This window comes from Podarcis erhardii (assembly GCF_964252035.2).
Source record: "Podarcis erhardii genome assembly, chromosome: 6".
NCBI lineage: Eukaryota > Metazoa > Chordata > Lepidosauria > Squamata > Lacertidae > Podarcis > Podarcis erhardii.
The window spans coordinates 18,255,565-18,327,653 of record NC_138510.1 but is presented as its reverse complement, the minus strand read 5'-3'; the positions used below and the strand labels follow the sequence as shown (position 1 = coordinate 18,327,653).

Sequence of the window (72,089 nt, the reverse complement as noted above, 5' to 3'; positions counted from 1 at the left end):
TCCTTTGAAATTCGCACTGATCGCAAGGCAGTTTTCCAAACAAACAAACAATGCTTTAACAAATGCAAGAATCAGGGGAAAGTCTGCAGGGGGGGGAAATAGTGACAATAACATGCAAAAAAGCATGTTATGTTACAAAAATGTGTACATTAGTCAAAACTCCATGTAAAATGTGTTTATTAGGAGAAATTCACACAAAAATGTTGATGAATTTTCAGGAGGTGTTTTTCTTTAAAAAAAGAAAATTGCAAAATGCTGCAAATGTGTTTATACTACTTTTTTTAGATTTGCCATGAGAAAGTCTTTGAACCTCTTTTGTTGACCACCAGCATTATGCTTACCATTTTTAAGTTTGGAATAGAGTGCAGTGGTACCTTGGGTTACATACGCTTCAGGTTACATACGCTTCAGGTTACAGACTCCGTTAACCCTGAAATAGTGCTTCAGGTTAAGAACTTTGCTTCAGGATGACAACAGAAATTGTGCTCCAGCAGCGCAGCGGCTGCAGGAGGCCCCATTAGCTAAAGTGGTGCTTCAGGTTAAGAACAGTTTCAGGTTAAGTACGGACCTCCGGAACTTAACTCGAGGTACCACTGTAGTTGCTTTGGAGGAACTATAATAAGGCATCTGAATAACATGACCAGTTTAATGAAGTTGATGTTGAAGAATCATTGCTTTTACACTGGTGATCTTTGCTTCTTCCAGTACAGTGGCAATTGGTCGCCTGTCTTCCTAGGCGATGTGCAAAAAAAATTGGAGACACTGTTGATGGAATCTTTCAAGGAGCTGGAGATGGCATTTATAAGTGGTCCATGTGACATTCTCCAGGGCAAGGACAGGGCAAGGTGAGGCAGCAGTAAGGTTGTTGAAGCTCCAGGTTAGTGGCAGCAGTGTTCCGCATGACTCTGGGTTCCACAAGTGTGTCCCTTTGGGTTTCTCCTTTTTCAAATCTTAAATCTAGTTCTCCACATTTGTGCAACTATTTGCTTTTTTTAAAAAATTGTCCTCACAAAAAGTTCATCATCATTTTGATGTGAATTTGATAATACTGTAGAGTTGGAAGGCACACTGAAGGTCATCTAAATGAAATGCAGGAATCACAACTATTTTTGCATGCAACTTTGACTGATACTGTAAGCATTCTTTTCAAATATAAAGCAGTTTTGAATGCTACCTTATGCACTCTTTCTGCTAACATATGTCAATTTGGTGAGGGCTGGGCAGAAGGAGAGGGAGGGGAAGTTTCCTTATGCAAACAAAATTCCTTGTGCGAAATGATCAAACGATTTCTTGGGAAATGATCTATAATGAATTGGAAAAAATGTTTAAAATAGCCTTTGTTAAAAAACCAGAAGCTTTTTTGCTAGGTATTTTAGGATAAGATTTCTCGAAAGGAAAACAGAGCGCAAAATTGGAAGACTGGAGAAATACCATCAAAAGAACCATGGCAAGAAAAGTTGATGAATTATGCAGAGTTAGCAAGGTTAACGGACAAATTGTGTGAAAAGGACAATAGTGACTTTGAAAAAGAATGGGAACCTTTTACCATATACTTGCAGAAACAACAAAAAAACATAGACTCATTGGCAGAATTTAAATAAACATTTACAATTTTATTTACAGAGAACAAGAAATTTAACAATGTGACAAAATATTATTATATACAAACAGCAGAATGTAACATTTGATGTAACAAACCAGAAATGGAAGCAGAGGGAAGTCAATAGGGAGGGGGAAAATTGGAAAATGAATGTTATTGATACTGGATATTTGTATCCAAGAAAACCAATACAAATATATATTTTTTTTAAAATTCCTTGTGTGAACAGGACAGCTTCGTCTGATACAACTCAGTGTAGACAGTGTGTAAGAATCTCAAGTGATTGCTGCATGTTCTCCTTTATATCCATACCAAGAAGGCAATCAATATTCTGTTTTTATTTCTAACACAATTTAATCTAATTAGGCACGATTTGCCACTTAACAAACTGGAAAGTGCATTAGAAGTAGAAAGGTTGAATCTTTGATTAGGGCCAAGTAACGTAAGGCGTATGATCCTGAGAATATTTGCTTGCATGGAAAATCAAGTGAAATTAATGGTGTTTACTTCTAAGTAGAGATCAATGACAATGGAGGCTAGAGGTGCACACTGCACATGCAATGGGTGGTTTTCTGGATGTGGCATATTTTTCACACATAGCAAAAGAGCACAGATTTTATACGTGCGCAATGCACAAGAATTAGCTAGTTCTTAGCAGTTTTTTTAGCTCTTCCCCAGTGACTCACCTATACATGCAGGAAGTCTGTTGCTCTTTAGTGGTGGGACATTTTCTGCGCTTCCTACATTAACTACAAGGAAAGCTGAATGTTTGCAGCACCTGCATTGCAGAAACCTTGAGAGCTCATTGGGAGCTTGGAGGGGGTTTAGAGCTCTGTATTTAAATAATTGATCAAATCGTTATTAGAGAAGAACAATTATTGCAATTGTGCATTTATTTAGGGAATTTCTCACCACCTTTCATTGTTACCGATCCCATAATAGCATAACAAAAAATATATATGCAGCTCCGCGGTAGCGGTAAAAGTACTTAATTAAAATACCATTCATACAGTATATATTAAAACCATCTTTAATGCAACATGCATTGCTGGGCATGAGCTAACTTGTTAAGATCCTGCGAATTCCTAGACAAATAAATAGGTATTATATGTGACTCAGGATCCCAATACCTAAAGGTCCACTTATTTCTGTAGGAATTTGTACTAACACTGCAATCATCATCCGAGGTCCTCCTTTGCCTACGTTCAGACAGCATTTTATTCCTTTACCTGTTCATTTTCTCATTTATGTGATCTTTCACATGACATAAACGCCACTTCTGGAAATCTAGTGCAATCTACTGGATGCTTAGCACTTATTGCTGTGTTAATTGTTTCCAGAAAAAAATCCATTTGCAACTCTGTTAACTCAGGAAATTACAGGAGTTTTGTGTTGACAAAATTATGGGGTGGCATTCTGGCATTATACAATTCCTTCTCGCCATTTAAAATTTGGCATGACACAATGGTGTTTCGATTTTTAAAGATCCATGGTTCCATAACACGAGGTACTGCAGTGTTAAAGGAATGTTAGAAAACAGGACAGGAGTACCAGCATTATAACCAGAAGAATTAACACAATAAACCCCTTGTGGAATGTAGCCGTGGTCTCCCAGAGGGTAGTGACCAGGGAATGGACCTTCTCTGGAATAACCACCCCCATATTCCCCCAAGGAGGCATTCCTTTATTATAATTTCGGAGCAAGATAAAAACTTTTCATTTTCCCGCTCGTAAGAGTAGCTTTAATAATATTGTTGCTACAATCAGTCAGGGTTTTAATGTACATGTTATCATAATGGTTATGGTACTGATACTGTTTATGGGTCTAACAGGTTTTTTTATCATGTTTTATTTTCATTAGATATATTGTAAATCGCTTTGAGCGTCTTCTTCCTCTTAGTACAAAGCAATATGCAAGTCTAATAAATCCAATCAAGTTGATACCAAGAAGAAATTAATGTAGGCAACTGTACATTAGGGGAGAAGGCATCCCATAAGCAGGAATGCAGATGATATAGTGAAGATATTTCATCAAGGTTGTGGAATAGCATTGCATTTTATAGTTTTCAGGGTCTTTCTGGCCTCAAGAGATGGAAAGTGCCTGGATGTCATGGGTGACCTGAGTGGCATGACATGGCAGAAAAAGCTGAGGTGAGTGGGTAATAAAAGGAAGGCCTGACATCCACACTGTTGCTTTTTTCAGCGCCAGGCAGAGAAGCCATTGTTTATTTTCTTAGTCCTTTTGTAAAAAGCACTCATTCATCTCTTTTGCAATGTTTCCTCTGCCATCGGTTTCATCCTGGTGTTATGCTGTCCTGTTTTCATTTCTTTTAGATTTTTGTGTGTATATTAATTTAATAACAACAACAACAACAACAACAACAATAATAATTAATAATAATAATATATTACTTATACCCCACCCATCTGGGTGGCTCCCAACAGAATATAAAAAATGCGATAAAACATCAAACATTAAAAACTTCCCTAAACAGGGCTGCCTTCAGATGTCTTCTAAAAGTCAGACAGTTGTTTATTTCCTTGACATCTGATGGGAGGGTGTTCCACCAGGCAGGCGCCACTACCGAGAAGGCCCTCTGCCTGGTTCCCTGTAACCTCATTTCCTGCAGTGAGGGAACTGCCAGAAGGCCCTTGGAGCTGGATCTCAGTGTCCGGGCTGAATGATGGGGGTGGAGACGCTTCTTCAGGTATACTGGGCCGAGGCCATTTAGGGCTTTAAAGGTCAGCACCAACACTTTGAATTGTGCTCGGAAATGTACTGGGAGCCAATGTAGGTCTTTCAGGGCCAGTGTTTTATGGTCTTGGCGGCCACTCCCAGCCACCAGTCTAGCTGCCGCATTCTGGATTAGTTGTAGTTTCCGGGTCAATAATAATAATAATAATAATAATAATAATAATAATAATAATAATTTATGAAGCACTCCCCTTGAGGCATCTCAGACTGATTTCACAATACAATAAAAGTACAATAAAAAACGTATAAAAACACTTTAAAATATAAAAAATGCATATGTGTGTGTTGTGTTTGTATAAAAACACAACACACACATATGCACAGTGGACAGTATCTAACAAAGTAACATTCAGGGTAGATCCATTGAAACTGGCAGACTTCGGTAAAAGTCTCTTGATTGCAGTGGGTATACTATTGAGTATGAATGAGTCAGATACTGCCTTATGGTTTTAATCAATTTTCTTGCAGACTGCCTCGATAACTTCAGTTATTGGCCATGATAGAAATGCAGTACGTAAACAAACAAGCAAATAATGTCATCTATTACTTATTGTGCTGTACATTTGAATTTGGCAGTCACTGAATCAGAGTGCAAGCCTGATCACAGCAACTCAGAAATTAATTGAATGCGGCTTGATTCTCAGTAAGTGGGGAAAGGACGGCAGTTGAAGTTTTAGTTTATTATGGTTTTTAATCCCGTTTCGAGTGGAGCTGCCATTGTATCAGCATTATAATGTGAGCCGATTTTAATTTTGGGTTTTAAATTATCTTCATCTGCGCTATCTTTTATGTGAACTGCTCCCTTCCACACAGTACCAGGTAGCGACTCTTGCTGTTTGTGAGACCAGCTGCTGCTACATACCTTTTGTGTTTTCAATTTAAAGTCTTGATAGCTCACATTAACGTGGAACGAAATATACCACTGGTGAGTTTGGGAAACAGATTTTTCCTCATAAAACCTTTGATAGTTTAGCCATCTGCCAGAGTGAAAGAGGCTCATAAAAGAGGCCCAAATAAGGTTAAAGGTCATTTGCTACATGGGTCAAACGGGGGGGGGGGGACTAGAAAGATTGGCTATAGTGGACTTTACTAAAAACTTGTCAGGAAGGGTTCTTTGACAAATTATGGCACATTCCATGCCTTTTGAGGAAAGTATTTGATTACAGTGGGCCAGAATGTTGTTGATATTTGCAAAGATTGAAGGGAAATGGATTTTGTTGTTGTTAAACAGAGAAATGCAAGAGTTCCATTTCAGACGAATTGCTTAAACTGACAACTTGCTCACGGAAGCAAGTTTTATTTTAGCAGATTTTGTGCGGCGATCCAGCAGGTTATGTAATGCAGAAAGCACACAGGGTTTGACCTTTGAACCTGACCATTTATTTTTTTTAAGTGGCACTGAATGAACATGTTTTAAATACCCCACCCCCGGCCTCCCCCTTAGTTTTAACACTAAACGCTGCAATCCTAGACACTCTTGCCAGAGAGCAAATCCTATTAGATGCAGCAAGATTTACTTCTGAGTAGATATGTGTAAGATTGTGCTGGGCTTCGTTTTTCTGTTATGCTGAATTTTTTAAAACAAAACAAAACCCTCTGTATTTACTGCTTTTTTATGTGGCTCTGGTCAACATGATGAAATGCAAGTAATTTTAAGCCAATTTAGGCTGTGTGCACATGGCACTATAAAATGCATCCCATGTGTGCCTTTTGTGTGTGTTGTCCATATTATGTTTTCCTCATCCAAGTGACAGTTCTCATTACCCCCCCCCAATTTAATTTAGATACTCCCAATTTGCACGCAAAGAAAATAACCACATCATAACTCTGCATGCTATCCAACAATGGATCTCACTGAACCATTATTCTTTCCCTTTTAGCCATGTGATCATGTTTCACTGAGTGCCATCTTTTAGCACAACCCCTACTTCTGTTGGTAAGGTGCTCGTTGATAGGCTGCTGGTGGGGGGCTGGAGCAATGTGCATGCATTTTTAAAATTAATTTCAATCCGCAATTTTTTTTGCAAGTCTTGCATTTTGGAAAACTTGTACAGTGGTACCTTGGGTTACATATGCTTCAGGTGACTGATGGCACAGCAGCAGGAGGAGGCCCCATTAGCTAAAGTGGTGCTTCAGGTTAAGAACAGTTTCAGGTTAAGAACGGACCTCCGGAACAAATTAAGTACTTAACCCGAGGTACCACTGTACTTCCAAAATAGAAATAAAACATTGGTCGCACCTACAGGTTATACAAATCGACCTCAGGTTTCCAGAACTCAGGAAGAGTGAGGAAGCACCAACTGAGGGGAAAAGACAAGGAACACTGTGTGAATACTTCCCACCAAGCACTGCAAACTGCTCACTAGTATGGATAGGGAACATGGAGACAGTGTTCAACTGAAAGCACGCGTGTGGGCAAAATGGCACATCTGTGCGATCCACAGGCACATCAACAGTCTGGTGCATGCACAGGCTTAATTTTGCACTCCAGAAGAAAACAAAGGAAACATATTATCGTGCGGAGGTGTTTGTAGGCAGCAAAGTGATAAAACAGCCCACTGGTTTGGTAGATTGCTGCAGCACCCCTTCTTCAATTCAGTGATGAATGGGGGTGGGGTGAGGAGATGTCTCAACTTGGAGAAGAAATCTCCAACATTTCAAATTCTTCTTTTTCTACAGGAAATGGAAAATGCAAACACCATCTCAATATATGGGTGTTTTAAGTAAATATTTTTTATCTGAGTTTTCATTCAAGTCCGGATTAAGATTGTGAGGTGCTGCTTCATAGAATTGCCTGTAGATGTTCTTCCTGAGGAGTGGGAAATACTGTTAAAGCAGTTTATGGAGTGTTCATGAAACCACTGTGATGGTTGGCAAATGAGAGAGCAGCTGCATGGGGAAAGATCCTGCCCCTCAGTGGTGTGGCATCTGCTCTGCATAGGTTCCAGATTCAACCCCTTGTATTTGCAGGTGTGTGTGCACGTGTGTGTGGATCAGGGAAGAAGAACCTGGTGAAGACCTCTGGGTGCTGTTAAGACTCCCAACTCCCACCAGTCCATGCCAGAAGGCCAGTGGACAGGGATGATGGGAGTAGTTGGCATTCTAACCATACCTGGGGGGCCACAGTGTCCCCACACTGTAGTAGATGTCAGGAGAGGCCTATACCTGAGAATCCTGATTACTGAACTAGATGGGCAAATAGTCTGATCTGGTAAAAGGAACCTTTGCAGGATCCCAGACTCTCCAAGTGCCCCTATTTTCCAGGGACAGCCCTGATTTAGAGATGCCATCCTGGTTTCTGATTTGATCCTGGAATGTCCCACTTTTCCTTAGGATGTTCCTAATTTCATTGGAGAAATGTTGGAGGGTTATCTCACCCCTGAGCCATCTGAAGGCAATCCTGTATAGGGAAGGTTTTTTTAAAACAACGATTAATTTTTTATTGAGTTTTTGTATGTGCTGTGAGCTGCCCAGAGTGGTTGGGGCAACCTAGTAAGATGTGTGGGGTATAAATAGTAAAATTATCATTATGGAATGGCACGCCTCTATTTTCATCTGAGAAATGTTGGAGGGTAGGGGATCCCATAGGCCAGATACATGTTGAACCTGATGATGTCATTGCATGCTGGCTCTTCAGCATCACACGTCTAATGAACATATTGATTTATCTCTTTCCAATTCACAAACGATTCTGCAATCTCTGCTCTGGCAATATTCTTTTGAATGCGTCCGACGACACCGGGTCAGATTTTTCTATTATAAGCAAAAGTTGCACACAGCAAAAGGAGGGTCCACTAAACTGCTCTGTGATGCGCTTATGTTTGATTGAGCATAATGGCTTCACAGTTTCCTGCCCCTTGTCACAAGGACACCATTATGTCTCCAAAAACCATTATCGAGTAAAAATGTAATGAAAATCTATATTCAGTAAAAGGGGGAGGCGAAAGTCAGCACTGCAAATGGAGGTCTGTAACAATAACAGCGCTACCCGTTAAAACAATGGTTTGCAGAGCAAACAAATGGCTTCTTACACCCATGCAGCTGTTTGGAATCTGAAGCTTCACCCATAGGTATCTGAGCTACCAATGGGAACGAAAAACAGAAAATAGGGTAGAGACTGTGTATGGTGGTAGCAGGTAAGAGACCAGATTCCTCCCATGAGTATACGATGCTCCTCTACCTCCGCAACCTTTAACCAGAGAGTTACAACAGTTGCAGGAGAGGTTGGCTGTGGCTGGTTGGATGGCACCTCCAGGCAACTTCTGCAGCCAAGCTGGTGTCAAACATATTGCTCTGCTTTCCTTTGGACCACATCAGCAAGGCCGAAAGGGGTGGTCTTGTCATCTGGACAGCCCAGGACCTCTGTACACTAGGATTGCCATATTTCAAACTGAAAATTCAGACAGAAAAGTTGTTGATATCTATGGCGACCCTACCATACACCCTGTCCAGGCTTGCATGCCGGGGAGGTCACTTCAGTGCTGCTAACGTAGCAGGTCCACATCATTCCTGGAGGCATACTCCATTGTCTCTCAAGTGCCAACAACTGTTGCAGTAGTAGTAGTAGTAGTAGTAGTAGTAGTAGTAGTATTGAGACCTGATTTGGTCGCATGGGTGTAGCCAGGATTTTTGTTAGAGGGGCAGCACCTTTGTTAGGGGGGGCAGAACCGACGTGATTGGTCAGTAGTTAAATATTTTTATTGTTTTACTTGATCTGGGGCAGGGCGGGGGGGTAGCTGCCCTGTGCCCCCTCTTGGCTATGCCCATATTTGGTGGGTCTTGCTTATATCCACACACCTTGGGGAGCTGTCCATCCTTGCTAGCTACTAAGTTCAGCTACGAATATGTGTCTGTAAAATTTACATCTGTATAAAGTTATAGCAGTGTAGATAAATGGTGTTTAAAAAAGTAAAGCATCATTCATCTGGCAGTACTCATGATGGCTCTGAGGAGCAAACTGAAAGTTTTCATAAGCATGCCGTCAGCAACACCCACCCAAGGCCCCATCTGTGCTATACATTTAAAGTAGTGCTGTACCATTCTAAAAAGTATTGCCTTCCCCCAAAGAGTCCCAGGGACTGTAGTTTGTTAAGGGTGTTATTCCCACAACAGAGCAACAATTCCAAGAGTTCCCTGGGCATAGGGATGGCTAGATTATTAAACCACTATGGAAATTGTAGCTCTGTGAGGGGAATAGGAGGGTCTCCTGAGAGCTCTCAGCGCCCTTAACAATCTGCCATTGTCAGGATCCTATGGTGGAACCATGGTTGTTTAATGTGGCATAGTCAGGGGCGCCGACTTATAAAAAATATTGGGGGGGCGGGGGCCCATACCGACTTATAAAAAATATTGGGGGGGCCCAAGACCTCCAAACCGCTGCTGCTGGGGGAACGAAAGGGGCGAGCCCCGGGCTGCCCCGACCTTAAGTGAACCTGTGAGGGCCCGCCCTTTGCGGCAGCCGATTGGCTGCCGCTGTGGGCGGTGAATATTAATGAGCTAGGGGGAATCCCTGCTTCTCGCGGGGCTGACGCCAGCCCCGCGAGATTGTTGATGGGTCGAGATCGGGAGTGGCTATTGTTTTAACTCATTACTGAATGTATTTTAAAAGGTAACTATCGTCAAACAAGGAAAATAAAAAATACCAACATAATTTTGTGATTTTACAAAGCATAATATAACTAATAATTTTCTTAAATTATTGGGGGGGGGCTGAGCCCCCCCAAACGAATTTTTGAGGGGGCTCAGGCCCCCTCAGGCCCCATGGAGTCGGCGCCTATGGGCATCAGAATCAGATTTTATTAAACGGTCACAGACCAGATTGGTTCGTACAGCTAGTCAGCGAAACATAACACCGGAAAAAACAAAGGACAATTTCAATACAGATTAGGCCATAACAACAATTTAAGATTGGACAGCATGAATAAGATTAAGTATTTGCCTTCGCCTGCATGTTGACATTGGAAAGCTCTTGTTTTCTGCGCCTGATAGCGGCTGCACAGAATTTAGCAACATTGATCGTAATTACAGGAACCTTATCTTCTACCAAGGCTCTCATACATTGAAGTTCTGATTCATTTTTAAGCTTTTGTAGAACTGGGGCAATAAAGGTCAGGCGTAGATCCTTGTAATAGCTACAGTGCAGCAATACATGCAAACTTGTTTCCACTTCCAATGAGCCACATGGGCAAACACGTGACTCATATGGTTTGCCCTCATATCTGCCTAACAGCAGGGCAGAGGGCAGAACGTTTAATCTGGCCAGGGTAAAGGAATGTCTGTACTTAGGTATTTGTAAATCAGCCAGATAGTTTGCGGGTGAGAACCCTCTCCCAAAGTCTCTAATTGTTGCGTGTTTATCCATTTTGCCCATATGACATTGCAGCTCTATGTCCCTAATGCGCTGGAGCACTTGACTTTTGGCTCTCTCATATCCTGCTGCTATCAAGATCTGCGGGGAGCCTATGGGCATAGTACTGCTTGAAATCAATTGTGCAGATGGGACCCAAATAATCTAGTTCCAGTATCTGCTGGGAATGCTTACTTAAAGCAGATGCATGTTGGGATGTCATCATGATCAGCATTTTCCCACCTTGTACTTGGTGAAATGGAGCAATGTTGGAAAAATGCAGAATGTGATGACATGGCATCACACATCCGCTTTAGCGGCTGCAAAATGTAAGGGCAAGGTGATGGATTACCAGCGGCCACTCAGTTAACAAGGTAACGTGTACTCTGGCCTTTAATGTGTGCGGTGTACTAAATGACTGTACCCCCCCTTTTTTGCATTTATATATCTAATCCCTAAAATCCTCCTAAAGTATTTGTCTCGGTAAAATATCCTCTTGCAATAAATTCCACAGGTTAATAATATACTTGGTGAAAGATTCTTTGCTTTTATCCATTCCAGTGTTGATTGACTTTCAAATTGAATCAGGTGACCCTTCCTCCACTTTTGCTATTCTTTCGTGGCGTCGGTAGCTTTGGGTGCTAATTTCCCTTGTGCAGGCACAAGCAACAATGCATGGGACGATCCCAACGGCAGCTCGATGATATTAATATCATTTATTAATTGGGGCATGTTCTATTGATCCTGATTCTCAGGTTGGGATGAGCTCTAAGTACCATGCAGCGATATTTGTCCACACTGATACTCCCTACTCTTTTCTCTCCCTCTCCTCCTTCCGTTATCCACTGCTCCCCGCATTGTCTATTTTAGATAATAAGTGTTTCCTTATTTATCTAAGCAAGGGCTTGGCTGTCACACTAAAATCAATGGAAATTGGTGCTGAACATGGCTTTTATTGTGCACCAAGAGGCAGCCTGCCTGTGTGAGTGAGGCCTTAGAACGGATGAACTACCACAGGCAGAACAGTCATATAAACTCAGATACAAACAATATAGCAGGAAGGCTACAGTTCTGGCAGCGCAACGGAGAACCCTTCCCCCTCTCCTTCCTTTGTACACCCTCTAAATCTGTTTTGAGGGTTTCCCCATCCTTCCGGAGCTAATTTTTGGAAAACGCGTCCTCCCATCCCACAACCTGAGAGTCTGAGCTATTGAGAAATAAGAGTTTGGGGGAAAGAGCACAGCTCAGTGGCAGAGCATCTTCATCACATGCAGAAGCTCCGAGACCCTTGTCTGGAACCCTAGAGAGCCACAACCAATCAGAGTAGACAGTACTGAACTAGATGGACCAATGGTCTAACTCAGTATAAAGCAACCTCCTAAGCTGCCTTCAGGTGGTTTAGTACTTCAATTGGTTTTGGTGTAGCCTGAACCCGCCATTTCTTATTCCTTCAAAGCTAAAACAGAAGTCATTCCCCCAAAGAGATAGGAATGACGATCTGGCACGTTTTGTGTGTACATCAGTGTGCATTGTCTCCTCACTTCTTTGGCTCCTGGAGTTTTTCTCTCTCAGGTTACCATTTCACTGTAAAGGCTTTCGGAAAAAACACACACATGAAAGAAAAGGGGGACGGTGGGATGTCTTGCACCAATCAATCTCCATTCATTACACGTGAAGCATGGTGAATTAGCCCACTTTGTCATCTGTGGAATATTAGTTGCCTTTGCCATTTTGCTCGCTCAATCCGATTTGTAGATGCTTATTCTTGCACTTCTGACCTCCAGATTGGATTATTGGAATTCTTCGCTGACAGCTCTTCCTGATAAGGTGCTGCATCGGATTCTGTTAGCCCAGCATGCGGTGGGGTCTTGGGGGGGGGGCAGTGGTTCTGAAAATACGCAGCCAGGCCCCCAGCCCTCACAGTGACCTTTTCATAAATACCACTAGGCCCATTAAAAACCACCACAACATGCTATCCCTTTTCAGGAAGCTGCAGATGCATAGATTCTCAGGGCCCCATCCGTCAAAAGCTTCCCGGGACTGAATCACATAGAAAGCAACTGAGCTGTGCTGTGACTAAATGAAACTCCATTGATATCTTTGGGACTTGAAGCCTGAAGTCAAGTGTACCTTGACTTATAAATAATCCCTGCCAGTTTTCAAAAGAACTGACTTATTTCTTAGTGGTAAAAGTTCTTCACAAAAGAAACTTGTCTGGTACTGACTGTGATTTCATTTTGGCACTGAAGAAGACCTTTTACAGTGGTACCTGGGGTTAAGTACTTAATTTGTTCTGGAGGTCCGTTCTTAACCTGAAACTGTTCTTAACCTGAAGCGCCACTTTAGCTAATGGGGCCTCCAGCTGCCGCCGCGCCGCTAGAGCATGATTTCTGTTCTTATCCTGAAGCAAAGTTCTTAACATGAGGTACCATTTCTGGGTTAGCAGAGTCTGTAACCTGAAGCGTATGTAACCCAAGGTACCACTGTATTTATTTTTTTCTAGTAAATCGCTATGTAAAACATTAGTCCTTTAATAGCATTTTATTCTGCTGTTTGTATCCATTGGATTTTCAGTTATGCTGATTTTATTCCATCGTATTAGAATGTAGTAGTGGGCCAGAGGATGGTCCACACTGGAAAGATCACACTAAAAAACTGCTGCTCCCCATCCGGTCTTATAATCATGCATAGTTTCTATATTTTTGGTGTTACTAGAAGGGGATGCAATCAGTGCCAGATTTACGTATGAGCTCAACAAGCTATAGCTGAGGGCTCCACTCTCTTGGCCCCCCCCCAAACTGGATGTACATTTCCAAAATATAAGATAAAAACAAATAAAATAAAATAAAACCTATATACAGCAACCGTGTTTTGTGTTGTGTTAGGCTCCTGTGATGTTAAGTAATGGGCCCCTTTTCCTAAGCCGTTCCTAAGCCTGCTCCCTAAAACATCACGGGTTTGCTCATTTCTATATATAGGGTGCCTACATTCTGCATGGACTGGTTGCATAGAAACATGTGCAAATGGCTTTAGATACCTATTAGGTCCATAAATTACCATATAGCATATATTCAACACACAAAAACAGTGACAATTTTTTGTTGACAAAGGACAGCTGGACGTATAAAGGGCCCCATTACCCTCAGTAGCTTAGGGCCTCATCAAACCTAAATACGGTGCTGGATGCAATGGAGCCACAGGGAAGCCACAGCCATGCTGCACGTGAAACGCAAGAACAAGGAAGACAGCTCACTTTCTTGGGATTGTGTCCACTTTACTTCCTGTCTTCAAAGTCCCTTTCCCTTAGGATAATAGCGGTCTCTTCTGATTGCTCCTGATCTTTTCCCTTAAAGGTCTTTCAGTTCTGTCAGAGGATAAACCACATAGTTGGTCAGTACTCAGGGAGGAGGGGGAGTATGGGGGATGCATGTGAAATCAGCAGCAGGTATAGCAAACCAACCAAAGATGTGAAAGGTAATAATAAATAATAATAATAATAATAATAATAATAATAATAATAATAATAATAATAATATCCTGCCCATCTGACTGCGTTGTCCCAGCAACTCTGGGTGGCTTCCAACAAAATATAAAAACACAATAAAACATAAAACATTAAAAAAAACTTCCCTATACAGGGTTGCGTTCAGATGTCTTCTAAAAGTTGCATAGTTGTTTATCTGTTTGACATCTGATGGGAGGGTGTTCCACAGGGAGGGAGCCACTACCGAGAAGGCCCTAACCATCTAAAAACATTTGCAACATCTAATACCATTTAAAAGGAATCACAAACTCTCACAGTTCCAATTTCAAAGTTGCCATTGGCCAGTATCTTTCAGCCATCAATTGCTGGGGTAAACAGGAATGTTTTAAAAGTTCTCCTAAAAGGCAGATGCACCTCACAAGGGAAAATCCTGTCATGGGTCAAAATTAACTAGGCAGCTCCCAGAAGTGGCGCCACTAACATGGCATCTCCCCTGCTGATTGTGGGGGTCCAAGATACAGTCATACGTCATGTTAAGTTTGCTTCATGTTACGTTTTTTCAGGTTGCGACCCGCGGCGACCCGGAAGTACTGAAAAGGGTTACTTCCTGGTTTCGCCACTCGCGCATGCGCAGATGTGCAAAATGACGTCACACGCATGCGCAGAAGTGGCGAATCGCAACCTGCGCATGCGCAGACACGCCGCTGTGGCTTGCATTCCTTTCATGTTGCGAACGGGCCTCCGGAACGGTACCATTGTATTACAGGAGGAAAGGCAAAATAAACCCTTCAGATTTCAAAGAAAAGAAGTGTGTCTTTAGTAAAAAGATCTCATGGCAGGCTCACTTCTGGTGGGAGGAAGTTCCACATTTGCGGGGCAATCACTGAGGAGGCCCCCTCACTAGCCACCCCTCTCAATCTCTGCAGTGTGGTGAAATCACCAGGAAGACCGCCTCAGCTGAACTTACATCTCCAGGCAGGTCTATAGGGAAGGAGTCACTCTTTCAGATATTAGGGGCCGAGGTTGCTTTGGGCATTAGACACTATAATGTGAGCACCTGGAATTAGGCTTGGAAGCTAATAGGTGACTAGAGCAGACAGGTAAAAAGTAACTTGACTGCTACATTCTGCACCAACTGTAGTTTCCGAGCACTTTTCAAACACAGGTTACAGTGGTCAATCCATGCTCCATTCAGCTCAGAAACATTCTAAGTTTTGCGGAATAAAGCTTGAAAGCAGCCATGGATATAGATGATCTCAGCTTCTTGTGGCACCTGAGTAGAAAGAAACACCCCTCACTGCTGTGACAGGAATACTAATTCGGAAGTGCTGTGCAAGGTTATAAAAATTGGGGATTACTTAAATTATTCATTTATAATGGGCAAGTGTATAAATTTAATTTCCTGGAAACAGGAGGGAGGGTTGAAAGACTAAGACCTTTATGATTCCCACCCCCACCCCATGGGTTATGAATCTGTAAAACAATGGACACTTCAGGAGGACACAGGAGCTTCGAGATTAGCCTTCCCACACATTTGTGAGTAACCTATTGACCTAGCCAAAGATTTTGTGGTGTTTGCTCTCCGTATGTCAACATTTCACCATCTATTTCAAAATGAAAGCTTGAAAATAATCATCCGCCATTATAACCAGTTGTTTGCTCTGCACAAGTTAGCCAAGCGTTCCTGCAAGAGTTCTTGTGCAACGTATTGAGTGTGTTTCAGTCTTGGGCGACATGATGAGCCTTTTAATGGTTTTGTGTGTTTTTTTAAGAAAAGAAAAAAGAAACCTGTAACTGAAATGCAAGGTGGATACTCCAAGCCTAAAGATTTGCAACGGAATGTCTGCCACCTGGCATGGGTGAAAGCCTCAGACTTTTGTTTCATTTGTGCTAGTGTGGCACGGACAAATCTCAGCTACTACAATGTTGTCCTGGGTTGCAAAGACTGTGGAGAAAATAACTGAGCGCTCTCCCTACCTTGGACCATATCTATGCTTCCAGGTGCCATAAGAAAGCTGCAGAGATAGTGCAGGATAGTGCGCACCCCGGAAATGATCTCTTTCAGCTTTTGCCTTCTGGAAGATGGTAAAAGGTAAAGGTACCCCTGTCCGTGCGGGCCAGTCTTGACAGACTCTAGGGTTGTGCGCTCATCTCACTCTAGAGGCCGGGAGCCAGCGCTGTCCGCAGACACTTCCGGGTCATGTGGCCAGCATGACAAGCTGCATCTGGCGAGCCAGCGCAGCACACGGAACGCTGTTTACCTTCCCGCTGGTAAGCGGTCCCTATTTATCTACTTGCACCCAGAGGTGCTTTCGAACTGCTAGGTTGGCAGGCGCTGGGACCGGACGACGGGAGCGCACCCTGCCGTGGGGATTCGAACCGCCAACCATGCGATCGGCAAGTCCTAGGCGCTGAGGTTTTACCCACAGCACCACCCGCATCCCTCTGGAAGATGGTACAGGGTTATAAAGACTAGGACTAGCCGCCTGAGAAACAGTTTCTTTTCAAATGTGATTTTGGTTTTAAACGCAGTGTAAGGTAGTCTCTTTGGGAGTATATTGTTTTTAATTATGGGGTATCAGAGTTTTTAGGGGGCTAACCAAGCTGGGATAGCTGGGATAGCAGGCTTGTTGGTTTCTGAATGTCTGATGTAGATTTTCAATTTCGTTGTTCTGTATGGGACAATGACAATAAAGATTATCGTATCACATGTTCATGTGCAACAAGGTACATGGTGTGACTAGTATTGGGTGTGGAACAAACTTATGGGATGTGAGCATGCATCTACACTGAGACATGGATGTAGTAGGAGACATCATGGGTGGAGTAGAGGTGGTTACTTGACCTCCCGGCAGCAGGTGATTTGCTACTGCTTACCAGGAGGGAGAGGGGAAGGGTGGCAGGGACAAAAACATCATGTCAACGTAGCGTCAGAAGTGACAGATTGGCTTGGGCAGTGCGTTTGTACAACACTGACCTCACTGTTGCCTTCTCCCTGTCCCTCTTGGTAAGCAACAGTGAATCACCTGGAGGTCAGGTAACTGTCTCCACACTGCCATGCTGCTGAATGGATTGATGTTGGGTTTGAAGTTCCATCAGCAATAATAATAATAATAATAATAAAATAATAATAATAATAATAATAATAATAATAATAATAATAATAATAATAATAATTTATTTGTAACTCGCCTATCTGGGTGGCTTCCAACAAAGATTAAAATTACATTAAAATGTCACACATTAAAAACTTCCCTGAACAGGGCTGCCTGAACAGGGCAGGTAGTGCCACTACCGAGAAGGCCCTCTGCCTGGTTCCCTGTAGCTTTGCTTCTCGCAGTGAGGGAACTGCCAGAAGGCCCTCAGTGCTGGACCTCAGTGTCCGGGCACAACGATGGGGGTGGAGACGCTCCTTCAGGTATACTGGGCCGAGGCCAATGTGCCCTTGGATGCTTTTCCCACAGTTGGTGGGTACCAGCAGTGGCGGGTGATGAACATTACACAGGTTGGATCTGCTAATTAAATTCCTGACAGTGCCCTGGAGTGATACTGAATCGGGAGCACTGCAAGGAATTAAAATGATGGGTAGTTTCAACTTCTTACCAACTTGCATGGGTAGGCTCAGGGCAGGTGCTCTGGCAGAGAAGCTGAGCTTGCTGGTAGTTGCCCAAGGGTACCTCCTGGTGACTCTGGGCCTGGTGTCGGGGGCATGGTGGAATCACGAGCCGGAGCTTGCCCCAAGAACAGAGCCCAGGGCAAGTCTATGTACAAGGAAGCACTAAAGAAATCCAACAGTTGTTGCAGCACAATATCCTGAGAACTTCAGAACAACTAAGCATACGAGAACATCAGACTGGGCAGCCTATGAAACATAGTTCCAGCTCTCCAGAACTAGGTAACCATCAGGGAAACAGGTGAGACGGGTCAAGAAGCTGGATTCCTTGAGAAGGCAAAGCTGGAAGTAGAGATGGACAGGGGCAGTCTAGAGAGATCCAAACGAACAACCTCACCACTTGATACATAGACCTCTTGGATTCCCCAAAGAAGTTTGCTTTCTAAATATGGTAATTCAAGCCCCCACTTGTCTACGTGTGCATGCCCATTTCCCCTTCTGTGGCTTACAACATGGGGGTTGGGGTTGGGCTAGGGAGCAATATGTATCATAGAATCAGCATGGGATTGTGGTTAACCCTTCATCTCCACGCCACAGTCCTAGTCCAAATTTCTTATCATCATTGGCTGCTTTTAACAGGGGGAAAAAAACCACAAATCCCATTTGGGATTTTTTGCATCACATGTTATCTAGCCCATAATTTTCAGAAGCACTTGGCATACAGAGATGTATTTCTTGTATGTCCTGCAGAGCAGAATCCGTACGGAGCAGTGTACAGTGGTACCTCAGGTTACATACGCTTCAGGTTACATACGCTTCAGGTTACAGACTCCACTAACCCAGAAGTAGTGCTTCAGGTTAAGAACTTTGCTTCAGGATGAGAACAGAAATCATGCTCTGGCGGCGCAGCAGCAGCATGAGGCCCCATTAGCTAAAGTGGTGCTTCAGGTTAAGAACAGTTTCAGGTTAGGTACAGACCTCCGGAACCAATTAAGTACTTAACCTGAGGTACCACTGTATATCATTTGTGAAAGAAGCTTATTGGATTGGGATGGTGATTAGAAATTAGGGATGCCCACTGATTAATTATTGGCCTCGTCACCAGTCGATCAATTAAAACTGTTGACTTCAGAAGCAGGACCAACACAACCAAAACTTTGAGAGGCTACCTAGACATTTTCTTGAAAGCTGTTTCTGCTCCCACTTTTATTTAGCCAAATGTTACACAATGCCAGTTTTGCGTTTGAATGTATTTTAACAAACAAACAAACAAATATACATACATACAGGAAAAAATAGCTTCTGAAACAACTGTATTAAAAAACCCCAATTATTCACACAACAAGATTAAACTTCTGTGCATTTGTACCATATATTCATATCACACATGCTAGATGCAAAATACTTTTACAGGATTTATATTTTTTAATCATTCCTCATTCATAAAAGGGTCCAGGTTGCCTCCCCACCTGTAACCATTTACTGAGGGATGCTTAATGGAATAAAAGCTAAGAGGCGTTTAAACAACTTTGCAAATGCCAGATATCAGCATCCCCAATACACATTTTATACTTGAAGAATCAAACAGCCATCTTAAACATACATGCCATTCTGTGGCATACTAAATCCGACATCAAAAGCCACCTTATCATCAAAAGCCAACAACAAAAAAAAAACACGGTAAAAAGTTAAAGCTTAAAGCACAATGGACTGAGTTTACACTTTACTTCTAAAGCAGCAAAACAGTCCCTTACATTCCCAGTTAATAAAACAGATGCTTTTATGAATGCCCGAAGCACAGCTGGAGTGAGGTAATAATTGGCACTGAGCAACTTGGAACTAAATTTATGCAATTTATATTCTAATATATAAGTCATTCCTCCCCTATAAACAAAATCACAATTCTAATGCTACCTATATATGTGTGTGTTTATATGTGTGAGTGTGAATGCATTTGGTGTTTCCTTTCGAAAAAAAATGACTTTAAAAATGCTAGCGTTTCAAAGAACAAATAGTTATTGGCAGCACTTTTGCATTGTTAAGTGACAAAATTCTCTGCAAAGGGTAACCCATTCCAAAGTTTACTGTTAATTCCTGTAGATCTGCATCATAATTGAACAGCCGGATCCTTATTTACAAAAGAAGGATGTGCTGGAAGAACAAACAGTGCGTAGGGAGTCCCCCCCCCTCAAAAAAAAAAAAAAAAAAGACATGGGGGGGAGCACAGCAGCTTTCTGAATAATCACTGAGAAAGCTTTTAACCAACATGAAATACATTATTTCCATCTCCTGGAGGAAAAAAAAAAAGGATTTCTTTTATGCTAAACTTTTGGGTTGCACATTTTCCTGGTCAGTATCTGTGCTGAAAGTTATTGGCAAACCAATGAACGGCCAAAACTTAGTGTAAGCTTCTATAATAATGAGGACACTTCTCCCTAGCCCCCCAAATGAGATCAGGGGAACGAGGGACAAAAAAGGGGAGGGGAATAAATTTGACACAAAGAAATTAAGCCCACCATAATGTCTGTGTTTCATGTTAACAGCCTTCTCTATCCTGCTGCGTTGACCATAATGCTCTATCACAAGTGCTGTCAGGGGCCCACGCTGAGTAGCTAATTAAAACAATTACAAAGACAAAGAAGGTATCGATGGCATTCCAAGCTGCAAACAAAGAGATAAAGATAAAGAGAGAAATTATCAATGGTTGATCTCTGCGGTCTGGTTTTTGAAGTGGTAACAGTGTTCCCCCCACAGATGGAGAGGGGGTCCTCGTATTTTCTGGGAAAGAGAGGTGGGTTCAGCTGGAGCTGCCTGCATTGTCCAGAAGGCAGGAGCAATAACAATATTTTTTTGCAAAGGAACAGCCAGAAATTGTATAAAAAGGTACCATTTCTGGACAGTACCCTAAATGTACTGGGAGGGCTTTGAGTTCCCCTACTGGCAGAGCAATATGCAACAAATTCCACTGTACTTGAATGTAAACTGGGATTCAATGTTGTATTTAGTAATGTTTCACCCTAAATTTTTTTTTCATAACCAAGGAGATGGGAGTGAAATTCAGTTTGGGAGAAAAAGGTGAGATACAGGAACATCCCCTTTATGTACGTTCAATATGTGTGCAACTGTGTACACATTCATTGCGCCGAACCCAGAAATGACCTGAAAAACAAAACAAGAAGGGGTGGTCATGAGGCAGGGGTGGAACAGGGGTTTAGCAGGCTTTTTCAATGGTGTTTCAAATATATGCCATTTCACTTATTAAACACGCAGTGCCTTGGAACACAATCCCCGTGTAAATGGGGGGTTGTTTGTAGAAATGTCTTAAATAAACACATAAACAAATGGGTCTTCCTTGGGTGGGCCAGGGTGGTGCTGGTTTCAGGATTTGAGTGGAGGAAACTTGACCAAGGAAGTATCTGTGGGTCCTCTTACCTTGAAAGAGGTGGTGAATGTAAGCAAGAACTGCTCTTCAGCTGCATCCAACCTTCTTTGATTCGTGCCAAGTGAGAATGCTTAGTGCCATTGGGACAATAGACTCTTTACAGCTCTTGAGACCCTGGCAAATCCCTGCAGTGTCAGCCCTGTTTGGGACACACGCCTGTGTTGCCCCTTGGCTTAAAGTCAGGGTGGACCAGCACAATTTGCTACCTGAGGCAAAGGACAATGTGGAAACCACATGCAGAAAAATACTGGATCTCACTTCAGCCCTAGAGAGGGGAAAGCACACTAGTTTACAGTTCACAGGGCAGGTGATGTGGCACACACAACTCTTCCCTTCAGTTCTTCATCCCTATATCCCATCCAGAATGTGCTACAATCTATCTAATGGTAGGGCCGGCTTGCACTCATCTCGCTACTACCATTTTGGGAGCTAGGATTTAAAGAGAGAGAGAGAGAGGGCGAAAGAGAAAATGAAGAAATAGGAACTATACTGGATCAGACCAAAGGACCACGTAGTCTTGCATCATGGTCTCACAGTGGTAAACCAGATACCTGCAAATAGGCAGATCCTCTAGCACAGAAGGGGGTCTCTTTTCAATCCAAGAGCTACATTTCCTTGTGGATGACCTTCCAGTGTGGTATATGCCCCTGATGAGCAGGGTCAGAGGCAAAGCCAAAGCGTGGCAGAGTAGCAGATGTTCCAGCCAGGCAAAAGTCAGTGGTTCCTCTGACTCCCACCATGCTAGCCCATTGGCCTCCTTGACTGGGGCTGTTGGGAGCTGTAGTCCAATGACATCTCGTACATAACTCATTGTCTAGCCATGCATCACAGACTTCCAAACCCACACTCCTGATTTTATAATAAGCAACATCACAACTCAAATCCCAACAAATCTATTAATGGAAACTCTATTTTGGCTTGAAGTGGGTACAATTTTGTGTGAAGATTTTTTGTCTGGAGAGCTAAAGTGAGGGCAGCGGAAATCTTTCTGAAGAATTGCAGGTTTGCTTCACAAAAACGCCTCTCCCTCTAACAAGTCGTTTTACACTGGTGTAATTCTCCAACTTCAGTCATAGGTCTTTGTGGTCCCGGAGATAAATGTGTATCATTCATCTCATCAATGTGAACCAAGCTGGCGGCGGCTAAGGAGATATTCAGCTACCACATTTTGAAAAGCCTTGATAAAACGAAGCCAAGGGTGAGTTTAAATATGCAGCCAGCCATTCAGAAGCATTTACAGCCTAGACTGTAGAAATACTTTAGACAATCGTGCTTGCCTTAATTGCAGGTTTAAATAATTATATATGTGTTGTTGTTTTTAAAAGTCTAGGACTGATAAAGTTAACTTCCTGAAAGAATGGTCTCTGACAAAGAAAATGGAGGCAGGGGGAACACCCCCAATAACTTTTGAATTTAAGAACAGTCCTGTTTTCTTTTTTGGCATTGTTAAACTGTTATCACCTCTATTATTTGCAGAGCGTTTGTTTAGAATTGTGTAATAACACTGAGTTGAATAGTGAGGAATTCATTTGTTAAATTAATCAGTGTAAACTAAACAGCAAAGCTATCATGAACTGGGTGGGCCTGATCTGTAAATGGACTTTGAATTCCAGTCAGCTGTGCTTTTAATCATCTGTGCACAAATGAGCCAAAGACTTCCAATTAGCCAAGAAATAACCTTGAATAGAGTTAACAGTGGTTCCCTTCTCCCTATCCCCACCACATGGATGAAAACGACTCTTCCCTGTGTAAACTTCCCTGGGAATAAACCCCTCTGAGCACAGTAGAACTTTATGCATAGGATTGCACTATAAGAATGGGAAGAGAGGAAAGGAGATTTCAAATATGGGGAATTTAGGGTCTACCAAAAATGTTTGCAAGCAGAATAAGCAATGAAATCTTTGCATTGCTATTATTTTGCTGGTCTAATAGCAAGCATGACCTCTCCCACATGAAAACCTGTTGCACCTGATTGAGGGCTAATTCACACACCCCCAGAAACCAGGCAAGATGAGCGTGGAGTGGGGTGGAGAGGAGAGGAGAAATTCAGTGGTTTCATTTATGGCACAGTCCATCCTGATCCCCAGGATACCTGTCAAGTAGAAGGTCAATTTTCAATAATAATAATAATAATAATAATAATAATAATAATAATAATAATAATAATTATACCCCACCCATCTGGCCGGGCCTCCCCAGCCACTCTGGGCGACTTTCAACAGAGTATTTAAAAAAATTAGAACATCAAACATTAAACATCAAACATCAGTTCTCGCAGGGAGGGAACCACCAGAAGACCCTTGGAGCTGGATGATGGGGGTTGAGACGCTCCTTCAGGTATACTGGGCCGAGTCCATTTAGGGCTTTAAAGGTCAGCACCAACACTTTGAATTGTGCTTGGAAACGTACTGGGAACCAAGGTAGGTCTTTCAGGACCGGTGTTATATGGTCTCGGCCATATGATGTGATGATTCCACTATACACTGGTCTGTGACTTGGGATTGCGTTTGTTTTTTTGTGACCGTGGGCATGAGGTGGATCAGGGATTGCATGGCTATCTGTCATGGATGCTTTAACTGAGATTCATTGCATTGCAGGGCTTTGGACTCGATGACCCTCAGGGTTCCTTCCAACTCCACAATGGTACGATTCTATGGTTCATCTAGCTCTGAACTGTTGACACTGGTTGGCAGTGGCTCTTCTCCCTGGTTCCAGATGGGGGTCTTGGCCAGCCCTCCACATGCAGCTGCTGGGTGACCTTGGGTTAGTCATACTTCTCTGAAGTCTCTCAGCCCCACTCACCTCACAGAGTGTTTGTTGTGGGGGAGGAAGGGAAAGGAGAATGTTAGCCACTTTGAGACTCATTCGGGTAGTGATAAAGCGGGATATCAAATCCAAACTCTTCTTCTTCTTCTTCAGCCAGGGATTGAACCTGGGACCTTCTGATTGCAAGGCAGATGCTCTGCCACTGAGCTATGGCCTTTAACTACAAGTGCCCTACAATGCAGAGCCTCTCTATCACTGCAGAGGGGACTTTAGTGTCAAATGCAATGCTTCTTAGTGGAGTAACATTCAACTGCAGGCCGTATCCTACAAATGTGCAGACAGAAAGGAGGAGTTCTGAGCACAGGAAGGGAACACCCATTCTCTGTTCGCACAATTGCTATTGCCAGTGTGAAATGATTCTCTAAAATAGCTTTCCCTAACCTGGTGCCCTCCACATGCTTCAGATTACACGAACCCAAAACCATTCGAGGGCACCAGGTTGGGGAAGACTGACTTAAGAACACTCAGCAAGCTGCTTCCTTTGCCTTTTTGGGTTGCAAAAAGGTGGTAGCTCCCACCGTTGTTCTTTTGCAAAACACTTTCATTGCTCTTTTGCTGCATAACTAAACAGTGTGTTTCTCACACTCCCTGATTCATAACTGTAGTGTGCTATGAGAAATGCCTGTCTCCATGAAGTACAGGAATGCAGTTCATTGAGCAAGGTGACTCATTGGCTCAAAATCTGGAGACGGATCTTCAGACAATAAAGCAACTAATTTCCGTGCATAAATGTGTGTCTGGAACTCAGGTGAATGGGCATATCATATCATTAGGTGCAGAATGACAAGTGTGGACTTCTTATGCCTTCCAAGAAATGCTTAATTATTCAGACTCCTTACCACATTCACGTGTTGTTCAGCTTTATAACCTACTTGTATTAACTTCCTTTTCTAACCCTTTCATTCCTCTTTTTTGAAACTGTGCTATCATGTACAAAGCAATCGCTCATTTTGCTAAGGGATTCAGGTAGGCAGCCATGCTGGTCTGATGCAGTCGAAATATATATATATATAAATAAATGTCCAGTTGCATCTTAGAGACCAACTAAGTTCTTGGTATAAGCTTTCGTGTGCATGCACACTTCTTCATATACCTGAAGAATATCTGAAGAAGTTTGCATGCACATGACAGCTTATACCAAGAACAAACTTAATTGGTCTCTAAGGCGCTACTGGACAATTTTTGCTAAGGGAGTTATGGTACCTATTTATCTACTTGCACTGGCATGCTTTTAAACTGCTGGGCTGGCAGAAGCTGGGACAAAGCAACGAGAGCTCACCCCATTGTGCGGATTCAAACCTCCAACCTTTTGATCAGCAAGCCCAAGAAGCTCAGTGGTTTAGACCACAGCTCCACCCGCTCTCAGCTAGACACAGATTGCCTATGGATTCAAATGAGGGGAACAAAACAGGGAAGAAGACATAATTGCCAAAGATTTACTGATATGGAACATTGTTATGCTGCCCTTCAGCCCTGGCAGTTTACACCTGAAATCTAAAAATAATAAAATAAACCAGAATAACACAAGAGGATGATAAAATATATGCTGTTTCTCTATTTTTAAGAAAATCAATCAAGGAAGTTTACAGCTCTGATAAAAATACACAACAGGTCATGAAGCAAAAACAAAGAGAAATAAATTCATCATAAAAATAACTATGATTGTGGGTATGCTTGCTCAAAAGTAAATCTCTCATTTCAATGAGCCTTCATGCCAGATAGTTGGGCATAGGGCTACTGGCTAAAATTATGGGTTGCATCCGACTAAATATTATTCAGAGCTGATTCGTTTAAATTAATACACCTAAATTAGTCATGCCCATTCATTTCCATGGGTCTACTTTGAGTAGGACTAACACTGGACACAATTATAAGGTGTTTTTGAAAAAATGTTTTTGGAAGAGACTTAGGTAAGGATTTTTAAAATTATTATTAGTACTGTGTAATTGCAGCTTATTTAATCAGGACTCTTTAAGAATGTGTAATGTAACCCTACTGCTAGCATTGCTGACCTCCTCCTTCACTCTTTCACCTTGGTGGGCTGTTGGATTATTTATTTCGGAGCCTTTGGGGGCGGGGGCTCACATTTGTTTTTACACTAGCTTGACTCTGAAGGGGGAATTGCAAAGCAAAGAAGACCCGTGAAATTAAGTAGGCTTAATGAACGTCTGTCAAGCCAGTCAACTGCCATCACCACCTTGTCTGTCACTCACTGTAGGAAGTGGGAGATATGTTAAAAACAACAGCAAATTTCCTCTTTTCCCTTTCCTGGCCTCCAAGCTACCTAGAGGAAATCTCAAGGCCAAGTCGATTAGTGACATCTTAAGGCCAAGACCAGAACTGGCAGGGCAGTTTGATTTAACAGACCGGGGAGGCAATCCCTAGACACAATTTGGGAATGAGGGACACCAGATTGGATGGCTCTAAGAAGAGGATTTCGTCAAATTCATGGAGGATAAGGCTAGTAGTGGATACTACAAGCCATCATAATGACGTTCCGCTTCCAGTCAGGCAACTTGTTGGCCAGTCTAAGAACAGTGTGGTGGACTAGACAGGACTTTGGCTCGGACCCAGTAATGGTCTTCTTATATTCCCCATCCTGGTGCCTTCCAGATGTTTTGGACCATGATTCCCATCAGCCCTGGCCAGCGTAACCAAAGGTCAGATACCACAAAAGCTTTGGGGGGTGGGGGTGGGGAACCCATCTGGAGGCTCACATTTGAACTCTATAGGGTCCAGACAGAAACTGACCAACTCATTTGCTGTTTTTGAGAAATAGTTATACGTACGACAGATGCAATAGAGGTTTACAACCTTTGTGAGAGTTTTCAAAGTCCATTTTTCTCCCTCCCTCTCAAACCAATACAAACTGAGTTCAGGTTCAAACTGAGTTCACTTGCTGGTTCAGGGCAGACAAAAGGAAGTAGTACCTTTTCATGAATGCATAAGTGCAGCTTGCCACAAGATGGGGTGACACCTCTTATACAGCTTTGGGACCAGGAGACCTAAAAGACTGGTGCATCCTTAACTCATCATGGCACACTGCAGGAGAGGGCTTGTCACAGAGACCATCTTGTCAGGAGGTCTATTCTGCAGAACGTCAGAATCAAGCACCTGCCTTTTAGATATCCCCCATTACCTATAAGATAGATGCAGTCTCTACTGCCTTTTCAGCATCTATTTAAGACTTTCTCCTTTAAGCAAGTCTTCTAAGTGGAGATTTTTTTAATTCCAGTTGGCATCTGTATTGGATTTAGTATGTTCTTATAAATGTAATGGTGAAAATCATTCATACACCCGCACACACGTTGTGGATGGGATCTGTTCCGGAGCTCCGGTCAGATCCCGAGGTTTTTGCAACCGGAGGGACCGCTTCTGTGCATGCGTGCGCAGCGAAACACCTCTGGGTTTGCTGCTTTTGTAACCCGAAGTTTATGATACCCGTAAATGTATATGTGTATGCAATTGTTTTATATATCTTTCAGTTGTATGGCACACTTGCAATGCTTTACAGGAAGCAATTCATAAATGAAAAAATAATTGTAATAGTAGCAACAACACTTATAATAAAAAATAATAATTCTATATAACAGAATAAACATTAGCCACTAAACTCAGAAGACAATATGAATTTGGAGTTGGCAGTATACCTGTTATTGATTGCCACGACAGAGCTCTAGGTTAAGACACATCATGCATTTGATTTTCAGATGCCATGGACAAAATGGAATGGTTGACCGCTATTGAGTTTTCAGAGGTGCTGAGCTGGGCATTTTGGGAAAAGAATGTCCGAATTTAACAATGAAGTCTCTGCTTAATACAGTGAGACATGAACAAGACTTTTGGCCATGCAGGTAGCCCTTTTACATGAGCAAGCAAGTAAGTCTTAAGATATTTACAGTTTCCTTTCCTGGACAAACTGGGAAACTTCAGAACAAGCCAATATATACTGTATTTTTTGCTCCATAAGACGCACCTGACCATAAGACACACCTGAGGAAAACAAGAAAAAAATTCTGAATCACGGCCTCCTCGGGAGGAGAGCGATCCCTGCAGAGGCTTGGGAGGGAAGCTGCTCGCCCACCAGCCATATAGTTGGCGGGGTGCAGCTTCCATCCTAAGCCTCTGCAGGGATCGCTCTCCTCTTGTGGCGGCTTGGGAGGCTTTCCTCCTCCCCCCTCCCCAAGCAGCACAGGCCCCTTTTCCAGCCTCCTCCTCTCCATCCCTTTTGCCCAAACTCCTCAGGCGACGTTTGCAATTTCTCCCTTTTGCTGCTGCCTCCCCTTTGCCCTCTACCATGACTCTCCACTCACGACAACCTACTTCCTCTCCCTTTGCCCTGCTTCTTGGTCCCCCTCCTCTCCATCTTATTCCTCCCATCTTTTGGCAGCTGCCTCTTCTCGCCATCCTCTGGCCAACATCCCCGGAGCCATCAGGGGAAAGGGGAGGCCGTCCGTAAAGCCTCTCTCAAAGAGAGCAGACCGGGAGCTCAATGCAACGTTGCACAGCCTGCCCACCGCTCCCAAACCTCCCCGGGGCTTCAGGGGAAAGGGGAGGCTGCCGGGAGGGCGGGGCAACGGTGCGCGGTGCACTCGGGCGATTTGGTTCCAGGGACCACACATTCGCTCCATAAGACGCACAGACATATCCCCTTACTTTTTAGGAGGGAAAAAGTGTGTCTTATGGGCGAAAAATATGGTGTAATACCATGCTTTGGGGAAGGTTAAATAATATCTCAACTTGTTCCAAAGCTGTTAGCCATAGTTCCCTTATTTGAACCTAATGGGAAGCTGTTGTTATGGCAAAGCTTCCTGGTTTGCATGTTCCCACTATAAATGAGCGAAGGGTCTGTGCGCACACAAAAAGCTAATCTGCATCTCGGTTTATTAAGCTGAGATAAGATAGTCCAAACTGTTCCAGTGTTATACTACTTGATGGAACTTTGGCCTGATTTTGTATGTCAGTCTTTAGTTACATTCCGATGCCCTGATGCTGACAGGAAAACTAATAATTACTGTACATCTTCTTCAAGCAACTGATAGTTTCAGCCTCGCTCCACACACTGTGTTGGTGTTCTTCTGACACCTGTTGCATCTTGTAGAGGGAGGGCCAAACTCCATGCGACTTTAAACATTGAGTTCTCTCCTTGAGTGCAAGTTTTCTTCCTATAAATTGCCAAGCAGGGAGCCAAATCCTAGCAAGAGTGATTGGAGGGAGATGACTTTAACCCTTTAGATATTGTGGAAGGGTTTTGATCTAAAGTGGACCCCCTGAGCTGGCAATTTGTGAATAATAAAAAAAAAGGAAATATACAGTTAAGGTCACAAGTAGTTTGGGCTTGAGTGTAGCCTCTGTAAAGAGATATGGGTTATAGATTTTAGGAATGATTAATTTTTAGCCCTTTAGGGGAAGATTGTCTCACCATATATTATGGGGAGTTCTTTTTGGGGTGGGTGAGGGATTTATGCATTTTAATTAGACTACAGGTTGTGAAGAAACTGTGGAGAATTGGAGAATTCCCTTATTTTTACCTCAGTTTCTCTCCCCCCCAATCATTAGTCTGCCAAGGCTTACAGGATTTACATATGAATGTTAAAAGTGAACTTTCCACAAAATGGCCATAGAAGCTATTAGCATGGAAAGATAATCAATGGGGAAATTGTTCCTTACAGTGCATTTTTCATGCAAAGTCATCACCAGAAAGCAATTTTACTGCCGTGTGTGTATATGTGTGTGTGTGTGTGTGTGTGTGTGTGTGTGTGTGTATATATATATATATATATATATATAATATATATATATATATAAAGATCATGAATATCACACCCGTTAAACAGTTTCCATATCCCCTTGGATTTTACAACATGGATGAAAAGGCAATATTGTGCATTTTTAATGTGATGGCAGTGGGTTATATACAAATACTCTGCTTGAACTTGGATCCAGTTATAAAAAATACCATTTGGATGAATAAAAGCAGATTGCTTACCTGTAACCATGGGTCTTGAGAGTGGTGAACTGCGGTGGCACAACACACTCCTCCTTTCCCACTGCAGATGGCACAGTGACCTGCTGTGGCTCTGGAGCTTCCTTATACAACCTGTTTATAAACCCTGAGGAACTAAACGGGAAGTTGGAGGCCATGCCACGTGCACACTGAGGCATGGTGGAAAATTTCCTACCAAACTGCCCAGCAGGAGTTTATGTTTGACAGGGCCTTCTTAGTGGTGGTTCTCAATTTGTGGCATGTCCTCTGCAGTGAGGAAGGGGGGGGGTCTGCCCCACTCATTATTAACTTTGAGCAGAAACTTAAAAGAGTGTTTTTAGTACTTTGTTGGCCAGAGTGACTAGGGCAACCCAATCAGATGGGCGACAAACACATTGTTGTTGTTGTAACCCAGTCAGATGGGCGACATACATGTTGCTGTTGTGTGGCTGGGGCAACGTTGTTGTTTTATTAGCTATGTGGGTAATAGCTTGATGACTGTACTTTTAGATGTTATATAATGTTATTTCTAGGGTGCTGAGAGTTAAGAGGCAACTCCATTCTCTTCAAAGAACTGCAGTTGCCAGAGTTCCCTGTGAAGAACTATTGATTGTTAAAGTACTATTGGGAATTGTAGTTGACAAACTACAACCACCCCCACCTCCCAATTATCTGGGTGAAGCCATGGCTGTTTAACATTGCAGCATAGTGCCTTAAATGTTCAGTATGGCTAGAGCTATTGTCATGGATCGGTATTATATTATTGTGCATAATGAGGAGTAATAGAATACGTCTTATGATTTAAAAAATGAGAGTCCCACTTTTTGTTAGTCTTCTGTTTCCGAAGTCCAGGCGTGAAAACTTTTGCTTATGTAGCCAAAATGGCATCACCCACAGAAAAGGCAGGGATCAGTAGATTTTTTTTTTTTTGGGGGGGGGGGGACATCAATATTTGCAGAAGTATGAAAATTATATATAATCTAAGATGACCCCACAAAACAGTCCACTGAAGACCGAGCAGTGAACATGCTCTGTGACTACAGAATGCTGACTGATTGTTCAGGAAAAAGAAATGGAAAACTTGATGGGAGGGTACATAAAATAATGGAGGAAGGTGAAGATTTGCTACCAGTCCATGTTCAAACCCCGACTGATGGGACAATAACTCAATGACTTCAAAAAACAATAAAGCACAATTCTGATGCCGTACATTAAATATATATATGCTGCAGTCCAGGTCTGAAATACCGGTAAGCTCAAGGATGGACGATGATTCTTTACACCTGTCCAGGTTTTGCTCTTTAAAACCACTGGCTGAACAACCTCCATTGGTTTGAGAGGGACTAGTTCACAGCCTGAGAATTACTCTGCTTTGGATTGTAAGCGTTCATCAGCCTAGAGAGCAAACCCCCCACAAACGGCGCCTTTAAACGTAACACACCACTGTGGTGCAGAGAGCAGCGCTTGAGTTATCAGCTTTTTCATTTTCACGGAGGTTATCTTTCCTGTTTATCTGATAGAACTATACACAAACCCCGTGTTATAGGTTAGCCATCACAATGACATAAATATACTGGTTTCCTACTATTGAACAAACTCAATACCTCTTGCTCCGAGAAAGTGAAAAGGCAGAAAATGCGGTTAGAGAACCTAATTGTGGCGTTAGGTTCCTGTGTGGGAGTGCACTGCTCTCGCAGCAACACAAAAGGCACATTTGTGGGTGAAAATACATACGTATAGGGTTCTGGCTCCCTTAGTGCTGTTTCAAGTACTCTGAATTTATAGTCTAGTGTGGATGGCATCATGCCTAGTGCTTTTTCACCTGCAATCTCCCATGCGGATTAGCAGGACATGCTGAAAATGCAGAGATTCCATACTGGCACCTTAGTTCTGCAGGGATCACCAACGTAGTGCCCATGGGCACACGTGCCCAAAAAGCCATCCCAGCAGCTCCCCCCACAGTAGCCTCTCAGAGAATAGGAGGTGCTCTTAGTCTTCTCTAGGGAGCAGGGGGTGTCCTCTGAAATCTCCTGGGCTCTGTGCCCGCCCAGTGTGATTCATTGCAGGCCCCTACCCCCACTTCAAGCTTTGGGTAAGGTTGATTTTATCCCCTCCCTCTTGTTCCTTCTGTAGAGATTTATTCCCTTGTTCCTGACATAGCTCTTCACTCACCCCTTCTTCCTTGGCTAGGGGGAAGGCCCTATGTTCTAGTTTGCCTTAGGTGTCAAAATGTATTGGGCCAGCCCCCTGACGCTTGGTTGCAGGGAGTGTATCTCTAGTGCCCATGACTATTTTTTCTAGCTTACAAAAAGTTGGCAACTCCTGTACTGCTGGTTCAGTTTCTACAGCATGTCAGAATAGTGAAAAACTGAAGCAGAGATAGGAAGAATTAATCGTTTCAGATGTCAGAAATGATTAATGCTTTGCTCTTTAGAGGGAGATACATTCGCGATGTAAGCATTTTATTTTATTTTACTACAGTAAGCTTTGAGGGAGCTGTTGGGAGTTATGCAAGCTGAACCCTTAGTTTCACCTTTGTGTTGAGAAACTGTTAGGCGTGTGCATGTATGTGCGAATACACGCTTGTGATTAAACCTTAAGAGGGGCACTATTTTCAATGACAAATTCAATTTTCATCAGTTCCAATTCTGCATTGTTTACTGATCGACGCTTTGCTACCCTTTTACTCATCAGAAAGAAACGAGACTTCATCATGTTTGAACATGAGAATGTAAAAGCAGCCTGCTGGATTCAGGCCAGTGGCAGCCTATCTAGTCCAGCATTCGGTTCTCACAGTGGCCAACCAGATGTCTGTGGGAAGCCTCTGAGTTGGACATGAACACAGCAGCCCTCTCTCCACCTGTGATGGCCAGAAATTCAGAGACATCCTGCCTTCGACAGCTCTGTTGCCTGCAAGCAGTACCTGTGAACACAAACCTATCCTTATTAAAGTAACATACTTCAGCTCAGACCTCAGCTTGAGTTCTAGCACCACCTATGGATGAAATAAAATAAATCCTGACTGCTTATCTCCCAACACACAAAATAAGGCGGAATGGGATGCATTCCCCTTCCCCAGCTATCTGCTGCAAACATCCTTTGCAAACGAAGCTTGTTAATATCAGAAAGCAGATTGCTGGCTCAAATTCTTTCAGTGAAATGGTGCAATGTGGGCCAATACAACATGGTCCTCCAAGCCCAACATAGCAAACCTCTGGTGGGCTGCACTGCATGGCTGGCTGCGCTCAGCGGGTCACACGTTGTGCAGGTGTGATCTTGTTAATTAGAACCCCCAAATGATACATTGACTGTAGCTGCTTTTGTTGAAAGTTGCAGAAATGGGAGAGACCTGTGCTTCAGTTTTTTTTAAAAAAAATCTGCCCATATAGTCAGGAACACACACAATGAAATCTGCTCATTACAGTGGTACCTCAGGTTAAGTACTTAACTCATTCGGGAGGTCTGTTCTTAACCTGAAACTGTTCTTAACCTGAGGTACCACTTTAGCTAATGGGGCCTCCCACTGCCACCGCACGATTTTTGTTCTCATCCTGAAGCAAAGTTCTTAACCTGAGGTAATATTTCTGGGTTAGCAGAGTCTTTAACCTGAAGCATATGTAACCCGAGGTACCACTGTATTGCCAAACTGCCCCAGCAGGTTTGTACAGTGGTACCTTGGGTTACAGATGCTTCAGGTTACGCGATTTTGGGTTGCGCGCCGAACCTGGAAGTACCGGAACGGGTTTCTTCCGGATTTCGGCACTCGTGCAGAAGTGCTAAATCAGGCTTTGCGCATGCGCAGAAGCGCTGAATCACGGCCCGCACATGCGCAGACGCGGCACTGCGGGTTGTGAACATGCCTCCCACACGGATCACGTTCGCAAACCGAGGTTCCACTGTACGGCATTGAGATACGATGTTCTGCCCCATGGCTGGCGACAGAGAGTATGCATGGAGTGCTTGAAATAAGTGAGCTTACTGCACTGAAACATGCAAATCGCAAATATAGCTTGACTTGTGCACAGAACATAGCTGCCCCAGGCCATACTGCTGTTTGGCTGCAAGGGAGGACGGCACACAATTCCAGTTTATGCTGTGGTTCAAGAGCTGTTCCCTCAAGTTCCAATACAGACTATCCGATATTCAAAAAGGAGTCGACCGGCTTTTGCTTTGAGCAAAATCCCCAGGTCATGTCATCTTATTTTTATTGGTTGGCTCCTATATCTTCAACAGGACCAAGGCAGGTTTTCCTTACCGCTTTCCAATCTTTTAATGTAGCAGCATCTAAGCCTTAGAACTCCCTGTCTATTGACATTAGACAGACCCCTTTGCAATACTCGGTTGGCGCCTGCTTAGAACATTTTCGTTTGGGCAGGCCTATCCAGTCATTAAGAAGTTACTGTTGTTTTTAACCATTTGTTGAATATTTTCAAATATTTAACTTTTTAAAAATGTTCTATTTTTTTGTAAACCGCTTAGGTTTTTTTACAATCAAGTGGTATATAAATTTTGTTCCTTTATCTATTTCCATGGATGGTTGGGACCCAGACAGAAAGGTCACCCCCCCTACTGAGTTCTATGATGGTGTAATGGTTCTAGGGGTTGCTCGTGCGTAAGTCGTCGCCACACCTGGCTGGGTTACCTCGGTGAACCCTTTCTGTCCGGACAGCCACACATCCGTGGCTGTCTCAATGGCTGGCAGAATCCGTCAGTGGGCGTTTCTTGAACTTCTTCCAGCAAAGAAGCTCTTTGGCGCCTAGTCTCCTCCTACTCTCCCTGCGCGGAAGCCTTCTGCGCAAGGAGGGTGTGGGCAGCGGAGGACCCTTACTCTCCCTGCTGGTCCCCGGCAAGGAGTCATGGAGCCCCCTCGCCGATTCCCCCATCTGCCCCCCTTCTCCACTGGTGCTACGCTGATTTCCTTCCCCAGCAGATGGGCTGCCTCTCTCCCTCCTGGGATGCTCTCCGGCATCCCTCTGGAGCCTTCCCTCCTCCTCTGGCTCCGATGGCAGTTCCCTGACAGATGGCAATACTGAGACTGACAAGGAAGCTGACAGCCAGTGCTGGATTGGCTTTAAGAAGGTTGGCTGGATGCAGATCCAGTGCTTTTGCAGTGTGCCTTTCTCCCTATAGGACTAGCATCTTCTGCCTATTTCCATGCACATCAAGCTATCATCAAAGATGCAGAAATTCAGCCAGTAAAAAATAAAAATAAAGTGTTGGACCTCCCCCCTCAAACCCTGTTTTTGGAGCGAAACCTGCAGTCTCGGATTACTTAGTCCTACCAAAATCTCTGCATAATTGCAATTACACTACAATTCGGCACAGGATTACAGTCCAAGGCTGTGCCGTTATTTCAAAATATATTATATTTACTTTGAACATGATTGTGGAAAGCCTGGGAAATGAAAGCCAATGCGGAATTGGAAGTAAAACAACAACACACTCTTCCCTGAAATTCGCTGGGTTACAAACATCGTGACTGGAGTTGGCTGTGAAGCTGGGAGATAATTTCAGTGCAACTTCTTTTGCTATATGTATTTTAAGGCTGTGACCTTCAAATGGGGCAAGAGGTGTAGGAGGGACAGTATTTGCTACCCAGCAGCTGTGAAATATTGTGCTGTGCACCAAACGAACAATCTAGCGCAGGAACGGGCAAGAGACGAACCGTGTGTAATGAATACTGCACCTCACTGGGTGGCACCTGTTTGTAGACTCTCATACTTTCTCCGCTCCCTGGTCTCAAAAGCATAACCATCACTAAGCCTGTTAAAACGTGCGCGCAATACAGTGGTACTTCGGTTCTCGAATGTAATCCATCCCAGAAGACCGTTCGAGTTCCGAAACATTCGAAAACTGAGGCTGTCGGCAAATTCAGTTGAGAAAATTGAAAAACACACAGAAGCCATTCGACTTCTGAGGTGTGGTCGAAAAGCAAAGCATTCACTTCCGGGTTTTCGGCGTTCGAGTTCCGAAACGTTCGTCAACAGAGACATTTGAGAACTGAGGTACCACTGTATTCTGTAAGAGGAGAGGCTCTATTTGTAGTAAGGCATGGAATGCAGGGGCAGTCAACACGGTGCCCTAAGAACGTTGTTGGACTACAACTCCCATCAGCCCCCAAGTTGGTCTGGCCGATGGTCAGGGATGATGGGAGCTATAGTCCGACAACAGCTGGGCTACCCCTGGAGTGAAGCACTGAACCGGCACGACACCAGGGATCGCTTCACCATCTGTACTCTAATCTGGATCCAGGGCCGAATCTGATGTGCTAACTGAGCGCTGAGCAAATGCGCTGCTCTTGAACTAATCTGGTATGGAGTCTGCAGGACACAGCAAACTTGCACCACTTTGGATAATGGAGTAGACTTGCTTGGGCATGTCGGCGTGAGAAGGGGAGGAAAAGATGGGAGGAGGGGGCACCGAGGTGGCCACAGTGATGCTCTGGTCCTCATCGCTCACCACTGTCACCTCCCCGGCCCCTTCCTGAATCAAAGCATTGAGTCCTTCCAAGTCGGAGCAGCTGATCTCGGCACCGCTGATGAAAGCCTGGGTAGCCGAGGCTTCGTGGCTGCCGACGGGGATGTCGGGAATCAGAGTCTGGCTGGGCGTGCTTCTGTCCGCTGGACTGTGGGTTGTGAGGAGCACGGCCGGTTGGCCCATCAAAATGCTTTCTGCTTGAGACCCCGGGGGCAGAGGGGGACCCAGCAAGCTCACTTGCTGCAGGATTTGCAACTGGCTGTTGCCAGACAGATCTTCTTTGTTCTGGCTTATTAAGGCTGGAGGCACAATGTTCACGGAAGCCGCTTGCACCAGGCCGCCGGCTTGCGGTACCTGATGTCCGACGATGATCTTCACCTGCCCTTTGCCGTAAGACGAAGCTTGCAGCGGGACCTGGAGGTGGCTGACGGTAATAGGGGCGCCGGCTGGCCTCGTGGGGTCCACCTGGAACTGCAAAACGGCCAGCTCCGGGTTCTTCGCCCCGTTGTACTCGACGTGCTGCCTCTTGTGGCTCCGCAAGGAGTCTTCCCGGACGAACGAGGCCTCGCAGAGATCGCACTTAAAAGCTTTCTTGGCCTCCAGCCTGGCCACTTGCCTGGAGCCGCCTTCCTTCGGCCGGTCTCCTTCCCCCTTCTCGGCCGCCTTCTTCTTGGCCCTGACCTTGTCCCCGTGCGCCTTCTTCATGTGCGTGGTGAGGTTGCTGCGCTGCTTGGTGTCGAAGCTGCAGAACTCGCACTTGAACGGCCGGTCCTTGAAGTGGATCCGCTCATGCACCTTGAGGGTGGCCTTGTTGGAGCAGGAGTAGCTGCACTCCGAGCATTTCACTGGCTGCTCGGGCTGGTGGGTGCGCAGGTGGTGCCGGAGGCTGGTCTTATTGCCGCACTGGAACTCACACTCAAGGCACCGGTAGGCGTTCTCCATGCTGTGCTTGATGCGGATGTGCGACTTCAGGTTGCCCTTCATGGCGCAGCGCACGTCGCAGTAGTCGCACTTGTAGGGCTTCTCCCCCGTGTGCACGCGCATGTGCCTCTTCAAGTCCGAGTTGATTTTGAATTTGGCACTGCAGAGGCGGCACTGGAAGGGAGCGTCTCCTGTCCGTGAGAAAAGCGTTTCAAATTAGGGGCGTTTGGACCAAGAGAGATGCAGGGCAATAAGGATAAATTCCAATGGATTTGCATTGGCGTTTCTGAAAGATGATGATGATTTATTTACCGCCCTTTATAGGAAGTGTCGAACACTAAAAACATATTTTACAGAGTATAATAATAAAAAACAAAGAATAAAAACAGACAGCATAATAAAATTAATCATAATAACAGTACCCACCTGCAACACATTTAACAGGCCATAGATTATTTAATGGCCAATGGGTAAAGAGGAAAGTTTTTGCCGGCCGTCTAAAGACATGTAATGATGGCGCCAGGCGAACCTCTCTAGGGAGAGCATTCCACAGATGGGGAGCCACCACAGAAAAGGCCCCTTCTCGTGTCGTATCCCTACAAACCTCTTGGGGAGAGGGGGACATAGAGAAGGGCAAGTTCTGGGGTGGTTCATATGGGGAGAGATGGTCCTTAAGGTACTGAGGCCCTGAGCTGTGTTTGGCTTTATAGGTCAATGCCAACACTTTGGATTGGGCCCAGAAACTAATTGGCAGCCAGTGTAGTTGGGCCAGGATTGGTATTATATTCTCAATCTGTCTTGTTTTGGTGAGCAATCTGGAGCTAGCCCATGAACATGAGGAGACTCCTGCTAGCTCAGACTAAAGCACCACTACATCTAGGATTCTCTTCCCATAGCTGCCATCCCATAGCTGCACATGGAAATCCCACAAACACCACAGAAGTCTCCAGCTAGTGACCCTCCAGCAACTGGTATTCAGAGTAGCATATTGCCTCCAAAAATTGGACGTAATATACTGTCATCTTGGCTAGCAGCCACTGAAAGCATTATCCTCCACAAATTTGCCCGCCTCCCCTTCTAAAGCCATCCAAGCTAGGGGCATCACGAAGCAAACCCCACAGTTTAACAAAACTAATCAAGAGTCTTTGGACACCCTAAAGCAGCCTTTCTCAACCTGTGGGTCCCCAGATGTTGTTGGACTACAACTCCCATCACCCCTAGCTAGCAAGGCCAGAGCTCAGGGATGATGGGAGTTGTAGTCCAACAACATCTGGGGACCCACAGGTTGAGAACCGCTGCCCTAAAGGCTAATAAAATTTATCTTGACATCTGACAAAGAGGACTTGAGCCCACAAAATCTTTGGCCACAATGAATTTACTACGACTTTGAAGGTGCCATGACACTTTGGGTTGTGGCCAGTCGTTCTCAGCATAGTCCCACTGAAATGAATGGACCCAAGTCTTCATCACGCTACCCACTGCAACACCGGGATCCCTTTCAGCTGAGACCCCATCAGTCATTTCAGTGCCTGTTCTTTCAATTTGCACCATAAAATTTCATTGTCCTCACCCCTCTTTCGAAAGAGATGGGTTTCTCTTCTTTTGTGCGGGGCAGGGCATAATTTGTCCGCAACCACAAATGCACAAAGCCAGCACTTCAACATCAAACGCAAATAAATGCATCCTTATATATACTATCTGAAGGGGAGGGAAGACAGGACACCTGCATTCTGAAACCTACAAATTTCCCCCCAGGAAAAAATGCCACCATTTCCTTGACTGCCCTTCGCTTTCCCCCATATCTCCCAATAGGTCTCCTCCAGTTATTTATCTGCCAGACTGATATGCAAGCTTTGCATATTTAATTATTATAGTAACATTATTGTTTCCCCCCCTAAACGAAGTATCTGCTTGAAAAGGAAAGCAAGCAGAATGCGTCGAAAAGGGGAGTAAACGGAGAATACCAATGTTCAGGAGCAAAAGCAGACCTCTGCACAACAATTTGCAGGAATTATATCCGAAAACATGCCTTAGCTTTCGTAGCGTTACGCCTCCACAGCTGGTAGGACCTGCCTAATCAACAGAGCAATACAGCGCAAACATGCACAGTATTGATACCTTTCACAATACGAACGGCGGGGTTTTCGTTTCGCAAAGAGTAGCCAATTATCGCTAATACCACATAACAAAGCAGCACTGTTGACTTATTGCTGCTCTAAGCTACTTGAACAGCGCGGAGCTCTTTTGTTATTCCGTGTATATCACGCACACACACTCAGAAGTGAGTGAATAAGCCACGGGGTGCCATTTAAGGCAGAAATAAAATGTAAGGAGGTCCCTGGTTCAGTGAACGTTGCAGCTCTTTTAAAAAATCACAACACACATGGCTTAATTTACTTTACCAGTTAATATTTTATAGATCTTCATAAATGGGAGACTGTAAAAAAAAAATAATGTAGGCGCAAGTTGCTTACCCGGCTACATATTTCATTGATCAGGCAGAAGATATTTCAAATTGCGATGTGGCATACTGTGCTAATCCACAAGCTTGCTTAATAATTGAGACCCTGGGTGTAAAATGTTTATTATACACATTTTATTAATGAAGACACACAGCCTGCCAGTTCAATTTGTTTTACAGGCCAGCCCTTCCAGCTGCGTATACCACTGGGTGAACTGCAAGAGTCAGTCATTGGATTTTTACCCACTTTCCTGATGAAAACCGGGTGCGGCACACGATCCGATATTCCCCAATTTCAGATGCCAAGCCATACTAGAGGAGATCTGCAGAAGCTAAATGTCAGCCGTACATTTAATGTTCCAATCTAGAGATTGATCTGTGTCGCCGGTTGTTTTTCCTCCTCAATGACCCTATTGGATTTGACTTTGGCAAAGGAAGTTTAATTTATTACTATTTTCTTTTTCTTTGCAGAGCTTCATTTGTAAAAGATGAAATGCCCATGCAAGAGAATGGAAATTAAGAGGGGACTACTGAATAGCTGAGCCTAAGACCTGCAGGATCTGAGTCCAAGCAGAGATGGCAAGGATAGCATTTCCTTTGGAGATTTTAGCAGGGTTGTGTGAAAGGGCAGAGCATCACATTACAAGAACCTCAACGTACCTGGGAACTCCTCTCTAGGCACAGGTGTGCTGCATCAATCCTTGCACCTGATAAGCAACACAAAGCCTGTGGATGGGCAATGCCTAGTAGAAAGATTTAGCACCCTGGCCTTCTGACCATGCCAGGTCAACAGATCAGGGGCTCTGGCTTGCTCCAGCTGGCAGGTTCCAGCTCCAGCTGTTGGTCCTAGGAACCCTGAGTTTGAGATCCTCCACACTGAAGCAGGTCAGCCCACAGCCCTGGTTTGGCCCTGACACAGCTCTGTAGTTTTAAGTTTTTAGTCATAATGGGTGGAACAGCACTTGGAGAGGACATGGGCAATGTCTGGTGAACGCCTTAAGATGTGAGATACTTACAGCTAACTTTTGAACAGGCCAACTCTTGGGAGTTCCAGTGTGATCCAGGTTCTTAATAGTTTTCCCCAACAAATCCAGCACTAGACTTTTATACACATGTGAGCGTTGGGAAACCTGTGCCTTATAGACCCAACTCGGCCTGCCACCAGGCCTCCCTGTTTGGCCCGTGAGCCCATTTTGGCCAACCTGCCACACACATGACATCATATATGCATACATGTCCAACTGCTATCCAACTGCTCGCTCTATGAAAATTCACTTATCCAAAAATGAGGATGGCTATGCATATTGTAGATTCAGATACTCAAATAGGCTGTCCTCCTCTGTAAACCAATAATCAGCCTTAGAGAAGCCTTACTTTTTGGTGTTTTGCTGGTCTTGCGACAGCCATTTCAACAGAAACTATGGTGGGAAGAATAGGAGAGGCTGGACAAATAAGAGAACATTTTCTCCTTCCTTGTTTGCCTTTTGCAAGGTTCCAGAGGGTTTTCCGTCATTTGGGGGTCAGATTTCCATGGTCAGGAACACATTCAAAATTCCCCCATAGGAATCAATGGAATTTGAAGAACTCTCGCCTAGTAAATGATTTCCTGAGAAGTGATTGTGTTTTCATAGTGAGACATGCTTGTATATAAATATTTGGGGCAGGAAAACACCGCTAAAAAGAGGTTTGCAAACATCACCAATCAGCTGGCCTGCAAAGCTCTGTGGAAAGCTCTCTGCTTATGGCTTTGCAAGATCATCGGATCGCGTGAAGCCCCCTTTGTCTTTTTCCTCCCTGCAATAATCATGGAGCATCTGATCCCCAATCCCAACATGAGACAATATATGGCAGACCTGTCCCTGTCCTTACCTGTATGGGACCTGAGATGAACCGTGAGCTGGCTGGAATTGCGGCTTGCGTAAGGGCAGATCTGACACTTGAAAGGGCGCTCGTTCGAATGGATGCGCTGGTGCTTGTTCAGGCTGCTGCTTTCGGAAGCTGCGTAGTCACAGTGCTTGCACTTGTAGGGCTTCACTCCACTGTGGGATCGCATGTGCATTTTCAGCTTGTCTTTGCGGCTGAAGCTCTTTCCGCAAACCTCACATTTGTGGGGCTTGTCACCTAAAACAACGGCATCAACAAAAAGCCAAGGTGCAGCAGGGTTGAGATGAGTTGCATTACACGGAACAAAGAGATCCTTAATAGAAGAATGTTTCCCTTTCCCTTTTTGTCATGGGCTTATTATACTTTAGAGGTTTCCTCCATTCTATTTGCCTTTTTCTCCAGCAAACTGAGGATGTGCGGAGAGGCAGGCATAGCTTTGAGAAAGCATCTGCTTGCAATACATTAATTTTACAGGTGGGATCTGAAACAAAACATTGTAGTGTGCAATGCTTTCCATAAGGGCTCCAGCCACCCAATTCTATCCCCTCCCTGCACCATCTTCCACCTCAATAGTTAGTTATCCTTCTACACCCATTGAGTATGTTCTGGTGGATCCTTTTCTTTCCACTGTGGTTTTTCTTAATGGAGAGGAGGGTCAAATCCAAGCTATGTTAAAATATTTTATTTATCCATTGAAGTCTAACAGCAAATCATGCTTCCATCCTTGGGACACTTTAAAATAGCTTCTCAGAATGAAGCAAGAAATGGGACGCAGGTGGCGCTGTGGGTTAAACCACAGAGCCTAGGGCTTGCCGATCAGAAGGTCGGCGGTTCAAATTCACGCGACGGGGTGAGCTCCCGTTGCTCGGTCCCAGCTCCTGCCAACCTAGCAGTTCGAAAGCACATCAAGTGCAAGTAGATAAATAGGTACCGCTCCAGAAGGTAAAAGGCATTTCTGTGCGCTGCTCTGGTTCACCAGAAGTGGCTTAGTCATGCTGGCCACATGACCCGGAAGCTGTACGCCGGCTCCCTCGGCTAATAAAGCGAGAAGAGCGCCGCAACCCCAGAGTCGGTCATGACTGGACCTAATGGTCAGGGGTCCCTTTACCTTTATGAACCAAGAAGTGACCTTTCCAGACAATGGGATGCTTCATTGTACGCTTTTTCATATCTCTGTCTCCTTTCTTCCTTTTTCCAGCCTCTCCATTCCCCCTCCCATGGTTGTCAGTCCCCCCCCCCACTCTCTCAACATTCTGTGTGAGTGGATATTTATGGGTTGCCCAATTCCTTCCGCCTCAAGTAGTCCCCCCCCCCAAGATTTTTTTAGCACCTGCAAATCTCAGGGTTACTTCAAGTCTGCAGGTACTCCTGGGGGTGGAAATGAGGGAGGAAAGAGAACAAAGATGTGTTTAAGAAAAAAATACAAATACAAAATTGCAATGTAACACACTCCCATGCATTCTTGTATAAACTGATACCAGTGTTATTATCTTAACCCATATATAGATGTTAATCGTCTACAACATTTCGTATAAACTCATTCCAAATGTTATCGTATTTATCCAATCGAAGTCTGTGCCCGTAAGCAGAACGCAACTGGGCCCAGGAGATCTGTGTACATTGGCTCGGGGGGGGGGGCAGGTAGGGAAATTATGGCTATATAACTCAGTTTAAGGCTATATAAGGCTGCTTACCAGTGTGTGTTCTTAAATGTCGTTCCATGTCTTTCATACCGTAGGATGTCTTGAACTGGCAGCCTGGGGAGGGAAAAAACAGAGAGGGCCAGCTATTATTTATTTATTTATTTATTCACTTTTACCCTACACTTTCTCCAAGGGTCCCAGGGAAGGGTATACAATTCTCCCCTTTAAATCTTTGAGTGGCCATGGTCACCCGTTGAGTTCAATGACCAGGGATTCAAACCCAGGTCTCCCTGGGCCTAGCACAACACTGGTCCTCAGCAGGCATACATGACCTAGATCTAGGCCTCTGCTAGAACTCTGCTCCTTATTCCTCTCCCTGGACGCCAAACTTCTATGGATGCCAGCAGTCAACAAGTCCGCTGGGAGACACAGCCATGTTGTTTCCTGACGTTGGCGTTGCTCGCAGTTGACATGGCAACAGGAAACAGGGCAGCATTTCCTTCACGGCAACCTTCGGGTGGGCAGAGCAGAGGCAGGAGTGGGTGGAGCAACAGGTGTAAATTTCCCCTTCGTACAGTAGGCTAGTTTCTGCCCAAACTCGCACACACCTCGGTGTTAGAAATTAGCCAGGCGCCAGGCGTGTTTTGCTACTGGCGAGGGTCCAACTGCGATCACGTGGAAATCTCTGTTTGTCAAGCTGGCAACTGACATCTCCATCAGGCTGGCCCCTCCAGGTTTAAGCAGAAGAGCTTATTTATTCTGTTTATATTGCACTTTTTTCTCCAAGGAGTACATGGTTCACTCCCCTCCTCGGTTAATCCCTACAATGACCCTGTGAGGTAGCTTAAGTGGCTGTGACTGGCCCAAGGTCACCCAGTGAGCTTCATGACTGAGCTGGGATTTGAACGCTGATCTCCCATCCTAGTCCGATACTCTAACTACTACGCCACACTGGCTTCCTAAAGCACTTCTGCTACGGGGTGGCTATATAAATTAAGTAAATAAATATGGGGAAAGCAAAATGCCACTTAGAGGAGGATCTGAAATATTTTGCTTGAAGCTTGAATTTCTTTTATTCTGGATTGCTTTATTTGATGTTATATTGTGTTGTAAACTTCTTTGAGATTTTTTTCTTTAAGATATAAAGCGGTATAGAAATGAAATTAAGCAGAAGTAGTAGTAGTTTCACAGCAAAAAAGAAAAAGAAAAAAAAATGCACCTAGACATTCTGTTGTGGCAACCGTAACCTAGGTTTAAATTGCCATTTGGGGATTAGCTTATATATCTGAGTTTATAACACTGCTCTCCATCCTCTATCCAGAGAAGCAAGAGACACTGGCAGAGTCAAAGAGCATACCCCGGCCACTCGGGATGTGAAACACAGCCAGTGAGGGCACAGTTTTGGGACAGCTCCATGGGGGCAGATAAGAGAGGTCCCCTGGCCTGGGATCCCCCTTCAATTCCACACTCAGATCCCGGCTAGGCAGATAAGGTTGAAGTGCACTCAGCAAGCTTCAAAGCTGAGAAAGGATTTGATTCCACACTCTACTGGTTCAGGTCCAATGACTCCCTCGTGGGTAGGTGTGCAGGTGTTTTGCCTGAATTACCAACACTGTCTGAGGTTAGAAGCACAGTGAGGAATGGACATAACTTCCAGGTAAGATTCTCAAGGGAAGACAGGTTCTGAAACGGAACATTCTGATGAAGTTAGCTGACCTAATTACACAAGCAAGGCTTCCCACCTACCTACCTTCCCGTGACTTTGGCCTGCATGATCAATGGCTATATAAATTAATTAAAAAGCACTTCCATGAATCTTCTTGAAACTTTGCGGCCATGTCAATGATTAAAATCGTTTAAGCATTTCCAATTTATTTTACCCCCCTCTGGAACCAGCAGAGCAAAGCAGAGGATGCAAGGAACGATTCGGAAGAACAATTCACGAGGGGCAAAGCCCCCTGAGGTCCCTGAGACTCCTTAGGGTGGGGTGGGGTAAGGCAAGAAAATCCTGAAAAAGGAGGCTATCATTTTTACCATGTATCATCTACAGTGGTGCCTCCCAAGACGAAAATAATCCGTTCCGCGAGTCTCTTCATCTAGCGGTTTTTTCGTCTTGCGAAGCATCCCTATTAGCGGCTTAGCGGCTTAGCGCTATTAGCGGCTTAGCAGCTTAGCAGCTATTAGCGGCTTAGAAAAAGGGGGGGAAGGGAAAAAACTCGCAAGACGTTTTCGTCTTGCGAAGCAAGCCCATAGGGAAATTCGTCTTGCGAAGCGCCTCGAAAAACCCTTTCGTCTAGCGGGTTTTTCGTCTTGCGAGGCATTCATCTTGCGGGGCACCACTGTATATGTATACAGAATCTATACTGCTGAGCCTCATTAACTGGAAAGTGCAATTTTTCTTTCCTTCCAAAGACTGTTTTTGTCAGTCATAGTCCTGCTAATATGCAGGCAATGTTTCCCAAAGCAATGGCAGCTAAAGAGGGTAGTGTGGTGTAGTGGTTAGAGTGTTGGACTAGAGTTCAAATCCCCACTCACCAATGAAGCTCCCTGGGTGACCTTGGGCCTCTCAGGCCAATCTAACTCACAGGGTAGGTGTTTGTTGCTGTTGATGCTGATGTTAATTTTTTATACATATTTATACTGGATCTTGTGATTTATGTGGAAATTTGGTTGTGCGCTTTTTGATGTTTCATTTATTGTTGATGACTAGTTTTGTTATGTTTGCAGTTATGTATTTTTTTATATGCTGCAAGCTACCTTGCACACGGTTTGAACTTTGGAAAGGCAGTATACAAAGGAATGACTGAATAGGAGGGGGAATAACAATGTTTACCCACTTTATTTATTTATTGAATTTATATACCTGCGCTATAACCACAGGTCTCAGGGTGGTTGAACTCCTTGGAGAAAAACATGGGGTGTAAACACAGCAAACAAATAAATAGCCCATCCTCCCCAACCGCTATGAGGTTTATAGCAATTTCCACTCCCCCCCCACCTGCGAAGAAGGAGATTTTGAACCTTCCTACCCCAAAGCAACAGAATAGAATGGAGGGATCCGTGAACCAGCAACAGCCAGGGGATCTAAACCGCAGAAGCAGTCACTTCTATGGTCCTAAGACTACCACACTGTCTAAACCAGAAATAGGCAAACTCGGCCGTCCAGATGTTTTTGGCCTACAACCATGATCCCTAGCTAACAGGACCAGTGGTCAGGGATGATGGGAATTGTAGTCCCAAAACATCTGGAGGGCCAAGTTTGCCAATGCCTGGTCTAAACACAGGCATATACTTTACCTGGATAGCAGCAGTTAAGTTTCTTTTGCGCCCCTGATGTGGCGGACTTTCTGGCGCGAGGTTTCGGTGTAGTGGTGACAACGGCGGCAGGCTGAGGCTCACTGCTCTCACCAGGTAGGTAGGTTTGGTAGCCATGCTCAAAAACAAACTCTGGCGCAGAAACTCAAAAGCAACCAGAAAAAGAAGACTTGTTTTAACCACATAGCTTCTGTGAACCCTCAATATAAGAAGAGCATAAAATTACTCCCAATCTTGAGACTATAATGCAATCTTATTTTCTTTTTCTTAACTGCTTCCTTGTCAGTGAGAGAAATGCCACAAGGTTCACTAATCAAAGCTGGTCAGGAAGGAAACTTTTAAGTTAGCTATGAGACTAAGCTCCCATATGCACTATGAATTTGAACAGCTGTGGCTCCCTGCACAGAATCCTTGGAGGTGTATTTTGTGAATGGCGCTGAGAGTTGTTAAGCTACCCCTCTTCCCAAATCATTTACAGGCAAGAAGAAGAAAAGAGCCAACTTTTGCAATACTTTTGTGCCTGGTCACCTAGAGGTGATTTTTATTTGCCACAGGTGGCAAAGTAAGTGGCTGCGTACAAGAATGAACAAGGAAGGGAGCTTAGGGACCTGTCTTATACCAGCCAAGATTCTTCTTCCATCTTGCCCAGCATTTCCTGTTTTGACTGGCAGTGACTGAATGCCAGGGTCAGGCAGAAAGGACTTTTCCATTACTTGCTATCTGAACTTTTGAACTGGAGATGCCAGGGAAATTCTGTACAGAAGGCATGTGCTCTACCACTAAGGCACTTTCCCCAAGTTCACAACCCACAAGTGGCATACATTGAGCCATACCAATGACCAATCTAGGCCAATGTTCTCAGCTCGGACTGGCAGCAGCTCTCCATGATCTTAAGCAAAGACATTTCTTTTCTTTGGAGATGCCAGTGGGACAAAGCTTTAGTGCAGGGGTCAGCAAACTTTTCCAGCAACTTTTTCTGTCGGCATCATGGCATCGTAATGTAACTAAAGACTGACATACAAAATCAGGCCAAAGTTCCATCAAGTAGTATAAGAATGGAACAGTTTGGACCAGGGGTCAGCAAACTTTATCAGCAGGGGGCCGGTCCACTGTCCCTCAGACCTTGTGGGGGGGCCGGACTATATTTTGAAATAAATAAATAAATAATAATAATAAAATGAACAAATTCCTATGCCCCACAAATAACCCAGACATGCATTCTAAATACAGTGGTGCCCCGCAAGACGAATGCCTCGCAAGACGGAAAACCTGCTAGACGAAAGGGTTTTCCGTTTTGGAGGCGCTTCGCAAAATGAATTTCCCTATGGGCTTGCTTCGCAAGACGAAAATGTCTTGCGAGTTCCTGCGGGTTTTTCCCCCTTTCCCCCCCTTTTTTCTAAGCCGCTAAGCCGCTTATTAGCTGATCCGCTAAGCCGCTAAAAGCCGCTAATAGCGCTAATCCGTAAGCCGTCAATGGGCTTGCTTCGCAAGACGAAAAACCGCTAGACGAAGAGACTCGCGGAACGGATTAATTTCGTCTTGCGAGGCACCACTGTAAAAGGACACATTCTACTCATGTAAAAACGTGCTGATTCCCGGACCGTCCGCGGACAGGATTTAGAAGGCGATTGGGCCGGATCCTGCCCCCTGCCTTAGTTTGCCTACCCATGCTTTAGTGTTTCCATTTGCCCAGGGTACCCCTGCTGCTGAAGCATACAATGCTAGGGCATACTTTTGCCACAAAGATGCCACTACCCAAACTTCCTGGATAAATACCTGTGATCGTTTGGGTTTCTGAAGTGATGGTCCTTGTTGTGGTTTGGGTCTGGGTCGCTGGCACGGTTTCTTCTGCTACGAACTGTACTGTGCTGGTGGTCTCCGCTGTCGTGCCGGATAACTGGCAGCCGCTTCTCTTGTGAGCGACGAACGCATCTAGGTTATTGAACTGCTGCTTGCACAGGCCACAAATGTGAATATCTGGTGTGAGCTCCACCAGGACTGTGGTGCCTCCTGGAACTGTCAAAACACATCAAATTGAAGAAAGCAATTAATAATCACCACGGAAATGGCAACAGAAATTTTATGTGTTGCCAAGTCTATTGTTTGCAAGTTACTGGAAAGAATGCAGAAATGGTTGGACAGGGCTCATCAACATGGCAGGCATCCTGGTACCCATTGAGCCTCTGAGCTTCCCCACTTGGTCATGACGTAGGGAGGGCGGTTACTGTATCCTCCTTTGGAAATCACATAGAGTTGAAGGAGAAAGTTGGAAGAGTGATGTTCTTTCTCATTTCCTCTTTCAGCTCTAAACAAGCATTTCCTCTTTCAGCTCTACGTGCTTTTCCAGGCTGTGAGGGCGATCTGGCTGCGACATCTGTCACCCCATTGATCGCCAGGGTTGATTCGGCTGATCTGGCTGGCTAGGCGGGTGTCCCCTTCCTCCCTCACCGCTCCATGTGCGTCCCTCCCGAAGCTGCGCGCTCAGTGGAAGAGGACGACCATCCCAGATAGAAGGAGTGTACCATTCTTTGGTCAAGGGTATACGATAGCTGCGCTCCCCTGCTAGAACCTCCAAACAAGCATTTCCTCTTTCAGCTCTATGTGCTTTTCCAGGCTGATTAACTCAACTAGCTCTGACATTTACCCAGATTGCGTAGAAAAGTGGAATACGTGTGCATTCACTTTCTTTTTTCTGTCTCGTGGGGGGCGGGAGCAGGAGTATCCAGAGCAGAAAAAAAGAGGGTTTGGTGTTCACAGCACTTGCTGAAAAATTCAAGTGTGCCCACTGACCTTGGTGAACTCTGCGTTAGAAAAACATTACAGTCATACCTCGGGTTACACACGCTTCAGGTTGCGCTTTTTCGGGTTACAGATGTGCCGAAACCCGAAAGTACCAGAACGGCTTACTTCCGGGTTTTGGCGATTGCCCGTGCGCAGAAGTGCTAAACAGTGCTTTGCGCAGAAGCGCCGAATTGCAACCCGCACGTGTGCAGACACGGCGCTGCAGGTTGTGAACATGCCTCCCGCACGGATCATGTTTGCAACCCGAGCGTCCACTGTACAGTGGTACCTCGGGTTAAGTACTTAATTCGTTCCGGAGGTCCGTACTTAACCTGAAACTGTTCTTAACCTGAAGCACCACTTTAGCTAATGGGGCCTCCTGCTGCTGCCGTGCCGCCAGAGCATGATTTCTGTTCCCATCCTGAAGCAAAGTTCTTAACCTGAAGCACTACTTCTGGGTTAGCGGAGTCTGTAACCTGAAGCGGATGTAACCCGAGGTACCACTGTATTATGCTACAGTAGGTTATCAGCAGCTCAAAAGAAGCTTCAGCACTAAATAAATATATAAATTTTTATTTATACACCGCTCCCCCCAGCCAGGGCTGGGCTCAGGGCGGCTAACACCAAATATGAATTACAATAAAACGTAATAGAGAAACAAAAACAAACAAACAAACAGTTAATTAAAATACGGCTTAAAATGCAGCTTCATTTTAGTTGTAGCCCATAAATCAATACCATAAAGTGAGGAAACATCAGATATTCACCCTGAGCCAGCTATCCATGCTGGTCCTACATGGGCCAGCAAAAAAGCCAAGGGAAAATTTATATACCAAATCCCATATAAGGGGTCAGAGTGAGTCTAAGCCAAAGGCCAGGTGGAACAGCTCCGTCTTCCAGGCCCTGTGGAAAGATGTCAAATCCTGCAGGGCCCTAGTCTATTGTGACAGAGCTTTCCACCACGTCGGGGCTGAAAAGGCCCTGGCCCTAGTTGAAACCAATCTAACCTCCTTGTGGCTTGGGACCTCCAAAGTGTTGTTATTTATGGACCTTAAGGTCCTCCGCGGGGTATACCAGGAGTAGTGGCAATATGTGAGCTGGCAGACCACACACTGCACACTGCTTTAGCATCCATGCGCATTGACACTAGTCAAGATACACCTGCTCCCTGCTCCAAGATTTAACTTCTGAAGTCCATAGGAATGAAGCTCAGCATTGAAGGATGGCAAGTCTAGCAGCCAAGACTAAAAAAATTAACAAGTAGAACATAAGGTACCTTTCTTTATCTATCACAGACCTTATTATTGCCAGCTGGAGTTACAAGATAATAGTGCACATGTTCATGCATGAGAGTTGCCAAGATGTCAGGTTTTAAATCCTCTACAGATTGCTATAAGTTAAATGGCGGATGTGCAGAGAGGAGAATGAGATGAGACGAGGCCTTTTCAGTGACTGCACCAATATTGTGAAATATCTGTGAAACATGGATGACCCCCTCTGTTGTGGTTGAATTCCACCAGGATTTTGCTTGCTAAATTCATTTCTACCTATGATCTCTGCAATTGCTTTTAAACAGTTTTTTTTTAAAAAAATTGCTGTGTTCCTACACACACCTGTTCAAAACGTATTTATTTGTATTGCTTAATTCTTTGTGTTTCAATGTATTTATTCTAAATTTCTATATGGCACTCTTGACTGGTGCACCAGAAGGATGGAATAAAAACGAATGTCAGGTAGGTCAGGTTGTGATATTGTGATGGGCACAAGATTGCCTACTGAAACACCCCTAGACTAACCATTTTAACCTGCTTACGCTATATGGAAGCTTTATCCCAGGAAATCATACACAGGAAGGCAGCTTGCAATGTCACTTTATGCATATTTACTCAAACTGGATTTACTCCCAGGTAAGTCTGTGTAATGGATTGCAGCTTTAATGTATTTAAATTCCAGCAGCACAAATAGCTCCATTGTGTGATCTCTTAAAACCTTCCCACGGAGAGAGCACATTCGCTCAAGAAACTTTTAAAACCGCCTTTCCTTTTAACGTATTACTCTGGTGCCGGACAGGCTAATGAGTCCTGAGTTCAGCCTTGAGCAATTGCAGAATGGCTCATGTGGAGAGGATGTGCATGGAGCGTCCTACATGTGAGGTTATGGGGCTGGACATACCGGTAGTTTAGGGGAAGAGCATATGCACACAGAAGGTTCCAGGTTTACTCCTGGCCATCTCCCAGCTGACAGGACCAGGTATCCCAGGCGACTGAAAAGACTGCCTGAGCTACTAAGAATGTTGATGCCACTCAGTGTAGCCAGTACTGGACGATTGGACTAATCTGGTGTGAGGCAGCCTTCTGTACATACAAATACATCCCCAACACTTTTTGCTGGGGGGGGGGGGTACAGAAAGTCCAAATGCAAGAACAAAAGCCCTGGCCTAGGAAGGACCTCTGAATTCCTTGCAAGCAGAAGAATAAAACAGCACCCCAAACCAGGTTGCATTGGAGGTGATGGAACCAGGCCTTGATCTGCTTGCACGCAGCGATTTGGCGCACGCTGCAAATTGCACGGTCCAAAAAACCGGATTGTGTCACCCCCTCCATCTGCTGCAATCCTGCAGAGAATTAAATACAACTAAACCCACCAAGCATGCTCAAACCTGCTGGCTTTAGCACCCGAAACCCTCCCGGTTCCTTATGAAAGGCGATGCACCTTTTTTGACCCTCTCCCCACCCGGCCCCCAGCTTGTCTCAATGCCACCCTCCGGCCCGCCTTTCCCCAACCTGCCGGCTGCTCTTCCCACCCAGGTTCCCGGGCCCCGTTTTCACGCTCCAGATTCCCGGGCTGCGCGAGCGCTCGCTTCTTCCGCTACTCAGGTTTCGGGGCCGGCCGGAGCGCAGGCTCCGCGCGGCTTCTGCCAGCTCCGGGCCCGGGAGCGCGGATAAGCCGCGCAGCCACTTACATTGCACGGGGCTGGCGAAAGGCTGGCCGGTCGCGGGGCTCGGGTTCATCGCAGCCGTCGCGGATTCGCAGCAGCCGCGCGCCAGGCGCAGCTTTGCAAAAAAGAAAAAGGGGGGTGGGGGTGGGGAGAGGAAAAACGAACGAACAAGGAGACTTTGCAACGTCCTCGCGGGTGTCCCCCCCCCACACCAGAAGGCGGGGACGGATGTGGAGGGACTGTGGAGCATGCTCTGTAGCAGCAACCGATGCCGTCGCGAGGCTCTTTGCCCACAGAAGGGAGCAAAGGGCGCTTGCATGCCTCTGGTAGCAATGCAACTCAGGAGTAAGCCTGCTGAGTTGAGTTGGACTTGCTCCCCGGTCAGTGCGCACACAGGATTGCAACCCTGGAGAAAAGCGAGGGACAGTGTAGCAAAATAGGCTCTACCGGTGGCATTTCTGGCTGAGCTGCGGCAAGGCAGCAAAGGGTTTTCCCTCCCTTTTTCTTTGCCTCCTTTATCCTCGGGACAATACTGTAGATCCGAATGGGGACATTTCACTCGGTGCTCGGAATGTGCATCTATTTAAACGTCCCTGTTCCGAAGCTGCTTTCTCCCCGCTTGCCCATTCATTTATGGCAATCGCGTGCCACCCAGTGAAACAAGTCCACTGATCACCTAGAAAATTTAAATTATTAAAACACAAATACAAGAAGTTAGCCGCTAAAATAATCAATACAAAAGCTGTGCCAGCACAGAATTAGTGTAAAACCAGCATGAAATCACGGTGATACATGGTGACTCCAGAGACTGTCAATATCTGCATTCTGGAACTTTAGGTCTGTGCATTTAAAATGGTTTAAAAGTGCTCTGCCACCCTAGCATAACGAATCCACTTCGAAATAAAAATAAGAAATGGACCTCTTTGCAGTTTGGAAAGTGACAGGGAGACGCATTGAAAGGTGTGTGATAAATTGGAAAATGTGCACACCTTGCAAGCAAATCAGGAAGAATGCAAGATGAATTCTCATTGCCATGTAAGCACTCCATAAAGAAAGCAACAATTGTTCAATAAAGACTGGACCCGAACCACATTTGTAGAGTAAACCCTACCCAAATCTGGAGCGGAGTCCCTAAGACAGTTGGATGGTGCATTGCATGCCTCCTTCTGGCAGCTCCTGCAAGCTGGTGGCAAACATATTGCTCTGCTTTCCTTTGGATCACATCAGCGAGATGGAGAGGGGGCAGCCCAAGAACTCCATACACACTGTCCAGGCTTCTGCCCCAGAGAGGTCATTATGGTGCTTACTAAGGGTGGCGCTGTGGGTTAAACCACTGAACCTAGGACTTGCCGATCAGAAGGTCGACAGTTCGAACCCCCGTGACGGAGTGAGCCCCCGTTGCTCAGTCCTAGCCCCTGCCAACCTAGCAGTTCGAAAGCACGTCAAAGTGCAAGTAGATAAATAGGTACCACTCCAGCGGGAAGGTAAACGGCGTTTCCGTGCGTTGCTCTGGTTTGCCAGAAGCGGCTTAGTCATGCTGGCCACATGACCTGGAAGCTGTACACCAGCTCCCTTGGCCAATAGAGCAAGATGAGCGCCGCAACCCCAGAGTCGGCCACGACTGGACCTAACGGTCAGGGGTCCCTTTACCTTTTTAACTATACAAAACCAATGTGGTTTGACTTTAACCCCCACCCCCGGAGGTGCACCCCATTGTCTCTTGAGACAGATGGATGCCACTAACAACTGACATCCAAATTATTATTAATTCTATATTATTTCTAACATGTATAGGTCGTCCTTCATTGCAACAGACTCATCCCAGGGTCTTTCCCAACAATGCATAAGATGCACCAAATATATCCACCAAATATATCTACTATACTGTATAGGGGTGGGCAGGAGGGGGTGTTGCTAGTTAGAACATAGGATACAAATATTGTACCAGTTGCATGCTCATGGCTGTCCTGGGTTCAATGCAGCGTGTTTATTTTGTTTGAAGCAAGACTATTTGAAGGGCTTCCTTCACCCTGCACCAGCCTGCTCCCCCTTTGAGATCGGTCTCTTTTCATTTCTTTGCTTATTTAATAATAGTAGCCAAAACTCAGTCGTATGGGAGGCAGGGGGTATGTTACATTATTGGATAAATCAAATGGATCAATTCAAGAATTCTAAAGTTCGAAAGGTGCCGTTGATGTAAATGACACGTGGTAAAATCCTTCCATACATCCCCAAATGTGGCAGCTTTAGCCAATCCTTGTAGTGCCTTAAGATTCCTTTCGAACCAGTTTTTCTTCAAGCATCAAATACGTGTAATAAATAATAAAAATAGTAATAATAATAATGATAACGCTCCCCCCCCACCCTAGTAATTTTCAACAAAGTCTATAGAATCTATAGAAAATTTGGATGGTCCTGTGTCTATAGGAGATACAGCAGAGTTGGGAAACCTGAGTCCACTGAGATGTTATTGGACCAAAGTTCCCATCACCTCGGACCAGTAGCTATGTTGTCTGGGGCTTGTGAAAGTTGACGTCCAACAACATCTGAAGCGCCTCCGTTTCCTCACCACTGCAAGAGGGGATTTCGGTAGGAAGTGCGTTTCGCGTCATCTTGCTAGGGTCTCACCTGCTCCACCTTCCCAGGCAAAATGTATCCTTTTGAGCCAAGGTTCTCCGGCAGAGATGGCCAAAATGATGAGCTTTCCAGCGGCAGCTGCATGTCTGCATGTTGAAGCTTCCCCCTTGCTGGATGCTCAGATATTTTATCTAGAACTGTCGGATGCAGCTTGACTTCTGAATGCCCTGCCTGTCTCTCCCCCTACCCACCCTTTGCTCCTCCTGTGATTGACATTTGTCATTACCGTGCCACGTCGCTTGTGCAGTACTTGCCCACTGCCTGCAGCGGTGGAGTATCTTCTTTTTCTGTCAGGTTAAGGGTGAAAAGGATTACACATGCATACTGATTTATGCCTTCTGGGCTTGGAATAGTGTCAGTTGTGATTGCTGGCATGCTCGTTCAGCATTTCTGCTTTTTTGTTGTTGTTGTTGGGTTACACAGCGTTTCAGTCTTGGGGCCGTTACACATATCAGGGGAGATGAACGTTGGAGATCTTTTGGCCTCTTGTGCACATGCATCGATTTTAACACCAGTAGTGTGTGCTTGTGCATCCCTTTTATACCATCTTTGGAAACTGGCGTTTCTCGTGTTCATGCACATTACAGCTTTAGCATGCGCACCTCGACTGCATGTGGTTGGTCAAGACTATGGAACACATGTCCTTAAAGCCTTGCAAACTTGCTGCCTGTTTATTGCCGAGCCAAATTCATGGTGCCAGTTTTGACATATACTGTACCATACTTTTCTGTGTATAAGACTCCCCCATGTATAAGATGCCCCCTGTTTGGAGGGGACTCAAATTTAAGAAAATGGGGGGAGATGGCTAGCAGTTTTTGAGCTTTTTTGGGGGAGGATTGCTCAGAGTTGTACAGCTTTTTTGGGGAGGGAGAGGGAGGATTGCCAGAAATCCAGAAACCCGCCCCACCAATGCTGACGATCGCTGGCAGCCGCCAATCGAATGCCCACTTCTTGCAACAACAGCAAATCGCAAACAGACCCTTACCCAGCAGAAAATCAATAACCCGATGGAGAAAAGTTGTCCACTGACAATTGCACACGTCCCAGTATAGCAGCCACCAGTCGCAGCAGAGATAGCCAATCCACAGCAGTCCTTGCTGCAAAAACCAATACTTTTACAAATAGGAATGAGTCTGGAAAGGATTGTATCAGAACTTTCCACTTTTCCACTTTTCAGTTGAGTTGCACATGCAAACTATATTGGTGTTGATGCCCATCAGTGGGGAAGTATGAAAAAAAGTTGATGCAGTGAAATGAAACAAAACTTGCACATAGGCTTGAATGGAGTCAGGATTAGTGCCTGACGAGCAGCTCAAAATGAAAATTGAAGGATGGATGCAGGGAGAAAGCAATAGGCAATTAGAATAACTTAAAGATTTTAGAAAACAGTTCTTAGTAATTCATAATTATATTGATGAATAATGACAAATACTGAAAACAAATGCATTGTGCATAAAATTAATTATGTTAAAAGAATAGCTAATCTGTCTCTGTGTTGATAACATATAATTATGATGATGCTTTCTCACATGTTTTTAAATAATGTCATTTCAATTCATAATTCAGAGGAGGTATTTTGACATTTAATACATGTTGCAATTTATACAATATTTTCAATATAATTGCACTGTGCCGCATTAAAGAATCACAGCCTACTCGGAGACGTTTCTTACCACCACATGAACATTAAAATAATAGTATGGAAGCCTATTATTCGCAGTGATAACCCATGGCAAGTTGACAACAGGAAATCACCTTCGCACCGAGAGAAACAGTGTTATTCTTTCAGGTTCTTAGTTGATCGTTCTTTTTATTGTCCCAGCCGTACTTCGTACAAAATGTTTGTGTGGATTTTTCAGAGGTTTGTGGACTGTAGCATCATCAAGATATCTGAGCCATAAAATTACACAACCCAAGGTTTGGCTTTTAAGAGAAACAAGAACAGTTCACTTGTCAAGTAGGAGGTTTGTTTCCTGTGGGTGCTACATTTATCATCGAAATACCGAGGGTATATAAAAGTGGTGGAGAAACCATTTGTCCTCAAGGGCCACATTGCCTCATTGCCAACCCCGCAAGGGCCGTATGCTGGCAGAGGATGGGACCAGATTGTGGGTGGGGTCAATGTTCACAAGGCCACATTCTCTTTCTCACCCTTGCCTTCATACTCATACACAGACACCACATTCAGATAGACAGAAACATGCACACAAATATATGCATGCACACCTACCGTATATACTTGCATACAGACTTGCACCCCAAACCAAGATGATCCATTCAGATCAGCTGAGGAGTGCAGGGGGCAGGGATTTTTTCATCCTCATCACTGCACCGGAATGGGCAGGGAGGTTTGGACACACAATATTAGATCCTAGCCACCCATCACCTGAACATACCTAGAGACAAATTTAATGTACTGGATCCAGAAAGAGCTGTTGACTTCCCATAGCTCAATAGGCCCCGACAGCAAGAGCAAGAGGGCAGTGGCAGATCTTGCGGTGTCAAATTTAGGTGGCGCCTTCTGCGATGCCAAAATTCAGCACCCCTCTGCCTCTTGTGCTCCATTCTAAATCATAGTTGTGGCAACCCCCCCCCCGGGCTCTGCGCCCAGTGCGACAGAACCCATCATGCTGTCCCAAATCTGCCTGTGCCAAAGGGTGATATCCCATGTTAATTATACTCAGAGTAGACCCACTGAAATGAATGGACTTAATTAATTTCCGTGGGTATGTTCTGTGCTGAACATCGCCTAGAGTTTGTTTGCCTCGCGCAAAGGTGCCGGCTGCTGGGGGCCAAGGCACTGTGGCCCTCCTAATCTTTTCTTTGAAGGGGCTGGCCCCCTCAATGTTCAGAGGGCCCCCTCTGTGTGTCAGTATATGGAAATATCACTGCTGCAGACAGCCAGTTTGTTGACATCACATGATGCGCCTATCTGTGGGAAAGAAGAATTTCCCAGGACGCTCACAGGCTGGATAAGTCTTTGTGAAGAGTGTAACTTGAAACCTTCTGTGTGCGCATGTTCAGGAAGTTTGTCAGACTTGCTAGAAGAACTGAACTGAAAGGACGTGTTTTTCTCTAGTGCTGTAATGTCAGAAATAAACATAATGTAAATAGATTTCTGACTTGTTTTCTTTCCCCTGCGGAAGTAGGAGGAGGGGTTGTGCATTTTACCCACACTTGGGAAAATGTCGCCTATCAAAATCTCCCTGGTCTGTCTGGATATCAGCCAGAGGAGGTTACCGGTATGCAAGCTCCGAGGGGCCAGCCTCTGTGGAGGGGGGCTTGCAAACCAACACTGTGATGGCAGAATGTTGTGCGCAGGACATTGGGGCATTGTGCAGCATCACACGTGGGCTCCCTCAATCCTGCGGAGAAGGTGGTGCCTCTGGCAAACATTATGCAAAATGTGTGTCGTGGGTCTCTGCCCTGAGTCTAGCAGTGCCCCAGTTGTTGAGGCTCACCATGCATTTTAGAAACTTTCCTTATTCGGGTTCTGAAGTGTAATGGGATTAGGGGTTGCTTGTGCGTAAGCACCAAACCGCTCCAAGTTGAGTAGTTGGCTAAAACCTTCCCTAGCCGGACAGCCCTTACTTCGTGGCTGTCTTAATCACTGGCAGAATCCGTCAGTGGACGTTTCCTGAACTTTTTCCAACATAAGAGCTCCTTGACAGAAAGTCTCCGCCTGGATTCCCTGCGCGTCAGCTTTCTGCGCAGAGTGGGCGTCCCCAGGGGAGGTCCTGAGCTCTCTCCACTGGTCTCGCTGGAAGCGTCCCTGAGCCTTCCCTCCGACTCCTCCTACTTCCCTTCTTCCTCAGCGGAAGTTCTCCCTCTTTCCCTGCTGGTTCCCTCCCCAGCATCCGAGAGCCTCTCCACTCCCCTGAGATCCGATGGCAGTTCCCTGACATGAAGTGTACAAGGAGCTTACCCGGCTACAAAAGTCACCTTGCTTTAGATTGCCACATCCCACAGGTTGGAGAGCAACAGGAATTGTGACTGGACAAAGCTAGTGTGCTTTGCTCCACTGCCCCCTTCACGTACCGTATTTTTCGCTCTATAAGACACACCTTTTCCCCTCGAAAAATTAAGGGGAAATGTGTGTGCGTCTTATGGATCGAATGCAGGCTCTTTGGCTTCAGCGATAGCAACGTGAAGCCTCCAAAGTGCAGAGGAAGCGCTCCCTCCACGCTCAGGAGGCTCCGCGTTGCTTTCGCTGAAGCCTGGAGAGCGAGAGGGGTCGGTGTGCACCTACCCCTCTCGCTCTCCAGGCTTCAGGGATAGCCGCCTGAAGCTGGAGGCTTCGGGTTGCTTCACTGAAGCCAGGAGAGCGAGAGGGATCGGTGCACACCAATCCCTCTCGCTCTCCTGGCTTCGCTTGAGTGGCGCTGCACAGCTTTCCCTCTCTGCGCAGCACCCCTTCAGTGAAGCTGGAGGAGAAATGGAAGGGGCTCCATTTCTCCTGCCGCTTTGCTGAAGGGGCGCTGAGTAGAGAGGGGGGGATTTTTTTTTCTTGTTCTCCCCCTCTAACACAAGGTGCGTCCTATGGTTGGGTGCGTCCTATAGAGCGAAAAATACAGTATTTATAATAAGGTTACCAGATTTTTTTTCAATGAATCCAGGGACACTTTTTAACTTAAGTAGGAATGATAGGATTTTGTCAGGGAACTGGTTTGCAAATCCGGGGACTGTCCCCGGGAAACGGGGACTTCTGGTAACCTTAATTTATAAGAACAAAACAGCAGCAACAACAATGACATTTACATTCACCCTGAAAAGGATGCTGATTCCTGGATCCATTTGGTGGTTCTTGGGGTTGGGGTAGAAAACAAAGTAGATGCTACAAACCTGTCCACCATTATATCAAACCTTGATTTCCCTTTACAGATAGGTAGCCGTGTTGGTCTGCCATAGTCAAAACAAAAAAATTCCTTCCAGTAGCACCTTAAAGACCAACTAAGTCAGTTCTTGGTATGAGCTTTCGTGTGCATGCACACTTCTTCAGATACACTGAAACAGTGTATCTGAAGAAGTGTGCATGCACACGAAAGCTCATACCAAGAACTGACTTAGTTGGTCTTTAAGGTGCTACTGGAAGGAATTTTTTTGTCTTGATTTCCCTGCTTGTCTTTTACTAATTGCTGTCCATCAATCATGTTCATTTCTTGTCCTTTTGGGTGTATGTCTGCCTTTTTAATTCCTGGTCATTGTGCTCCTTCCATCCCCATCTTCGGGTCCCTAGGAGTGGCTAGCTGCCCTTATCACCCACATAAACCCCCAAACAGGAAATTTATTCTGCCAGCTGGATCTTTGGCATTTAAGGAAGCTCTCCAACGATAGACATGTCACTTCAGGAAAGAATGGGGGTGGGGGAGGAACCCCACACCAAACTAGTTATCTCCAAAATTTATACCGACACATGTTTATATAAATAAAGCTTCAAGGCAAAATACTTCTGGGAGTGCATGATAACCAGCAAATGTATGGTGGATTCAAAAAGTTGGACAGCTCCAGATTAATATTTACCCATTTTTATTGCAACGCTGGATTGAAAATGGAAAGCAACACCAGCAGAGGGACTCTTTGAATACTCTGTGGTGTTTTGCATTCGATGGGTAATTCTATTCCAGAAGCTTTCGAATGCTTTACTAGTAATAGAAACCAAGTGGGAAAAACCTATTCCATATTTTAGTGATGACATTTTCACAGCAGATACCCACACACACATTCTTGTGTGTGTAGAAAAGCAAGGGAATTGTGCAAAACGCCACAAAGTCTTTAGGTACTGAATCACAGTCTGGTTCTTTAATGTTTACATGTATGTTTGTGCGCACACACTTATATACAGACACACGCACACACACACATTTATCTACATGTAAACATTAAAGATTTCAGAGTGCTTTGCTTTGATTCAGTACCCAAGGACTGTCTGGTGTTTTGCAGAATTCCCCAGAGCCCTATAAATGCTTCTGTGCTAGAGGTACCCATTCTAAGCTTGAGTCACTTATACCAGTTTATCAAACTAACGAGCCATTGAGTGATGCTATTTCCAAGTTCAAGCTCCACCAGGGAAAGAATGTGGAAAACAAAACTGAAATTTTAGACAGAACTGAATTCCTAAGGGCCAAGACAACTAGAATTTATTAACTCGTACACGCCAAAGCTCACCAAGAATAATGTTCCTTGAGCTTTTTCCTCCACAAATCTTACCATCTTTCATAAAATCCAGGGACGTGGGCAGGCTACATCATTCTGGATTTGGCAAGGTGTTGTGATTTAGCTTGCTGTTAAGCAGCCTTTGTGCTCTGCCCCTCAGATACAAGCACTGAAGCATCCTTGGGAGAGAAGGGGAACTATGCCATGGACTTGCATTTGTAACGAAGGGCTCGTTTGCACCGAGGAACTAATCGCTCACGAGCGATGACGTGTGCGAACGAGCCACCAGGAGTTAATCACCAGGGATCGAACCTTCATGTTTCCCATACATGAATTCAAACGGAACTGTCACGGAGCAGCTGCTTTTCCATTAGGCTGCAGCAGAGAGAAAGATTGGACAGCAGGCCCCTCTTATCTGAGAGACCAACTGCATTTAGGTCCTCCGTTCCCTGAACTGTTTCCATGCCAGGGGTGGACAGGGCGAGAGGCAGGGATAAGAACTGACCAAACGGTCAGCACCACAAACAGACCCTTGGGTTGCAAACCAGAAGAATATACACCCCCCTCAAGTGTCACTATTTCCCAGGTACAGATAGGTAGCCGTGTTGGTCTGCCATAGTCAAAACCTAACAAATTCCTTCCAGTAGCACCTTAAAGACCAACTAAGTCAGTTCTTGGTATGAGCTTTCGTGTGCATGCACACTTCTTCAGATACTATTTCCCAGGGACTTCCTGGATTTACAGAAGCCATCCCAGTTTCTGATTTGATCCCAGAATGTCCCGCTTTTCCTTAGGACACCCCTATTTTCATCAGAGAAATGTTGGCGGGTATGGAGTTACGAAGCAAGCCAAGAAGATAAGTTACTATACAACCTTTAGAAGACATCTGAAGACAGCCCTGTATAGGGAAGTTTTCTAATGTTTTTGTATGTCTTTATATATGTTAGAAGATGCCCAGAGTAGCTGGGGCACCCCAGTCAAATGGCCGGGGGTATTATCATTATCATTATAATTATAAAATAAAAAAATTCCTTCCAGTAGCACCTTAAAGACCAACTGAGTTAGTTCTAGGTATGAGCTTTCGTGTGCATGCACACGAAAGCTCATACCTAGAACTAACTCAGTTGGTCTTTAAGGTGCTACTGGAAGGAATTTTTTTATTTTGTTTTGACCATGGCAGACCAACACGGCTACCTATCTGTAACTGGAATTATAATTATAATTATCATTATCATTATTATTATTGACTCTGTTTTCAATGGAGAAATGTTGAAGGGTATGGAAGAATAGGGTATGGAAGGAGTTTGATCTTGGAGAGAAGATAGTTGCTTCTTCTTTCTGCTCCTCCTTCTCCATCTAATCCTTCACCATAAGTTCAAGGGCAAATCACAATACAGTGGTACCTCGGGTTACATACGCTTCAGGTTACAGAATCCTCTAACCCAGAAATAGAACTTTGCTTCAGGATGAGAACAGAAATTGTGCACCGGCTGCGCGGCAGCAGCGGGAGGCACCATTAGCTAAAGTGGTACCTCAGGTTAAGAACAGTTTCAGGTTAAGAACGGACCTCCAGAATGAATTAACTTCTTAACCCAAGGTACCACTATACAGTGGTACCTCGGGTTACATACGCTTCAGGTTACATATGCTTCAGGTTACAGATTCCGCTAACCCAGAAATAGTACCTTAGGTTAATTTTGCTTCAGGATGAGAACAGAAATTGTGCTCCAGCGGCACGGCAGCAGCAGGAGGCCCCATTAGCTAAAGTGGTGGTACCTCAGGTTAAGCACTGTTTCGGGTTAAGAACGGACCTCCGGAATGAATTAAGTACTTAACCTGAGGTACCACTGTACTGTATATCCATCTAACAATCATCTTAAAATGCCAAGAGTGCATTTTCACGCAAAATCCACTGCTAAAAGTTATGCACACCTGCACATCTTCATTTCACTGGCGGGCCTTCTGTCAGCTCCACGCTTGTCAAGGAGGGTTGCTAGTTGCCATGACACAAACTTTGCTCTGAAGCTAGTCGGTGCTGTCCTGCACAAGCAACAGAATCAATACAGTAAAATGGATTGCACCATTTCAGACTGCAGAGGGAGTATCGTATTTTTCACTACCCTTTGCTGTGTTGAGGGAAGAGGGGGGTGGGGAACCCCAACCTTACGAGGCTGGACATTGAGGACCGCACTACAATTTATTTAGTCAGTTCTTTGTAGAAATTTTCTTTCATGGGGCCCATTTGAAAGAGATTTTGGATTCTACCTCATTCTACTGCATATGTGTTCAGCTGCTTTGGGACATTACTTCCTTGTGTAAGCAGCTAACAAATTCAGTTAAAAGTGATAATAGTAATAGTAATAATAAATGTGCAGAAACCATGGTCTTGACAGCAAGTTGTGGCCCTATTGCCCAGGATTTTTTATTTGCATGCTTCTCCACAAATTGTTGTTTCTCTTTACAGGATACTTTGGTATGTATGGATCTCCATTGCTTGACCAGTGCAATGAATCCCTTCCCCTCATTTCATCCTGACGCACCCTAGGGATGGAGAAATCTGTCTAGTTTGGGTTTCTATCAGTTTTTCTAGTCCCAAGTTTGGGCTGTCACATTTCCTCATTTTCCCAGCATTTTAGTGCACATTTCTCCTCATAAACACAATTTTTTAAAAACATGCAGTTTTGCCTAATATACACAATTTGGCAAGCAATATTCCCTAATATAACACACTTGTACGCTAGTTTCCCAAATGTATGCATTTTAAAACACACACTTCCCCCTAATGTATGCATTTATGTACAATTTTGTTGTTGCAAAGTTCAGAGAGGTGTGATTTTTTTAAGGATAAGGTGTGCTTCAGTTCGCGTCTTATTTCAGGGAATGGGACTTGGGATCGCAATAAAATGAAAACCAACGTGAATATTTTTCCCACCCTTAGCACCCCCTCAGTCAGCAGAGTCAATAACTGTTCCTTTAATACAGGCTCAGCTGTGGTCTCTCCCCCCCCCCCAAGGCCTCTGTACCTAGTGGTTGCAACTATTATTATTATTATTATTATTATTATTATTATTATTATTATTTACACATTTATTCAAAAGTTACCCTACAGCTTTGTGTCAACTGCCACAATACCACAGAACAATCCCTCCAATCCTCAATCCCTCATCACTGTCTTGTTGGCTTGCCAAATCCCCTCAGTTGGAACCCAAATCCGGTGGTTGTGTTGTGATCATATAAGTTAGCTGCTCATATGCTGCACGACACACGAGACAATGTATGGGAATTTCCATGTTACATCTTGAGTATGCCCTTTTGTCCGGTAGAGGGTGCTGTTTGGTTGCTTATGTCATTTCCCTCTGTCTGCATGGAACAGGAACGCCACAACCAAACATTCTTTGAAATCTGCTTCCAGACATTTCCCTTTTTTTAAGGCTCATTAGTGTGAAATTCCATTCCAAAGAGCTCTGAAAACTTCAATACCAGCATAAATTCCAGCTCAGCTGTATTAAGCAAAACACCTATCAAGTTTAAATTCCAGAGCTCCCTGGTGTCTGTGGACCAGTTGTCGCCTCTGTCTGCCAATAGAAAGGTAACTTCAGAATGATACAACTTCTGTCCCCCTGGGGCTCGCATGAAAATGAGGTGTACATCTCGAGAGGCCTTTCCCTGTGAACTAAATAAAATAATTCAAACAAGGAAATAAGAATATATTATTGAAAAGAATACCGAGCGGGGTTTTTTTTTGTCATTTCAAAAGCACTGAACAAAGATAAACTAATGGGTCTTCTGCATCCCCCTTACCCCACATTGCCCCCGGATTGCTGGGGAAGAAACGTGTGTTGTTATCCCTAGGCCATATCCTGGCAGAGCAATACCATGAATGTTCTACGTTGCAAGCAATGTTTTTGCACGCTCACAGATACTGAGGGCCCATACCGTTAGTGGCATGGGAGCTGCTACACCGCCACTCCTCCTGGTAATGTTAGAAGCCCATGGCCACATAGGAGTGCAGGTGTAGTGGTCTGGGGTCGCAGGGGTTTCGAAAACCAGCTACTATTTCTGCAGCAGGGTCCCTGACTCCAGCATCCGACAGCCACCCAATCAGCACAAAAGGGGAGCTTTTCAGCCACTGAGAATAAGGCTTCTCACTGTTTGTGCCGATTGGAGCCAATCAGAGTGAAAGGAGACGAATCAGCCACTGAGGATTGGCTCCTAGGGTCACTCTGGAGAAGAAAACCAAGGGAAAATGCTCCACCCGCTAAGCATTTAGGAGTACTGAAAACACAAGGTGCTTCAGTTTCAAGAGAACCATGTGTAAGTTCTGTTATGTACAATGGAACTTCAAGGAAAACACAACCAAAGTAACTGAAATAAAACATCGGAGCACTCCCAAATCATTTGCCCATGTTCATGTACAGAAAATAGCTGGTCTAAGTCAGGCATAGGCAAACTTGGCCCTCCAGATGTTTTGGGACCACAATTCCCATCATCCTTAACCACTGGTCCTGTTAGCTAGGGATGATGGGAGTTGTAGTCCCAAAACATCTGGAGGGCCAAGTTTGCCTATGCCTGGTCTAAGTGAAAGGCAACACAGGGAGATCTGCACTGATCGTTGCAATACATCCCTGATTATTATTATTATTGTCTATAACATTATTATATACTTTTAGAATGGCTTCTAAATTTGCTGCTACATTACTGCATAGGATAAATATGCACCACACTGCTTTCCTATTCCAAAGCTGGCCCTCAGAAATATTAATGTGGAAAGCTCTCCCACACGAACATAGGAAGCTGTCCTTAATCTGTTGTTTGGCAGCTCTTTGAATGCATTTTCATTGACTGTAATGTTTGCACAGAGAATTGTTCTTAGCAGCCGGGTGTTTTGCTTCTGTTATTTTTAATACAGAAAAGCAGGATAACAAAATGTTTTGTTTTTATATATATAAATAAAAATGCCTAGGTTTTATTTACTTGTTTATGGATTAATTCATTTATTTAGATGTATGGCTTGTTTGATCCTTTTGCCTCGACGTATATAATAATAAATAATAATAAAATGACAAAAGCTCCACTAATAAAAAAAAATAAGACTACAATGAAAAATGCACAACCTTCGTTTCTGAATAGGTAATATGATATCGGCCCTCTTAGCGGAGCTGAGACAAAACTAGTTCCATGTGCTCTGGGCAAGCACTCATCCTTGCTAAGGTTTCAACCCTACGCTCACTTAATTGAAATTTTGCCCATGGAACTCAGTAGCCTTACTTGCTGAGTAAACACAAAAAGGATCAGGCTGGTTGACTTGTTCAAATTTTTCCTAGATATCAGGCAGGCAGCTTATTTTAACATCTATATTCTACACACCTTTATGGGTTGTTTCCAACGATCACCCTACTCAGAGCAGACCCATTGAAATGAATGGGCTTGGCTAACATAGGTCCACCAGACCCTATTTTCCAACACCGTCCCTGATTTAGAGATGCAGTCCCAGTTTCTGATTTGATCCCGGAACGTCCTGCTTTTCCTTAGGATGTCCCAATTTTCACTGGAGAAATGTTGGAGGGTATGGAGTTAGCCAAGCCCTGAGACATCTGAAGGCAATCCTGTATAGGGAAGTGCTTTTTTAAATGTTTGATGTTTTCTTATGTTTTTATATATGTTGGAAGCTGCCCAGAGTGGCTGGGGCAACCCAATAAGATGTGTGGGGAAGAAATACAGCGGTACCTTGGGTTAAATACTTAATTCGTTCTGGAGGTCCGTTCTTAACCTGAAACTGTTCTTAATCTGAAGCACCACTTTAGCCAATGGGACCTCCTGCTGCCACTGTGCCCCCGGAGCACGATTTCTGTTCTCATCCTGAAGCAAAGTTCTTAACCCGAGGTATTATTTCTGGGTTAGTGGAGTCTGTAACCTGAAGCGTATGTAACCTGAAGCGTATGTAACCTGAGGTACCACTGTAGGAAAATCATTATGGAATGGGACATCCCTATTTTCATCAGAGAAATGTTGCAGGGTGTGCTACTCAAAGTAGACCCATTAAACTAAACTGATATGATGGTTTTGGGGCCATTATCAGGGTTGCCATACCTTTGGAATTTCCCGGACATACCCGGGATACTGAAGTCAGAAGCAGTGTCCAGGCGGAAATCAGGAAAACGTCCGTGATAATCTGGATGTATGGCGACCCGTGTTGGCAGTGTCATTTTTGCCGATTTTCCTTAAACAACTTTTGTGTCCAGATTTTCACTTTTTGAAAGATGGCAACGCTAATTCAATTCAGTGGGTCTACTCATTGAATACAACTCTATGCATCAGGGACGTACCTTTTTCTATTATTTAGTAAAAATCCACTCTATTCTATGAAATGAATGACTCTAATATTGGAAACTGCCCTGTGGTCTTTGGATGAAGGGCAGTATATAAATTTAAGAAATAATAATAATAATAATAATAATAATAATAATAATAATAATAATACATGCCTACTCAGAAGTAAGTACAATGGATTTCCTTGGGGCTTACTCCCAGGTGACTGGATTGCAGCCTTAACTGAGCACATATAGCTATATGAGCATATAGCTATATGATGTTACATCTGAAGTAAGGAAGCTGGTGTCCTAACCTCACAATTGGTATATTTGGAGGATATGCCTTAGCTTTACGAGGTATGCACCAGTGATGGTATGTATAATGGGGTATTGCACCAGTGCCTGTTGTGTGTGTGGTGGTTGTGGGGGAGTAGAAAGAAATATATATGTATGAATGCAAAAAATATCCAATAGTAGTAAGACTTAAGTATCCAAGGAGCAGTTCAACATGACATGAGTTTTCATCTGCTCATAAGCTACAGGGATTCGGGCTACAGTTGATAAGCTTATCTTGAAGTAAGACAGAAGTTAGGCTGCTGAAATTCTTACCATTTTGCTGCCATTATACAGCTGAGAGTCAAGAACTGTCAAATTACATGAGTAATAGCTATCCATATTCAAAAGGGAGAGCTGTTGACAATTGCCTCTCATCCCTCCTTTCCATTCCATCTGTGCTTGCTGCAGAGCAGGCAGGACTAAGCAGAGCTGGGGCCAGATATTGCCACATTCCCGATAAGACGCCCCAACACAGAGCGAAGAGTGTCGGGAGAGGCGAGGATAGGGCGAAGAAAATTGTCGATCGCTCTGAGTACAAAAGTAATGAGAGAGATAATTCCCCCCCCCCCTTGCATTACAGCAAGAATAAATACAAAGATGATGGGAACCGCGCTGACATTGTTTGAGGTTACAAGTGATGAAGCAAAGGACGTTTGCTTGATTTTCATTTCTTTTCCCCTTCTCTCTTCCCCAGCCCAGCCTTTCTTCTCTCCCTTTTCTGTCTTTTAAAAACAATCGCATTATATCTTCTCATAAGATACGAGGGAGATCATTATCTGGCATAACGAAAACCCAAATGACAGGGCCGATAAACTTAGCAGCTGTTTATAAAGTCTTGTAAAGGCACTCTCAGAGGTATACAGATAAGGAAATCACATAACCAAAATGGCTAAAAGCAGCATTCGATACAGAAAAACAACAACGCCACACAAGGCATGCTACTGTAGACTGTATTCAAATCCTGAATGGCTAAGCAGGAAATGGGCAAAGACATAAAGGAAGACCTTTCAGGTTTCCGGCCCTGAGCCAGAACTACATGCTCTGCAACCACGTTGCTTATGTAAATGCCAGACACTGGTTCTCTTCTGCAAAGCAGCGGTGTAAGAAGGTGGTTTGGAAAGATGTGTAAGTCAGAGGAGAGAATACTCATCCATTTCCTTACCCACCACTTTCCTCTTGAAGTTCCAGTTTCAGCAGTTCCCCTCCCTGTTGCTGATCTAGGTAAAGGTAAAGAGACCCCTGACTGTTAGCTCCAGTTGTGACCGACTCTGGGGTTGCGGCACTCATCTCGCTTTACTGGCCGAGGGAGCCGGCGTACAGCTTCTGGGTCATGTGGCCAGCATGACTAAGCTGCTTCTGGCAAACCAGAGCAGCACACGGAAACGCCATTTACCCTCCCGCCGGAGTGGTACCTATTTATCTACTTGTACTTTGACGTGCTTTCAAACTGCTAGGTTGGCAGGAGCAGGGACCGAGCAACAGGAGCTCACCCCGTCGTGGAGATTTGAACCACCGACCTTCTGATCGGCAAGTCCTAGGCTCTGTGGTTTAACCCACAGCGCCACCCGCGCCCCAACTGCTGATCTAATCCTTTGTAAAAACTGCAGGTGGGAAAGTGGCAGGGAGGGGAAGGGTTAAATTCTCCCCATTTCTTCCCTTTCAGGGCTGCTTTTCAGAGGAAAACCGGGGGCCAGGATTTCAACATGCAAGGTAACCACAGAAAGTGATGTCCTCTGGACGTAGTTGTGGCTCTTCAGATTGTGTTGGCTTTGGAGAAATCTCCCGGAAGGGAAATGACTTGTCCTGTAGGTGAGGACAAGAAGCAGTGGCTTAACTGCAGGGCGAAACGTTATTAAGAGCTTTCTAAATGTAAGAGAGCAGAGTTTTCCAGCATTTATGCATGGTAATTCCTGAAGAATGGATGTGGCAATAGTGGATACACTTGGATGTGGTCGTCCACACTAATCCTGCCAGCAGAGTCTGCATCACTCCTAGTAGGATTCTTGTGGCTGGCAAATCAATCTTTCCTGTATAAAAAACTTTCCTTTCTTCCAGTGCTGCTGCAGCAATGGGACTCTTCTGTATAGTGAACTTGCTCAACGTATGGATGCAAAAAGGCAACAGTTCCAACCTGTGTTCATCACAATCAGCATCGTTTCCATTCCACCTCAGTTTGGTTTCCACCAAATACAACATTATTTGCCTCGCTGTCTGCTGCTCAGCGTAAGTTATTTAACTATTTGTGTAACTTACATACATTTCATTGTAAAGGAAACGTAAAAGCGATAGTTTAAAAAGTCATTAATCATTTGTGAATATCTTTTGTATTCGTTTGATTCATTTACTTTTCTGCCCACAGACAGACACAAATTGCAGCAATTTCTGCTTCTTTCTTTGTTTTTCCTGGGATTCTCTGACAGTATCCCAACTAAAGAATACTGTCTGGCCTCCACAGGGATAGCAACTGAACTGCAGTTCATAACGACATGAATCTCACCTCCCTAATAGATTTTGCTGTGAATATTTCAGAATTTTTTTGGGGGTGGGGGGCATTGTGGACTCCAATACAAAGAATGGGATTCCATCAACTCCTTCTTTGCAAAGACATTATTTAAGAACCAGTATATACAAAGTGAATTCTGAAAAGCTGGAAATTGCATCTTTTTAATATGTATTAAAAGCACAGTGCTTTGTGAGGATTTACTGCTAAAAAGTGGGACATAAAATGAAATAAATATATTTCTTATCACTCAAGAGGACAAACGGTACACACTGATTTACTATTTATTAATCTGGATAGCCAGATTAGGCCTCTTTAAATGGTTTCCGGCAAAATGTCTAACTTCCTTAATTCAGTCTTGCTGTGAACTTTACAAAGTCGGCCTTAAATCATAATGAAACCCCATATCCTAATGCAAGCCAGTGTTATAAACCCTGTGTCAATGCAGTATTTCACTAATTAAAAGGGTCACAAGTTCAAGTCCAGATGGAATTCTTGTGCTTATATTCTCTCATTAGAGGAGAAATAAGAAGACAGAAGAGTGAAAAAAAGAGATTTTTTACTTTTTTTAAAAAAAAACAAACACCCGGTACTTTAATAATTATGCTTAGTTGGAATATAAGAATTAGACTTCTTCGGACAGAAATAAAAGTTTTCATGAAATGTGGGTACTAGAGTTTGCAAGTTTTATCTGCTGTGACATAACACCAATTAGGGACGGACGATCAGATCCTTAAAAGCTACTGGCAGACAATCTCTCTCTGCCACCAATTCAGTAAGCAGGATAACTTTTCCTACAGCAAAGAACTGTAGCAGCTTCCAATGACTGCGCAGCTCATTGCATCAGCTTGAGAGCCAGTGCTCCCTTTCTGATGCTGCTTTGCAGTGGACCCCAATGTCTGTCTTTGTGAAGGATTTAAGCACATAGGTAACTCCCTCTGTTGGCGCTGTGGGTTAAACCACAGAGCCTAGGACTTGTCGATCAGAAGGTCGGCGGTTCCAATCCCGCGACGGGGTGAGCTCCCGTTGCTCGGTCCCTGCTCCTGCCAACCTAGCAGTTCAAAAGCACGTCAAAGTGCAAGTAGATAAATAGGTACCGCTCCGGCGGGAAGGTAAACGGCGTTTCCATGTGCTGCTCTGTTTCGCCAGAAGTGGCTTAGCCATGCTGGCCACATGACCCGGAAGCTGTACACTGGCTCCCTCGGCCAATAAAGTGAGATGAGCGCCACAACCCTTGAGTCATCTGCGACTGGACCTAATGGTCAGGGGTCCCTTTACCTTTACCTAACTCCCTCTGTATTCAGCAATGCTGAAAAGCTGAGTGGCATTCATGTCCCTTTGTCCCGCAAGGAACTCCAGCAAAACAAATGTTTTTGAATAGAGTTCTTTACAGTTCATTGTAAAGATTTTGATTGCTTTCCCGACCCTCCTCTGTTTGACAGTGGAAGGGACTCGCTCAGAAGGCAGCGGGCTCTCCTTCCTTGGAGGCGTTTAAGCAGAGTTTGGATGGTCATTTGTTATGGATGCTTTTGTTGAGATTCCTGCATTGCAGGGAGTTGAATTAGATGACCCTCAGGCAGCGGTGAAGGACGCAGCTCAGAGGCTCTGGAGTCTGCCTGCCACTCAGCTGCCCTGCAGCTGGGGAGGAGGCAGTGGGTGGACCGTTTGGGCAGTGCTGAG

The 72,089-nt window shown here is 44.5% G+C and overlaps 1 protein-coding gene and 1 long non-coding RNA gene across 3 annotated transcripts; both read right to left on the bottom strand.

Annotated features, from left to right (window-relative positions):
- Positions 1 to 33,427: 33,427 nt before the first annotated feature.
- On the bottom strand, positions 33,428 to 67,056 carry LOC309345232. Its single transcript, XR_014158123.1, has 2 exons — positions 66,990 to 67,056; positions 33,428 to 33,482 (listed from the first exon to the last, which is right to left on the bottom strand). It is a non-coding gene; the product is annotated as an uncharacterized lncRNA (long non-coding RNA).
- ZFP64 (ZFP64 zinc finger protein) lies at positions 35,401 to 52,698 on the bottom strand (the record flags this gene model as incomplete). Of its 2 annotated transcripts, none has more annotated exons than XM_081867661.1 (6): positions 35,401 to 37,641; positions 41,781 to 42,032; positions 43,490 to 43,552; positions 46,736 to 46,897; positions 48,530 to 48,769; positions 52,497 to 52,698. In XM_081867661.1, the coding sequence occupies 6 exons, from the start codon at positions 52,543 to 52,545 to the stop codon at positions 36,356 to 36,358; spliced, it is 2,052 nt and encodes a 683-aa protein (XP_081723787.1). In that variant the 3' UTR covers positions 35,401 to 36,355. The 2 variants fall into 2 exon arrangements, with proteins under 2 accessions (XP_081723787.1, XP_081723788.1); XM_081867662.1 differs by lacking the exon at positions 52,497 to 52,698 and adding an exon at positions 49,398 to 49,431.
- Positions 67,057 to 72,089: the final 5,033 nt, after the last annotated feature.